The sequence below is a fragment of the Molothrus aeneus genome, chromosome 18 (assembly GCF_037042795.1).
Source record: "Molothrus aeneus isolate 106 chromosome 18, BPBGC_Maene_1.0, whole genome shotgun sequence".
Lineage (NCBI taxonomy): Eukaryota > Metazoa > Chordata > Aves > Passeriformes > Icteridae > Molothrus > Molothrus aeneus.
The window spans coordinates 10,331,202-10,386,396 of record NC_089663.1 but is presented as its reverse complement, the minus strand read 5'-3'; the positions used below and the strand labels follow the sequence as shown (position 1 = coordinate 10,386,396).

The 55,195-nt window shown below is 53.4% G+C and overlaps 1 protein-coding gene across 3 annotated transcripts; it reads left to right on the top strand.

Moving 5' to 3' along the window:
• Nucleotides 1-22,932: 22,932 nt before the first annotated feature.
• Nucleotides 22,933-54,947, top strand: RPH3A (rabphilin 3A). 3 transcript variants are annotated; one of them, XM_066561992.1, is made up of 20 exons: nt 22,933-23,037; nt 30,365-30,567; nt 31,301-31,315; nt 32,415-32,549; nt 39,885-40,014; nt 40,203-40,289; nt 40,648-40,810; nt 43,237-43,371; nt 43,477-43,575; nt 43,696-43,749; nt 43,818-44,021; nt 44,684-44,763; nt 45,306-45,380; nt 47,185-47,294; nt 47,873-47,999; nt 48,440-48,496; nt 49,507-49,658; nt 50,794-50,875; nt 51,335-51,431; nt 52,242-54,947. In XM_066561992.1, the coding sequence occupies exons 2-20, from the start codon at nt 30,491-30,493 to the stop codon at nt 52,370-52,372; spliced, it is 2,010 nt and encodes a 669-aa protein (XP_066418089.1). In that variant the 5' UTR covers nt 22,933-23,037; nt 30,365-30,490; the 3' UTR covers nt 52,373-54,947. The 3 variants fall into 3 exon arrangements, with proteins under 3 accessions (XP_066418089.1, XP_066418091.1, XP_066418090.1); XM_066561993.1 differs by lacking the exon at nt 22,933-23,037 and adding an exon at nt 24,995-25,091; XM_066561994.1 differs by lacking the exon at nt 31,301-31,315.
• Nucleotides 54,948-55,195: the final 248 nt, after the last annotated feature.

The window sequence follows — 55,195 nt, the reverse complement described above, 5'->3', positions numbered from 1 at the left end:
CCCCCTGGAACCACTTGTAGGGAGACAAAGCCTCTTCCAGAGACCCCCAAGGAAGATCTGCTGAGCTCCCATTTAACTCCTTCCCCTGGCTCTGTCCTGGACCAGCAGCTCCCCTTGGAGCTGTGGATGGCAGGGAGTGGGATCTGGTGTCTTCCCAGCACCTTGTCCCTGGTTTAGGGGACATTCTGGGACTTCGGTGGTGTTGAGGAGTGATTCCCATCCCCACAGAGGGTGCCTGACCTTCCTGTGTGGCTGGAATGGGGTTACTGGCCTTGCTGTGCTGGTGGAATCCTGCTGGAGCCTGGAATGTGATTAATGCAGCTTTGGGAGGTGCCATCACCTGGGCCTGAGTGCTTTGCAAATCCCAGTATTTGAGCAGTTTGTTTGGACTGAATGAAGGTGCTTCATTAATATTAAGCAGAATTTTGTTCCTTGGCCTCTTGTCCTTTTTGTCTTTGGGGGCTTTGGGACTTGATTTTTTTGGAACTCCTGTCACCAGCACACCATAAATGTGCTTGACTGTCACAGCCTTATGCTCTAGCCCTGAATCCTTGTGCCCTTCCTAGGTTGGAGTAGATGATGAGCAGAGAGAAATGTGGGGATTTGGTAGTGAGATGATTCCTGTTCTCCATCCCCTGCCAGCCTGTCCCTGTTCCCAGCTCCCTCCTGCTGAACAGGGATCACTTGGAAGTGTTGACATTTGCATGGAGTAATTAAATATTTGCCTCAAGCTCTGTGCAAAGTCAAATTCTGCACTTCAGAGGTTGGAGCAAGGTGAGGGACACACCCAGGTGGGGTTTGGAGCTGCTCTGCTCCAAACTGGGAAGTCAGGGGGGAGAAGTCAGGAGAAAGGAGGGAAGGATCCTGAGGGAAACTCAACTCTGTGCACTCAGTTCATGTGAAGTGTCTTAGAAGCTGGACCTGTGCAAGCAGCAATCAGCACACTGGGGCCTCCTGACCTCGTTCAGAGCCTTCCTCTGGAGGGGTTTGTTTGGAATTCTTCTCCTTGGGAGCAGGGAGCTCTTGTGCAGAATGTGTGGGAATCCTGGGGAGCACACGGTGGGGAATGTCAGTGAGGGGGGAGCAGGATCTGCAAGATGGTGACTAAAGGAATAAATTCTCCTTTCTGAGCCCCTGTTGGGTCCTGGTGGGCACCAAAGGGGAGCCCCTGCACCCTAAAATCTGTCCCCAGGGACAGGAAGGGTTCTTAAAGCATCTCCTGCATGAATTCCAGCAAATAACTTTGGGGTTCTGGCAGATGAAGCTACAAAGAGAGAAGCATCCTTTGGTTCAGGGGAGATCAGTGGATGGGATTCAGGGATTCCCAGGTTTAGGGAATTCAGCTGGAAGCTGTGCTGGCTGAGCTTGTTCTGGAGCAGGGATGGAAAAGGGATCCCAGGGTTCTCCTGGAGGAGCCTTTGTCCCACGAGGGAAATTCACCCCAACTCCCAAGGCACAGTGATTGATGCCAGTGTGGATTTGCTGCAGACTTCATTTACTGAATGTTTTAGAGAAATACACTTTAATTTCAGCTAACTCCTGTTAGGCCTGATTGGTTCTATTAATCCTGACCAAACTTTCCTTTTTTCCTCCTAAAAGTTGTGTTTGAGAGACTATTAACCAGGACACAGCTAACAAAGGTATCCAACCTGTTCCCTTTTTTTTTTGTTGTAGGGCTGAGGGAATTTGCAGCTGGGACTAAGATGTGTTGTCAGGGTTAGATTTTCTACCCATAACTCCATTATTTCAAATTAATTGTTCATTTCTCCCTTTTCAATAGTGAAAGGTAATGAATAATTTCAAGCCTGTTTATTTATGACATTACTGTGATTTTTTTTTATTGCAGTACTAAAGACTAATGAAAAAGGATCTTATTAGGTGGAATAGGCCTTGCATTTATTTTTTTTTCCTGCAATGTATGAAGTATTGTACCAGAGTATTAAATGAAATGTAATATTTTATTGCAAAATTTCTATCCTTTAGAAGGAATACATTTAGGATGTCATCAATTTGATGTGAATCATGTAAATGTTGAGAAATGAGCTGTTTATTCTACATCTGGTGTTTCAAAAAAGATTTCACCTCTTGCCTTTTGCCCACAGTCTGTAGCCCATTTACAGTTGTCAAAATGTGACATTAAATAATAGTTCCTGTATAGAAATAGTGGTGGTTGTCCATTGTTTTCTGGGCTGGTATTTATGGGGTTTAATTCAGTTGCAGTGGGTTTGGTTTGTTTTTTTTTTTTTAAATTGCTGCCAAGCTGTGTTATCAGAAATAAACCATATCTGTAAACAGCAGAAATTCCATTAAAAAAAAAGGGAAAAAAAGAAATTCAAAATTGAAAAAAAAAAAAAAAAGAAATAAAAATCATTTTCTTACCATGATTTGTCAGTCCCTGTGTTCTCCAGCTGCAGGCACCAAGGATGGGATATTGAGAAGAAATTCTTCCCAATTTCTTGGGAATTCTTTCCCAATGTCTTGGGTGGGCGGGGAGGGACTGGGATAGAATCCTCAGAGAAGCTGTGGCTGCCCCATCCCTGGAAGAGTCCAAGGCCAGGTTGGACAGGGAGCACCCTGGGATGGTGGCAGGGGATGGAGCTGGAGGATCCTTAAGCTCCTTTCCAACCCAAACCATTCCAAGATTCTGTGATTCCTGCTCAAAGCTGGATGGGGCTTGGCCTCTCCTCTTGCTCTTTGTGTGGGATCAGTTGGAATTGGGAAGGGAGGAAGGGCAATCCTGTTCTTTTTCTCTCTCCACATCCCACTCAGCCACAGCCAGCTCTCCTGGGATGAGGGAGAGGAGATTTTCTCCCACTCCTGCTGCTCCTTCCTTCCATCTTCCGCCTCTTGCTCCGTTTGGTTTTGGGGCTTTGCTGTTTCCGAGGTCTTTTCATCCCAGGAGGGGTCGGTGCTTGCAGCAGGAGCTGGATTCTGTCCCAGACTCCTCTGCCAGCTGCTCCTGCCTCACTTCCAGAGCTCTCAGCATTCCTGATCCCTCACACTTGGAGCCAGACACTTCCCAAAGTGTCACTTCCCAGGGCCAGAGCAGAGGAGTGAATGCCTGCCCTGAGGTTTTCCATATCTCAGCTCCATCAATACTGGTTGGTCTGGTTTTTACTTCTCAGATCCATTGGGAATGCCCCCACTTGGGATGCCCTTGGTGTTGTTGATCCCAGAAATCAGCCTGCATGAAGGGGTTTGAATTCCAGGGAGATCCCACCGAGTGTTGCCTCTCCCTCGTTCCCGCTTTTGGGGCCGCGCGTTAAAAACAGACCTGAAACTTTGCAGGGAATAAATCAGCTCAGCCTGAGCAGTGCTGGTTGAACAGCAGCAGAATCTGGAGTAAAACAAGCTTTAATCTCATGGCAAAGGCCCATGCCAGGGATAATCCAGTGAAATGGCAGGAAGGAGGCAGAGCCCTGGGATCCAGACGGGGCCGGGAGCTCTGTGCAGCAGCAGTTGGCTCTAAGGCGATTATCCCACAGGGGAAGGTTGATGGATTTGTTTTTATGAACACATCCAACAGTTTGCATCCATCTCTGGGAGTTTTTATAATCCCTGCCAGGGCTGGGGAGGGAGGGAAAAGGGAAGGAGAGGAGGGAGGGATTGTTCTATTCTGAGAACTTTGACAAAGATTGAAAGTGATGGTGCTGGGGTGACACTTGGTGTCTCCTGGCTTTGACTCCTGCTTTGTGGTGACACTTCCAGCCCTTCCTGCTTTGTGGTGACACTTCCAGCCCCTCCTGCTGCTCCCAGCTCTCTGTGTCTCCACGTAGGTGAGTATAAATCCATTTATTCTCCCGGCGTCCCCGGTGTTTGTACAAACTGAGGTGATCAGATACTGCTCAAGGACAAGTTTCTTATCTCCCTAAACCCTTGAAACTTTGGCTGACTTTTCTCCAGCATGAATCCTTGCTCACTTTGTGGTGGGGGAATTCTGAGTCATGCAGGATTGGGGCAGGAAAAGAGAAGGTGTCCTTCAATCCACATCTTCGCTGTGACCTAAGCAATTCTTTTTCCAGCCCAACTCTCTTGGCAGAGCTGGTGCAGACCAGGTTCTGTTTGCAGGGTGGCAATTCCTGTTTCGTGTCCCTGGTGGTGCCTTTGGAGCCTTCCCATGCTCACTTTTCCTCAGCATCACCCTGGAGCTCACTCAGCTCGTGGCTCTTGTGCCTCAACTCCTGGAAATCTTCCTTTGCCTTGAACAGGGGCCTGAGGCTCAGCTGTGTCTCTGTTTTTTCTCTTTGGTAAACCTTGGGAAGGATACCTTCAAAGGATCCTTAATATGCTGCTCTCTTCCCGTTTTCCCCACGGAGCCAGGCAGCAGAACAATTCCAAGATCAAAAGGTTTGATTTGAAAATCCCCAGCTCTCCCAGGGAATGCCACAAGTGTTGGGAGGGCTGTGACATTTTTAGCACATCTCATCCTGACAACTCCCTGCTTTTCCTTACTTTCTGCGGGTTTGTTCCTGGTGGAGGAACAATCTTTGGATTTTGGGTGCTTTTCTCAGTCTCCTTATCTGTGTCACTGGGAGTGGGAGGGGGAGGAACTCCCCCGTCTCTCTTGGGCTGGAAATCAAGCTGGGAAGTGCTGTGATTCCTTCTGCTCTCTGTATTTAACAGTGCTATGTCTGAGCTGGAGTTTAGGATTGTTTTCCTGGCTGGAATTTTTAATTTGATGGCAGTCCCATGGATATTTCCTGCTGTGGATGGCAGCTGAGGGATACAAAGCACTGCACAAAAGCCAGGAGAGAGAAATACACAAGAGTGGTGGCTTTTCCAAACTCCTTGATCCCACCGATCTCTGTGCATTTGATGTTCTGCGTTTGTGGAGTGGCTGCTGGGGTGGGTGTGGGATGTGCTCCCGTCCCTCAGGCTCCTGCCCATCACAAATTTGGGATCTTGCACCTCGATTCCCACCCCTCAAGGCTGCTGAGCTGAGGGAAGGCAGCACTTGGAGCATCCCTGCTGGATCCCTGCCCTTCCCAGCGTCCTGCCCTCGCCTCAGCCTCCCCAGCTCTGTGCTCTGCTGCTGCCCCTGGTAAAGAGATTGGGCTCAACAGTGCCTGGAATCAATCCCTAAGGATTCTCCCACGAGGATCTGCTGGAAGTTAACCTTATTGATCCCCAGCAGCTCATAACTGTCCAAATCAGCAGTGGCTGCAGGAATTCCTCCTCTCTTTGGTCCATTTCCCAGGCTGAGATCTACCAGGAATGTCAGGCAGGGGAATTGCTCCTGGAATTCAGCTGAGTCCATCCAAGGGCCTTGAGTGGTGACTTCCATGGCGGGGATGATCCTTCAGAGAGAATTCCGGGCTGGTTTGGCTTGGGAAGGGACCTTACAGCTCATCCTGTTCCAACCCCTGCCACTTCCACCACCCCAGGCTGCTCCAAGCCCTGTCCAGCCTGGCCTGGGACACTTCCAGGGATCCAGGGGCAGCCCCAGCTGCTCTGGGCACCCTGAGCCCAGGGGTTTTTCACCACCCTCACAGGGTGGGCTATTCCCAATATCCCATCTAAACCCTCTCTCTTTACCCCAGTGGGCACCGTAAGAACCTGAGTGAGACATCCAGGTGCTGGATTGATAAATCCACCCCCTTGGAAGCTCCAATTTTGCAAAAAAAGGAGATTATTTTGGGCTGTGGTGTTACCGACCCCAAGCATCACCCACAGACTCCAGGGGAGCTCCCAGCAGCATCTCCCAAACCATCCCAAAGCCAGGATCCCATTCCTTTGCAGCTCAGCCTCTCTCATACACACCTCAGTGTTAATTAGTTCTGCTTTAAATGTGCACAAATTGCTGTGGGTTCGTGTTCTCCATCCCTGTGTGCTCTGCCTGCCTTCCCGTGGCTGGAGGTTGTGTTCTCCCGGCCTTTTCCTGGGATTTAGCAGCTCTGCACACTCACAGAGCCCTTCAGGCCGGGGCTGATCCGTGCTGGAGCTGTTTTATCTCTATTAATAGTGATTTCCTCACGGAGGATTTTTCTGCTTCCGTGCGCTTAGGGGAGGCTGCTCTGAAATTCTCCCTGCCGATAAACGGTGCGGCAGCTCCAGGATAAACAGGCAGGATGGGGGGAAAGGCGTTGCCATGGCAACGCAGGGATTTCGGTGATTGGTCTCCATGGCGATCGTTGCTAAATTCTGAGAGGTTTTAAAAAACGCTTCTTTTTTTTTCTTTTTTTTTTTTTGATTGGGTTTTTGGGGTTTTTTTTTTTGAACAGAAGGGAGCACACGCGGGGGTGCGGCCGCACACGTGCCGGCTCCTGCATCCCGCCGGGAATTCGGCAGGCGTGGGCAGGGAGGGGGAGGGTGTTCGGGTATTTTAAGGCCCTTTGGATGCTGTGTCATGTGGCATCACCAGCCCTGCTCGGGGGATCCTTCCCCGCTGAGGATCCGACCCCTTGGAAGGGGTGGGAGAGCGTTTGGGATGTGGGAAGGACACCCAGGGCCGCCTCTGTGGGGCTGTGGGTGGGAATAAATCCCACGGGCTCCGTTTTCTTCATGGTGGAAAAAGCCCCTTCTTTATTCACAGAACTCCTTTTATGCAGTTTTACAGACCTCCAATTGGTCAGGAGCTTTCTTGCTAATTACTTTATTGGTTAATAACAAGTTGTTGTCTTGTATTGATTGGTCACTCAAACTCTCAGTGTGTAAGTGCAGGAAAAGTTTGTAAGAGATAGCTTTAATTTTTCTAGTTTTAATTTTTCTATCCAACAATGTAAAAACAGTGTATACAAGTGCAAGTTGGGTTTTTTTTACCCAGGAATAGATTGTTATGTTAATGAGCCGCTCACACCAGGATTGCTTTCACATGGGAACTTGCAAAGTGCCAGCTTGACAAGGCCAGCCGCTGGTTTTAGGAGAGCAGGCTCGATTTTATGAAGCCTTTCTTAATGATTTTTCTACCTTACTGCTACAGTTGTGGTGATGGGAGCTCCTCTGGATGGCCAAAAGTTTGGGGAATGGTGGTAAAATCAGGGGTGACCTTATCACCCTCTACAGCTCCTGAAAGGTGGTTTTGGTAATGGTGGGGCTGGGCTCTTTCTCCAGGAACTGACAGAAGCAGAGGACACAGCCTCAAGCTGCACCAAGGGAAATACAGGTTGGATATTAGGAAAAAGGTTTTTTATGGAAAGAGTGGTAAAGTTTTGGAGTGGTTGCCCGGGGAGGTGGTGGAGTCCCCATCCCTGGGTGTGTTTAACAAAGCCTGGATGTGGCACTGGGGGCCAGGGTTCAGCTGAGCTGTTGGGGGTGGACTCGATGATCTTTAAGGTCTCTTCCAACCCAGTGATTCTGTGAATTCTGTGACCCACCCTGGAGGCTGTGTGGGCTCCTGGGATCGCTGATGAGACACCAGGGATGAATTCTGTGCCTGAACAAAACCCACTGAGCCTCGCTGGGTCCCGTTAGTGCTGCCTGGGTGACAGCGCCGGTGTCACTGCGGGGACAGCCGGGGCCGTGTCCCCACCTGGAGCCACATCGAGTCCCTTTGTGCTCCTGATGGAGCCACATCCAATCCCTTTGTGCTCCTGATGGAGCCACATCCAATCCCTTTGTCCTCCTGAAGAATCCTGACCTTGGCTTTCCATCTCCTGCCCACAGCACCTCAGCTGTTCCGAGTGACAGGATCCCGGGACAGTGACAGGATCCCAGGACAGTGACAGGATCCCAGGATGGACGGCTGAGCCTGGCTTGTGCCTGTGGCAGAATGCAGAAATCTCCATCCTTTCCCTATCAGAGCTGCTTTTCCTTGGGAATCCTTTAGCTCTGGCACCCCCTGGGTGTCCCTGAGGGCTGGCAAACCCTGCAGGAGCTGCTGACCACTGTTGTGTTTGCTGGGAATGCCCCACGAAGGCAGGAATGATGCATCTGACTCCATGTTCTCAGAAGGCTAATTTATTACTTTATATTATTTATACTTATTTATTTATTTTATTTTATTTATTTATTTAATATTTATTACTTTATAGTACTATATTATGTTAAAGAATGCTATACTATACTAAAGAACACTTACTGAATGATAAAAAATAATAATAATGAAAACTCCTGACTCTTTCCAGAGCCCCAGCACAGCTTGGCCCTGATTGGCCAGAGAGTGAAAACAACTCCCAGCAGAATGCAATGGAACAATCACCTGTGGGTGAACAATCTCCAAACACATTCCACACGTGAGCACAGCACAGGAGAAGCAAATGAGATAAGAATTGTTTTCCTTTTCTCTGAGGCTTCTCGGCTTCCCAGGAGAAAAATCCCGAGGGAAGGGGTTTTTCAGAGAAGGTGAATGCCACAGATCACCGCAGAGGGTTTGGGAAGGAGCTCTGCATGAGCTGATCTGCACAACTCCCTCTCCCAGCTGTGACAGAGCCCTGCTGTCTGGGCTGTCACGGGAATGATTGCCTGGCAATATGAATCAGGAAAGTGGCTTCCCCCCTGGAATTTTCTCCTGACACTTGATTTAATTCCTGCTGACATCCCGTCTGTGGCGCTGCCCGGTCTGCGTGCTGGGAGCAGGGACCAACAGGTTCCTGCAGGAGTAAAATGGTTGTCAGCAGAGCCTTTGCTCTCTAAAAGGGAAAAGCCCCTCTTGGAGGAGCTGAAAGTTGGGAGGAGGCAGCTCAAACCCATTGGCATGAGGGGAGGTGGCTCTGGGATCCACGGGGTGGGATGGATGGGGATGGGACAGGAAGGAAAAGGGGCTGGGTGGTTTTATCTGGCTGTGCTCGGTGTCCCTGCGCTTTCACATTCCCAAAACATGGCCTGGAGCAGGCAAGGTGCTCTCTGCATCCTCCTGGCACCCTTGGGATGGTCCTGGCAGGGGATGTGCAGCCCCTGGGGCAGGGAGGGTGAGGATGAGGATGGGGATGGGATCAGCTCCTCCCCTGGGTGAAATCCTGTGCGACAGCAGGGCCACGGACCAGCACATCCAACAGCTGGGAATGTGCCACAGGGCTGCCAGGAGAGGCTTTGGGTTCCTGGAGTTTTAAGGAGCTTTGTGGAAGGCCCTGAACACACTGGGGGCTCTGGGAGGCAGGAGAACCCCTGGAGCCCCCCAGTCCCTCCTGATGATTCTATTCTGGCATGTTGGGATTTCCAGTGATATTCCCAGCTGGCGCTGGGATCAGCGGGTCCCAGGCTCCCCCCTCCCCTCCCACAGACCGGTAATTAGTGCCAGTGTGGGATCCTATTAATTGCAGCCATTGTCGTGTCTGGATTTATGGGATAATTGCTGGTATCTGGTGTAATGTTGTCCCCCCTGGCCAGTTCTGATCACAGGAATTCACCTCCTCCAGGGGGATCAGAGCTCATCCCTGCATTCTCCAGGACAGATCCTGCTGGGAGCCCCCTCCATGGCTGCTGCTGGCTGGGAATTCCCTGCATGTGTGTCCCCTCCACGCATTCATCCAGCAAATCCCTGGGAAGCTCAGGAAAGCTCAGGCTGTGCTGCTTTGCCTCGGAAGCGGCAAAGCCGCCGCCGGCCATCCGTGCTTTTGGGAAGAGCTTGGATGCACGGGTCACTGCAGCTGGATGAGCATCCTTGGGTGTCCTCCCGAGGGCTGAGTCACCTCTGGAGGCTCCATCCAACCTTGGCACAGCCTGGCTGCGTGTCCCTGAGCGCCAGCCCTGCTCTGACCCACCCTTCCTGCTCCTCTCCTGGAGGGGGAGGACACGGATGGCCGCAGCCTGGAGCTGAACCAGGAGTTCCTGTCTGGGTGTGGAACTGCCGCAGAACAACTTTTCTGAAAAATCCTTTCCTTAGGATTTCTTTCTCCTGAGAAGCTGAGAGGCCTCGGGAACAAAATGCAAACAATGGTTATCTGCTGCTGTGCAATGCAACAGGTGCATCTGGGATTGGTCTCATGTGGTTGTTTTTGATTAATGGCCAATCACAGCCCAGCTGGCTCAGACTCTCTGTCCGAGACAGAAGCTTTTGTTATCATTCCTTTCTATTCTCAGCCAGCCTTCTGATGAAACCTTTTCTTCTATTCTTTGAGTATAGTTTTAATGTAATATATATCACAAAATAACAAATCAAGCCTTCTGAAACATGGAGTCAGATCCTCGTCTCTCCCCTCATCCAAGAGCCCCTGTGAGCACGGTCACACAGAACTCTCCAGGGAGGTGTGATGGGAGCGTCTGGGCTCTGCCAGAGGCTGGCTGTGCTGTGGGAATGCTGATTTTTGAGAAGTTTGCCATTAATAATCTCCATTTATTGGTTTGTTTTGCAATACTAAACATCTCATCAGGCTTTTGGCACAAAGGCATCATCTCAGTCTTTATCTCCTGTATTAAATAACCCGAATTTCTCTGCATTTTCAGCAGCATTTCCAGCACCTGTTGGCTCCAGAGCTGGACAGGAACCACGGATTTCTTCCAAGCACCTCTTGCTCTCATTCCTTTTGTTCCCTTTTGAATTAGCAACTATTTTGTCCTGTATATTCTATTTTTTTTTAATCAATCTTTTTAAGCCTGATTACAGCTGCCTCCTCAGCGGGGATTTTATGAATTTGTCTCTGCAGCTTTTACAATAATTAATTGTCCCTGAGCAGTGCCCAGCTCTCCCTGTTTTCCATTCAGTCCTTTCTCCAGGCTGGCACCTCCCGTTTTTGTGTCTCAGCTCTTTTACAGCGGAGACAGGAGAGGCTTTGTCAGATCTGCCTTTGTTGTGTCCAACAATCAACGCAGCAATTCCAAAGGCAGAATCCTTTGGGATCCCTATGGGGAGGCTTTGGATCCCTGTTTCCTTCTCTCCTGGGAGAGAGGAGGGAGCTGAGGGATCCTGAGCTCAGCCTAAAATAAAACTCAGGGCGTGGAGCAACCTGGGGTAGTGGGAGCTGCTCCTGCCCATGGACTGGGTTGAGCTTTAAGGTCCTTTCCAACTCAAATCCTCCTGAGGTTCTTGGATTCCTTATTTCCCTCTTGGTTTCCTGGGATTAAATCTGATTTTGGGAGCTGGTTTTGTTCCCAGGGGCTGCATTTTGGGGAGCAGCCCTGGGAAAGGCTGGGCCAGGGGCTGGGCCTCGGGATCCTTTTGTCCTTTCCAGAGAGCCCATGAGGGCTGTGTGGATTCTGGGATGGGTGCTAGGAAAATTAATCCACAAACATCAGAGGCTTATGTCCAAAAAGGAGACAGAGGAGTCCTTTGACTTTATTTGAATAAAGGCAGAGGCCATGGGGCATTCCCCTGGGATCTCTCAGATTTTTGGAGGACGCAGCCTCTCTTTTTATCCCAATTTCCTGGCCACATTTCCCTTCTCTCTTTCCCCACTGGCTGAGGTACTTGAGAGGTTCAGACTTCCCAGAATGCCTGATACCAAAGATTTCCCTCTAATGTATAGCCCTCCCTTTTAATTGTTAATTCTCATAGAATTTAGGAGTTTTTCTTCCCCATTGTTTCTTTCGTCTTTCAATGTCTGATTTCATTTATCAGCAAACCTAAAGTTCATTTGTAAAAGCAAATATCCTTTTCCATTCATCAATCAATGGAATCCTCCCCGTTGTCTCTTTTCTCTCCCAGCGCTGGTTTTATCCACCAGCAGACCCACAGCTGGTTTGCAAGGACAAATCCAACATTCCTCTCGTGGGGAACAGCACAGGAATGTTGGATTCCCAACCTCGTGTCCGGAGGATTTTGCGGGGAGCAGCTGCACCCCAATCCCTGATTCCCGGAGCGATTCCAGGGCAGGGTGGGCTGTGGGCACTGCGGGAGAGCTGCTGACAAACGCATCCCATCAAATCCGCCTCTGGCCAGAGGTTTTGTGCCTTTGGATTCTCCCGGTGCCTCCCGAATGCCATTAACGCGTCATTTTCGGCAGTAAAAAAAAACCCCAATTCCTTTGAGAGGCTCTGAGCCAAGGGATTTGCTCTCAAATATTCACTCGCTTCGTTCCCTGCTTATTTTTCTTTTCTTTTCGAGTGGAAAAAAAAAGCAGGAAGAGGAGGAAGAAATGCCTCAGCCTTGGGGGCGAAGATGCACAATCCGTGATTGTCCTTGGGGATTTTAACATCCTTTAAATTTCCCTTTCCATGCTCTCTCTTGAAGCCTCCGGTTCTTGGCTCTGTGGCGTGAGAGGTTCCTGGGTTGTTGGAGCAAGAAAGGGAAAAACAGGCTGGAAAAGAAAGGAGAAATGGGAAAAAAAGACGGAGAAGAAGAAAGGAGAGAAAGAAGAAAGAGGGAAAAGGAGAATAAAAGGAAAAAAAATAAGATAATAAAAAAAAGAAGATAAAAAAAGAAATAAAAGGGAAAAAAAGAAGAAAGGGAATAATAATAAGAAGGGGGTGAAAATTTGAGGCCTTTTATGATCTTAGAGAGGCCTTTTCCAACCTTAACGATTCCTTGGAAAAGAACAAAGGGAAGAAAAAGGCCGGGGGTGTGAAGGGAAAATAGAAGAAGAAAAGGAAGAGAAAGGAAAAAAGGGAAGGAAAAAAGAAGAAATGAAGAAAAAGAAGTCTCAGGCAGCAGAAGAACTCGATTTGTTTTCCCCTCTTGCCCCTTTTCTTGTCTTCCTTGATTCTGGAGTATTTCACAGCTTGTCCTGAAATGTGGGTTTGGGTTCAGTGGGAATTAGGGGGAAAAAAAAGAAAGGAAAATTCACAGGATCTCTCTCTCCTTCCCCCATGGATGCTGTGCAGCTCAGGGGGGGCCCAGTCCCTGTAGAGCTGAGAGCCAGGGACAAACCCTGCTGATCCCAAATCCTGGTGAGAATCCCCTGGAAAGGGGAAAGGAAAGGGGAAAGGAAAGGAAAGGAAAGGAAAGGAAAGGAAAGGAAAGGAAAGGAAAGGAAAGGAAAGGAAAGGAAAGGGGAAAGGAAAGGAAAGGGGAAAGGAAAGGAAAGGGGAAAGGAAAGGAAAGGGGAAAGGAAAGGAAAGGAAAGGAAAGGAAAGGAAAGGAAAGGAAAGGAAAGGAAAGGAAAGGAAAGGAAAGGGGAAAGGAAAGGAAAGGGGAAAGGAAAGGAAAGGAGAAAGGAAAGGAAAGGAAAGGAAAGGAAAAAGGGGAAAGCCCCGGTTGCCATCATTGAAGCCTGTGGCCGTGTCCCATCCCTAGTGGAAAATGTCCCTGTCCATGGCAGGGCTTGGAACCTGCTGATCTCTGGGGTCCCTCCAGCCCAAACCACCCCAGGATTCCATGGTTCAGGGATGCCCAGGGTTCCTGGGATCAGCCTTTGAGCTCAGCTCCTTGCCCAGCTGCTGCTGCCTCTGGATGATGGGGAATGCCCATCCCAGCACCCATCCCGGTGCCCATCCCACCCACTGGAGCCATCCCAGAGCTCCCACAGCTCCACACCAGGCTCTGCTTAAAATAAAGCTCAGGGCGTGGAGGAACCTGGGGTAGTGGGAGCTGCTCCTGCCCATGGACTGGGATGAGCAGTTCCCAGTATCCCTGCCCTTGGCCCCTCCATGTCCCAGGATGGATGAAGGGAAGGGAAGGGAAGGGAAGGGAAGGGAAGGGAAGGGAAGGGAAGGGAAGGGAAGGGAAGGGAAGGGAAGGGAAGGGAAGGGAAGGGAAGGGAAGGGAAGGGAAGGGAAGGGAAGGGAAGCTCCAGCCAGGACAGGAATCCCGCTCTCCCTCTTTGAGGAGCCGGGAATGGGGGCAGGAGCGAGGCGGGAATTTCCCCCGCTGCCGGAGGGGATTTCTCCCTGTGCCCTGCAGAGAGGAGCAGCGGTGCTGGCAGGGATGGGAGGGATCGCTGCGTCACCCCTGATTTACTCCATCCCTGCACTGCGGAGCCGCTCCATCCTTTGCCTCCGGGGCTGTGCAGAATTCCACAAACCCTTCGGATTTTTTTTTTTTTTTTTTTTTCCCACCCGGCTCTTAAATCCTTTGGAGCGGGGAAGCGCCGGTGAATTTTAAATAAGCTCTGGAAGCTGTGCATTAAAACCTAACGAGGCAGAATATCAATTATGCCGAGGGAAACGAGGGGAAGGGAATGGTGGCGTTGGGTTGGGGCTGCTGGTGGGAGATGATCGGGACCTGCTGAGTCCCGGTCTCTGCCCTCAGGGGGCAGAATTAAATCCCAATCCCTCATTTTCCCGCCAGCAGGGTCAGGGGTGTGCAGGGGCAGCCGGAACAGTTAAACCCTAAAGGGGAGAGGCGGAGCTGGAAGTTCAGAGAGGAGTTAAAACCTGGAGCTGCTGAGGTCTCTGTCCCTCGGGAAGCCGAGGATGTCGCTGAGCATCCCCCTGCTCCCCAAAATTCCCTCACTGCCTCATCTTCGGCCGCCTCAGCCTGTGCCAGCGACTCAGAGAGGATCTGGCTGGGTCTCTGTCCTGCAGGGGAATGCACCAAAATCCTGCTCCAAAGTCCCCATCAGCTCTGATTAGGGAACAAGAGGTGCCAGTTTTCCTTGTGAGGCTCCTGCCCGCTGCCAGCTCCTCTGGGATTGAGGATGTTCTCCATGTCCTGGGAGTTTGGGAGCTCAGGAACACTCCAGCCCCGAAATTTCAGCTGAACTCTTTGCTCTGAGCATCATTTTCTGTCTGTTAAGTTTAATCGTGCTGCTCATTTCTCTCCTGGAGCAATTAAAGCCCAAAATGCCAAGGCAGGGGTTTAATCTGTGTTTAATCAAAACGCCAATCAGGAGCTGGCCACAAACTCCACGTGGCACTGTTGGATCCAGCCCTGGCTCTGGAAAATCCTCTGGTTTGGGGCCACCAGGCTCTGTTTGGATGAGTTTCTGACAGTTCTGGGTAGGAAACCTCTTTATCAGCCACTTTTGGTAGCACAGGACTGAATCACTGGAAGGGAGAAACTCTGAGGGACTGAGTTTAATCCCCAGGCTCAGCTCAGCAGGGAGGGATGTGGGATCAGGAGCTGGGACAGCCAGGATGGTGCAGGGATAATTTGGGAATAAATCCCACAGACTCCATTGTCTCTGTGGTGGAAAAAGCCCCTTCCTCATCCACATAATTCCTTTTCATAGAGTTTTACAGTTTCCCTTTTTTGTACAGTTTTACAGACCTCATGTGAGACTCCAATTGGTCAGGAGCTTTCTTGCCATTAACACCACATTAATTATTTCTTTTTATATCTTATTATTTCTAATTATATCTTTCATACCATATTAATTATTATTAACAAGTTGTTATTAATAACAATCATTAATAACAAGCTGTTATTCTGCATTGATTGGCCACTCAAACTCTTGGTGTGTACGTGCAGAAAAGGTTCTTTGTGGGATACAGTTTTCATTTTTCTATCTAAACAATTTATAGAGGTGCAAGTTGTTGTTTTGTTTTTTTACCCAGGAATGGATTGTTTTGTCAACAAACTGCTCACACCAGGATTGCTTTCACATGGGAACTTGCAAAGTACCAGCTTGACCTGGGAGAAATGATTTTATAATTTTTCTTTATGATTTATAATTTTTCTTTATAATTTTTCTTTATAATTTTTCTTTAAAATTTTTCTTTATAATTTTTCTTTATTATTCCCCCCCCCCCCCCCGATTTTATAATTTTTTCTTTATGATTTTTCTGCCTTACTGCAGGGATATCCCTGGTCCAGCTGTGCTCCTCAGCCCTTCCTGGGTGCTGGATCCCTCTGGGAATGCATCCCATGGATGCAGGAGCGGTGCCCACCCCAGCCCAGGCTCTCTGGGGCACCTGGGATGTCTCCAAAGCCAACCCAGATCTGGAAAACCTGGATTTCTGCCGGTCTGAGGAGTGGAACAGAGCATCCCTGCCATGGGAAGATCCCTTGGGAAGTGCTTTGGCACCTCCCAGCAGCACCTGCCCTGGCTGCCATCACACCTCGGCTCTCCAGGGGAATTCCAGGCTTGGGGAGCACCAGGAATGGGGCCACACATGGCAGCACCTCCCAGCCCTTCCCCAGCATGGGATCCCTGGAGGATGCACTCAGCACCCCTCAGAAGTGGCCCCATGGGAAGGAAAATCACAAATTCCCCCAGGAAAAAACCCCAAAATTAGGAGAGGACCCGTGGGGAGTCACTGCTGGAGACGCTACAGGGTGGAAAACTCAGCTGGGAGGGTGGGAAGAAAAGGAAAATGTGTGTTTAATCCACTTTGGGGAATGAGCCGAGGCAGGAGAAGCACGATGTGGGTGGGAGAGGCCCAGCAGCACATCCTGGCTATAAATTAAATTAGAAATTGCATTTTCCAACCCCATCCCAAACTTATGTGTCAGTTAATTCACAGTGCCCAGCTCTGCAGCGGAGAAATCCAGGGCAGGTTTGTAAATGCTGCATTGCTGGCAGCCAAAACACAAATACAACCTGAACAGCTGCCAAATGGGAAAAAGCAGGGAGAAAAAAAACCCAACAAGCTCTGTGTCAGGATTTACAGCCCTGGAGAAGAACAGGCTCAGCTTGGGTGGCTGGGAAGGGGCTGGCACCACTCCTGACTTCCCTCCTGGGGCAGAGGTTTGGGAAAAAGAGAGAGAAGCTGTTTTCAGGCTGCCTGGAGCTCTGGAGAGGGGCCTGGGAAGGGATTTGGGTGGGTTTGGGGTCTCTGGGATGCTGCAGGCTCAGGGAGAGGCACATTTGGGAAAGTGGAGGGGTAGAAAGAGTGTGAAATTCCAGCCGTGGTGAAGGATTGGTGATTCCTGTCCTGGTTGGAGCATCCTTCCCTTCCTTCCCTTCCTTCCCTTCCTTCCCTTCCTTCCCTTCCTTCCCTTCCTTCCCTTCCTTCCCTTCCTTCCCTTCCTTCTCTTCCTTCCCTTCCTTCCCTTCCTTCCCTCTGCTGTTTTCCCCCAGCGTTTGTGCATTCAGGGATATTTCCATTTTCTCCTGGTGTTTGTGCATTCAGGGATATTTCCATTTTCCCCCGGTGTTTGTGCATTCAGGGATATTTCCATTTTCTCCTGGTGTTTGTGCATTCAGGGATATCAAAGCCCAGAGGTTGTTTTTTCCTCTAAGCAGCATCGAGGTGACTCCACTGAAGATCAAAGCCTCGGTTCTGGCATCTCTCAAACCCTCTCCTCTCCTCTCCCTCCCCTTGGAGGAGATGCAGGTGTTGGAGAGAATATTCATGGAGAGATCCTCCAGGATTAACCCTTCCAGGGGCTGGGGAATTGCAGAGTTTGCTCTGTGAGGAGCCACCTGCCCTTACTGGAGCCTCCCAGGATGTGCTGCCTGGGATGAGCAATATCTGTTGAGTTTATTCCCAAAACAGGGCACTCTGGCAGCTGTGAACATCCCAACCAGCCCTTTTCCAGCTCCCAGATTAAAGCCTTGTGCTGCAGGCCCAGCAACCTTTCCATTCTCCTGGGGGAATTTCAGCTGCTGCTGCTTTAATTCCTCGGAGCAGGGATCGATATCCTGCAGGATTTGCTGGGAGACAAAACAAGCCAGAAAACAGCCCTTGGAATGAGATGGTTCCTGCTGGGATGCTGAGCTGGGGTCCAAAATCCAGCTCCTGGATTATTCCTGCCCTTGCCCTCCCTGCCCAGGCTGGGCTTGGCCCCTGGGATGGATCATTCCATGCTGGGAACACTGAACAGCCGAAGCCCTGAGGGGCAGCAGCATCGATCCCTGAGCTTGTCCAACACCTCCTGTGCCTGGGGGAGGCTCTCCCTGCTCATTCCCTGGTTTGGGAATGGTGTGTGCTGCTGCCAGCTCCTGATCCAACAGGGATTTTTTTTCCCCCTCCATGGGAAAGTGATATTTTCATGGAATCCCAGAACGGTTTGGGTTGGAAGAACCACGAAGCTCATCCCATCCCATCCCATCCCATCCCATCCCACCCCGCCATGGGCAAGGACTCCTCCCACCATCCCAGGGTACAATTCCTTTTTCATGGTTTTGTTTTAATCCCAGGGTGCTCCAGCCTGGCCTTGGACACTTCCAGGGACGGAGCAGCCCCAGCTTGCCTGGGAAAGCAAAGCAGAGCAGAATGCCCGGGGTGTGGGAAAAGGGACCCTCTAAAATCAGGGAGAAGAGAAATAACCACAAATCTGGGAGCCCAAATCCCACCATGTGCTGCCATGGGATAACAACAGGATGGTGGCTTGGAAGAACCAGGAGATGACGAATCCCATGGATCCAGCTCTGGGCTGGTCCTGGCAGTGCTGGTACTCGGCGAGCTGGCACCGCCATCCTCCCCTCCTGGCACTGCCTCTCCCCGCGATCCGTGCGCGATGCTCGGGCCGGGAAGGGGCGGGGGAGCCGCCAGCTGAAATCCCCTTCAGGACAGGCTGATCCCTGCTCCGTGCGCTGGCAGAACCGGAGGATATTCTCGGAGCCGGGCTGGGGAGCCAGCAGACACCTGCCGTGCCGGGCTCTTCTCTTCCCAGTGTAAAATTTCCATTTGGGAGCGAGATGAGAGCGGGGCGATGCTTCCCTGGAGCCGCCCCCTCTCCACGGGAGAGCGCTCCCAGCTCTGGGAATGCAGCCTGGACACGGCTGGAGCTGGGAATTGATGCGGATGGATCAAAAATCGGCCCGAGCTGCGAGCTGGGATCTCTTTCCATCAAATCTGCCACGGGGGGATTGTCCTTGGTCACCGGCCGGTGCCACAGGGACGCGGCTTTGGGGACAGCAGCACCTCCAGGAGCCCGGGCACATCCTGCTGTGCCCACCCTGGGGCTGGCGATTTTGGGATGCCCACCCCAGCATCCCAAATCCCGGGATTGCAGCCGCCCTGTCCCCATCCCTCCCCTGGGGCTGGCGGCTGCCACAGCCCGGGCACGGCAGCAGCCCCCGGCCGTGGGAATGGGGAGTGGAGAGAGGCTCTATTTTAAACCACCGCTGTGGGTTGGTGACCTAGAAAAGCAGCTCCGGGAGCAGGAGTGTGAAGTCCAACCTCCCCCGCTGCGAGCGGGGCCGCCGAGCACAGGGTGACCTAAATAAAGCCACGGGAGAGGGGTCGGGGGTGTTGCTCCCCCAAATTAAACCATGGAGAGTTGTCTGGGGTGCTGCTCCCATGAATGAAATCATGGAGAGATGTTTGGAGTGCTGCTCCCCTAAATTAAACCATGGAGAGGTGTTGGGAATGCTGTTTCCCCAAATTAAACCATGGAGAGCTGTTTGGGGTGCTGCTCCCCCAAATTAAACCACGGAGAAGTGTCAGGGATGCTGCTCCCCTAAACTAAACCATGAAGGGGTGTCAGGGGTGCTGCTCCCCCAAATTAAACCATGGAGGGGTGTTTGGGATGCTGCTCACCCAAATTACACATGGAGAAGTGTCAGGGATGCTGTTCCCCCAAATTAAACCATGGAGAGGTGTTTGGGGTGTTGCTCCCCCAAATTAAACCATGGAGAGGTGTTTGGGGTGCTTCTCCCCCAAATTAAACCATGGAGAGGTGTTTGGGGTGTTGCTCCCCCAAATTAAACCATGGAGAGGTGTCAGGGGTGCTTCTCCCCCAAATTAAACCATGGAGAGGTGTTTGGGGTGCTTCTCCCCCAAATTAAACCATGGAGAGGTGTTTGGGGTGCTGCTCACCCAAATTAAGCCATGGATTTAATTGTGTCAGGGGTGCTGCTCCCCCAGCCCCAGGTTTGCAGCTCAGGACCCTCCCAGCACTCTGAAACTGCAGGTTTCAGAGGGATAAGAGGAGTTTAAATGGATAAATTCCTGTGTTTGGGAAGGATGCAGCAGGAGCAGCTCTGGGGGGTCCCTCCCTCTGGAGGTTATGGAATATATCCATGGAATATTTCAGCAATGGTTTGGCAAAGCTGCTGCTCCTCTTTGAGGGGTGGGAGGGGAGATAAAGCTGAAGAGAAAGCTGCTTCCTCCCCTCTTTTTAAATGTGCTGTCAGAAGGAATTTCAATTATTTAAAGCTCACAGGTACGTGCTCCTTGCAGCCTCAGAAATGAAACAAGGCCCAGCTCTCCTCAGCCCCAAACCCAGGAAGGTTCTGGGCCGCTGCCTTCAGCTGAGTGCAAGACAGGCCAATTAATTAAATCAGTAAATAAGTTCCCCTAATCCCATTAACAAAAGAGGAGCTGGAGATTAAATCTTTGATGGCACTTACTGCAAAATTAATGCAGGCAGCCTGTGAGGAAATGTATTCTTCCCCTCACCTCGGCAAGGATAACAGTGCAGTTTTATAGGGCAGGGCGTTATCAGGAATGGGAAATGGATGTAAAACCAGCAGAGATCTCATTAAAAGGGTGTAATGAGCTGCAGACACAACGAGCTGGGCCTGCTGAGCTCGGGGCTCTGCCAGATCCTGCCTGTGCCACCACGGGGAGGGGACATGGGGGTGCTGCTGTGGGGTTTGGGGTCCCTGTGGGGTTTTCTTGGCTTTGGGGTGAGGCAGGAAGTGCCTGGGAAGGGGAATTTTCAGCCAGGGTGGGAAGGAGCAGGGTGGGATGGTGGAGCTGCAGGAAGTGCCTGGGAAAGGGAATTTTCAGCCAGGGTGGGATGGTGGAGCCTCCTCCCTGCAGAAGCTCCCTGGCATTCCTGGCAGGTTGGGAGCAGGGGACTGACGGCCCAGGGGGAGGCACAGGGGGTGGTGAAAAACATCCTGGAGCCCTCCCAAGGTGCTGCTCCTCCTCGGCTTCTCCTGAGGAGAAAATCCCTTCCCCAGCCCTTGGAGCTTCCCTGCGGCACTGCCGGAACCGAGGGACAAGGGGGGGAATTTCTTTCTTTTTTCAATTTTGGTTTTTTTTTATCCCAGCACTTTCACTGGGGGATGAATCAAGGATGGCTCCTCTGGCTTGTGCCTGGTCTGGGGTTTTCTCAGGGTGGGCTGGAGGGGTTGGAGGTGTTGGTGAAACGAGGGGATCCAGCTGGGTCCCTCAGAGAATTCCCAGGTTTTCTCCTGCTCCAGCCTAAATCTTGGCTTGGGGTTTTCTCTCCTGGAAAAAGGAGATGCAAACTCTGTGGTCCCCAAAGTTCTGGGACAACATCTCTGGATTCAGCTCCTGCTGCCCCCATCACTCCTCCTCCATTCTCCTCCTGCTCTTTTCTCCTCCCCATCTTTTCCCAGGAGTCATTCCCAGCGAGGAGCTGCTCTGGGAGGCTGGGGGTGGATTTGGGGTGCTGGACTGTGGGTCCTTTCCCATCTCTCTTGTGTTTTTGCATTTAATTCATTGGGGCTGCTCAGGGAGGGCCTGAGGTGCTCCTGATTTATTTTCCCTGTATTGGAATCAGTGACAGAAGAGTTATCCAGAATTTTTTTGTACCTGAGCTTTGAGAGTTTATCCATTGCCACTGGAACTATTTTCATCCTTCAATTAATATATAAAAATATATAAATGAATATTAAAATAATAACATGAATTAATATATAAATGAACACAAAAATAAATAGATTAATATAAAATAAACACATAAATATATACATGTATATATATAAAATATATGTATATACAAATACATGTATATAAAAATATAAATATAAAATAGATATATTTATCTTAACATATAAAATATAGACATAAATGTATAAATGAATAAATAAATGAATGTATAAATGAATATAAAAAATGAATACATAAACAAATATTTAGCCCTCCCTGCTTTGATCCGCTGGAGGATCTGCCAGACTGCCAAACTGTACTTCCAATTCCACCAAAAAAAATCCCAACTGGCTCTTTTTATTTTCGAAGAGGGGGCTAAAAAAAAGGAGAGTGGAAGTGCCAGGGATTTAGAACAGACAAGTGCAGGTGTCGCTTTGTTTCCTCTCTGGAAAGCCACTTTTAGATCTGATTTTCAAATTGCTGCTGCTTTTTGTGAATCTCCAAGGAAGGTGTCAAGACAGATCAGCTTGAAAGTGCCTGTGCTGCTCTCTCCAAGTATTTTGCATAACTGAGGCAATTCTTTTTGCTAAATAAAAACAGAGAGTTGGGCCTGGAAGAGAAGAAAACGTCCATCAAGGATCCAGCTGATGCCAATCAACACTCAGCCTTCAGTGCTGCAATCCTTTCCTGGCTGAAGGCAGGGAAAAGCTCCATCCTTCAAGGATTTCTCTCTCCAGGGATTTCTGTTTACACCCCCCCAAAAGCAGGGTTTTCATGGGGGGGTTTCATTGCAGCTGGGGAAAAACGTTTTATTGGGAAGTGGTGAAATGCAGCTGGAGGAATGAAGAACTTTGCTCCTCCAAGCTCTTGGCCAGAGGCAGCGTGGTCCTGGCTCGTGCCTGGGGATCAGGAGGCGTTTGGGATTTGGGAAGGGCTGCCAGGCTGTGGGATCTGCAGGAATCTGCGAGGGGCAGCAGCTCCCACGGCTTTTGGGGGATGCTGCAGGTGGGGAGGGCGTGAGACCTTAAAGCCCATCCCATTCCACCCCTGCCATGGGCAGGAGCTCCTTCCACCACCCCAGGCTGCTCCAAGCCCTGTCCAACCTGGCCTTGGGCGATTCCAGGGATCCAGGGGCAGTCACAGCTGCTCTGGGCACCCTGTGCCTCACAGGGAAAAATTCCATCCCAATATCCCATCCATCCCTGCCCTTTGGCCGTGGGAAGCCATTCCCTGTGTCCTGCCTCTCCATGCCTTGTCCCAGTCCCTCTCCAGCTCTCCTGGAGCCCCTTTAGGCACTGGAAGGGGCTCTGAGCTCTCCCTGGAGCCTTCCTTTCTCCAGGCGAACATTCCCAGCTCTCCCAGCCTTGGGACCTTCTTTGTGTCCCTCTGGACCCTCTCCAGCAGCTCCAGGGGCTCCCTGTGCTGGGACCCCAGAGCCGGGGGTGGCTCTGCAGGGGGGGCCTGGGATGGGATGGGATGGGATGAAAGGGGATGGAAGAGGATGGAAGGGGGATGGAAGATGAGGGTGGGAGAGGGCTGGGGAGGAGAATGAATGAATGAATGAAAGACACATGGAGAGGGGATGAGCTGGAGGAGAGGACGAGCGCAGGGGGTCCCGCTGTCCCCCCCAAGCCGGGCGGGCAGTGCCGGGGGGGCCGAGCGGCTGCGCCTGGGAGGGGGGCGGCTCCTTGGGGCGCGGAGCGGGGCGGCCCCGGCCGTGTCCCCTCCCGTGTCCCCTCCCGTGTCCCCTCCCCGCGCCGCCCCGCGCCCTCCGCAGTGCTGCCGCCGGAGCCGCGCAGCGCCAGCGCGGCCGAGCGGCCCCGCAACCCCGGGAGCCCCAAACCGCGGGAGCCCCAAACCCCGGGAGCCCCAAACCCCGAGAGCCCGGCGCAGGTAAGGGGGGGATCAGGGGTCCCCCGGCGCCGCAGCGCGGGGGGGTCCCAGGAGATCCCGCGGGCTCCGCAGGGACAGGGATGGGGATGCGGCTCCGGGGGCTCGGGATGCTGCTCCGGGGGTGCTCCTCGGCCCCCGCACTCCGCTCTCGGCCCGGGAAAGTTGCGGCATCCCGGAGGGTGACACCCTCAGCCCGCGGAGTCGCCCGTGGGTGGCAGCGGCTGGAGCGGGTCCCCGGCGGGGCGTGGGGCTGGCAGCGCCCGTGGGTGCGGCTGGGGCGAGGCTCTGGGTGCTGCTGCTCGTCTCGGCCGTGTGCGGACAACTTTGAGGCGTGTTGGGCATCTGCGGGGGTTGAAGCCCCCAAAATTGGCTTTTTTATTTTCTCCCGTCCCCGGAGTGCGCCCGGCGGGAGCTGCGGTGGCACCAAGGCTGAGCCCCTTCCCAGAATCCTGGCAGCGGGGGGATGCGGGGAGCGCCCTGTCCCTGCTGCTGGGACATTTTGGGGGGCTCTGCTCCCTGCTGGGGCTCTGCAAGGGCATCACTGCCCCAAAGGGGGTGGCCCGCGGGCTCTGGCAGGTGCTGCTCCTTTCCCAGGATGGACCAAAGTGATGCAAAAGGCACCAAAATCCTTTCTGGAGTAGCCTGGAAGCTCCGGGAGGCAAAACCTCCTCGGGAATGAGGCTGAGGCTGCTGGAAGCTGTCGCTCCCAGCGATGGGTTCTTCCAGAAAAGGCACCTGGTTATGTCTCTTGCTGGTGTCTTTCTAATAATTCTGGCCACAAGCTGGAGCAGCAATTCGTCTTTGTGTGATGATGAACGCTCCTTGGTTTCCCTGCTCTGAGCAAAGGCAGCTGCCCCGGCCGTGGCTCTGCTCGGGGCTCGGGCTATGCCACGCTCCCCTCGGGATCCTGGGAGTGTGTGTGGATCAGCTTGATCCCCCTCTTCCCATGAGGCTGCAAGAAAAAAAAAACCCAAAAAAAGAGATAAAGCTTCCAAACGCGGCCAGTTGGCTCCAGGGATGCAGAGATGAGAACAGATGAACCATTTGCTTTAATTACTGGTATCAAAAGCCCAGGCTGCAGCTTAGCCTGAAAATAAATATTGTTAATGTTGTGACACTGGGCTCTGTTTGATGATGCATCATTCATCCGGGAGGGATTGAGCGAGCTGCGAGCTGCTGCTGCTGCTGGAGCTGACTCAGACCTGCTCAGGGCTTCCGTGGGGAGGCTCAGCCCCACTCGCGGCACCGGGAGTCGCTGTCGCATCCCGTGGGCGCCTGGCCGGGCATCCCGCGGGAGGGGAGCGCCGCAGAGCCTCGGGCAGCGCTGTGGCACCGCCGGGCGATGCGGTGGGAGCTGCTGGTGTCACCTGCAGGGTGGGGACCCAGGCAATGCCAGCCCCACCAGCCCTCCTCGGCTGCAAACCCCGTCCCCTGCTCGGCGCCGGCTCCAGCTCCGCTCCCTGCTCCTTCTCAGCCTTCCCTTTGCGCTGCCCCGGCTCTCCTGGCCGTGGCAAAGGTTTTATTTTTGGTGTGGATCCCCCTTTGCCAGCGAGGGTGACAGCCCGGAGCCCACTGGGGGCTCTGCGCGGGGTGAAACATTCCCGGCTTTGGAAAGGGCGAGGGGTGGGAAAACTGCTGCGGGAGGGATGGAAAATTGCTGCGGGAGGGTGCGGGGCTTCAGCTCGGCTCTGTGCTCAGAGTTTGGCGGGACTCGTGCTGGGGATGGCACCGGGCCTGTCCCCCGTGTCCCCCGGGCCGGTGCCCTCCCGCCGCCCGCAGCCCGGTGACGCTGTCACTGCAGTCGCTGCTAATTAGCGCCGATAGTAATGAACCGCTCCAGGTGGTCCCAGCCGGGCCCGCAAGGGCGGGGAGGGAGGAAGGAAGGAAGGGAGGGGGCTCCACTCCCCCAGGCCGGGCTGATGAATTCCCCCGCCTTCCCCAGGCCGGGGAGTGGCCGCGCTGGCTGATAAAGGGTCACTGCTGGGGGCAGCGATTCCCTTGGGATGCAGCTCTGTGGATTTGGAGTGCCGCTGCTGGGGACTCCGTGAGCCCAGGTACGGAGCGGGTGTGGGAGGAGAGAACGGGAAAACCCCCAGAGAACGGGGGAATCCGGGAGCCCGGAGCGTCCCGGGCTGGTGCAGGGCCTGAGCCGGTGGCTGCTGCTCCTCCCTGCCCGTGGCCCCTGCGGACGGTGACGCTGCGGTGCTGAGGGGTCCCCGCAGCAGTGGGACCCCTCCCCACGGGCCTGGCCCTGCCTGGCCCCTCTGCCACCCCCGCTGCTGCTCCTCTGGGGTGGCACCGCGGCCTCCGCCATCCCTGGGGCACCTGGCGGGGGCTGTCACCCTCCTGGACCTGCCACCACCTCCGAGCTCACCCCGCTGGTGCTTCCCAGCCTTTCCCCAGGGCCGATCCTGTCGCTGTTCCAGGGTTCCTGCTGGAATTCTGGTGGCTCTGGCCACGCTCCCTGTCCCTGGCACTGAGGGTGCGATGCCAGCTCCCCGTGCCCGAGCCCTGCAGGATCTTCCCGTTGCTAAGCAGCTCCTGAGGAGCGAGGGCAGCACCGGGTGGGCTCGGGGTGTGCTCAGAGCTCACCTGGATCTGCCCCTCGCGCAGCCCCGGGTGAGGTGGATACACCCAGGAGTTGGTTTGTTTTTTTGTTTTTTTTTTGTTTGTTTTTTTTTTGCCGTTGTCTTTCCTGTAATTAATCAAAGGGAGTAAATCCTTGTGACAGCATCCTAACAGTGTTTGGTTTGAGAGGGAGCTGCTGGAGGAAATGTCAGGGTGCTGCTTAAATAAAATTGACCGAGCTGCTGCTCCGCTGCCTTGGGACGAGGCTTTGTCTGGAGGATGACGGGGAGCTGGGAAGTCAGGGGGAGTGGAACAAAGGCAGTTCCCAGCACCTTGTGGGAATTTAAAGGCAGCAGTGCCATTAGCCAAGCCAAGAGGAGTTGGTGTGTTCCCAAAGACTCCCAGAGGCTGTGGTGTGGATTTAACTGGAGGGCACTGGAAGCGTCGCTTTGCTTTTCCTGTCTCTGGTCTCTCACTGTCACCTGTGGACTGAGGCTGTCACACCGAGCTTTAATTAACTAATTACCACCGCACTGAGCAGGGGAGTCAGGGAGCTGAAGGATGAGGTGACCCCAGGGCTGTGACTCGCTGGCTCTGGGCCTTCCCCAAAAGCCGCATCCCCAGGAGCCCTCAGCTCCCTTGGGGCAGCCAAGGCTCTGATCCCACCCCGAGGCTGTTGGGGGATGTGGGAGCACACGGGCTGTGCTGCCATGGCTGGGACACCTCTGGCATTGTCCTGTCCCTTTTCCAGGTGTCTGGGAGCAGCTCCAGCCCCAGCAGCTCCAGCCAGCTGAGCTCTGCCTCCCTCCCTGCTGCTTTTACAGCAGAGCCTGGGCCGTGGGCTGCTCCCCGAGCACCATCCCTTGGGCAGGTGGTGCCCAAACTTTCTAAAAGAATTTGCACGTGATGAGACCAATGGAATGTTGGAATTTGAGGGAGTTTGGGAGTGTGGGACCCTCCAGGGCTGGGCTCCCCTCCCTGTCACCTGCTGATCATCCTGCAGTGTTACACAGCTGCTCCTGCAGGTGTTTGGGGGGATATTTTCCCTTTTCCCCCCCTCTGCAGGTAAATCCAGCAGTGCCAAATCCTGCCTGGAGGCAGAGGATAGCGAGGACCTGCTGCCTGTCCCTATGGTAATGGAACACACATTCCGGGTGTTCCACAGGGAATGGTGTGGGGTGGGCAGTGGACAAACTCCTTTTCCTGGGAAAGGACGAGCCTGGATGTGGAGTGTGGTGTCTGTGCCAGGTGTCTGGGCAGGATCTGGAATTCCCTGTGGTTTGCAGCCCTTCCTGGGTGCCAGGCATGGAGCAGGGCAGGATCTGGTGCTGATGGCTGGAAATGTCCCCAGGAGCTGGGAAGGGTTTCCAGCCCAACTTTGGGGTGTTTTGGGATGTGTGCCCTGAGTGGTGAGGAGACAATTCCAGCTTTGGCATTTGCTCCTCACAATTCTCATCTGGGGGGGTCTCCATGGGTCTTTGTCCCCCCAAAATGAGCACCATCAGGCAATTCCATCCTCATTCCCAATTTTTCCATCCCTGGCTCCAGCTGTGGAGCATAAACCCGCTCTGGTGCCAAGGTGCAAACCCAACCATCCCAACAGAGAATCAGTTTGGATCCATTCCACTTCCAAACCTCCTGCTTGCTGAGGACACCCAATAATCTCCCACCTGGCACCAGAGCAGCAGCTCGGGTTGGTTGGTTGGGGTCTGGCTGCTGCTCTGTGTTCCAGGTGAGTGGATGATGCCCAAAATCTGCATTTTTCCCACCCGGATTAATCACATCAGGCTTTGTCAATGGAAAAATTACCTCATCATTGGCACTGGCAGGTGGTGAGAGCAGCAGACTTATTCAATATTTAAGAAAGCTGCATTGCAGAGCTCAGGAGGCTGGAGGGAGAAATAGGTTGCCTGTGTCAGTGTCTGCTGCTGGAGACAATCTCTGCAGGCATCGGCTGGCAACCGTGGAGCTCGCTGGAAAAACCTCACCCTCACCCTGGCAGCTTGGAAAAGATGGAATTTTCTCTCTTCCCCCCCTGGGTTGGCATTCCCAGGCGGCTCCAGGGGTGCCTTGGGGCAGCTCTTTGTGCTGGGTTCCCTGCAGGCGCCCAGCTGGGGGTGGCTCTGTGCCCTGTGGGGTGGGATGGGCTCCTTCCATGGACATCCCGCTGCCTTTCCAGCCCTCCCACAGCTGCTGGAGGGTGCATGGGACCTGCTGGCTGCTGACACTGCACCTGCCAGGTTTGGGTTTTGGGTGCTGGAGGTGGGCCCGGGAGCGAGAGGGATCCACAGGAGGCATTCGATCCTTTCATTAAAGCATGACCCAAGTCCAGGGGCTCTGTCACACGGCAGCAATGGAGCTGCATGATTGGAGTCATGTGGCCCTTCCTCAAGGCCAGAAATTAAGACCTCACTGCTATTCCTGGCTCTGCCCAGGACGTGCCACGCCGGCGCCGGCGGGAGCTGCCAGCATCCCTCGGAAAACCTCGGGATGAAACAGCTCCTCCCATCCCCTCCAACACCAGGGCAGCAGATCTGGGACCCTTCGGGGTCAGCCAAACCCTGGAAAGTCCTGGCACCCTCCTAGGTTTGGGATATTCCCATTTCATTAAGGAAATGCTGCTGCATCCCATCGATCCCCGCTTGGACGGCCACATCCTGCTGCTCGGGAGCCAGGACCTGGCAGAGGGGAGGGAAGAGCCACCCTGAGCTGTTTTGTTCTTTCCCATGTGCTAAAAATGCTGGAAGAAGCATTAGGGCAAGCGGGGGTAGTTGCTGGAAGTAATGCAAAGTAGATTTTTCCAAATCTATTATTTATAGGTGGAGAAAGGGATTGTGTATTCCTCCAGGAGCAGCAAAAGCAGAACAGAACGCTCCTGGCCTCGCTCTTATTAGCACAGAGTTCCAGCTGGGCAAAAGAGTTTTCCTTCCTGATCCCTCTTGAATAGGAAAAAACAGGGATTTCCCTCTCTTTTCCCCAGCTGCAGGGTTGGGGTGGACATTCGTGCCTCGTGTGACCTTGGGACAGTCCCTTTCCCTCCTGCATGTCCCCAAAAATGGGACAGTCCCTTTCTCTCCTGCATCTCCCCAAAAACAGGACAGTCCCTTTCTCTCCTGCATCTCCCCAAAAACAGGACAGTCCCTTTCCCTCCTGCATGTCCCCAAAACAGGACAGTCCCTTTCCCACCCCAAAACAGGACAGTCCCTTTCCCTCCTGCATATCCCCAAAAACGGGACAGTCCCTTTCCCTCCTGCATCTCCCTAAAAACAGGACAGTCCCTTTCCCATCCCAAAACAGGACAGTCCCTTTCCCTCCTGCATCTCCCCAAAAACGGGACAGTCCCTTTCCCACCCCAAAACAGGACAGTCCCTTTCCCTCCTGCATCTCCCCAGAAACGGGTGGTGGCACCGTGGTGCTGCCCCTGCTCCCTGTTCAATCTCTGCCCACCCCAGGACCCCTGGGATGTTTCATTCCCAGCAGGAATTCTGTGCTGCAGTGCGGGTTCTGGAGGTGGTGGGGGGGGGACTTAAATGAACAATTTCCTTCGTTAAGTGACCTTGTTAATTGGAGCCTCCTGCTCTGGCACGGGAACAGGCGCTGTGTGAACCAGCAGAGCACTAATTACCCACGTGCTTCGCTTCTCCTGCTTTTCCAAAAATACTTTTTTGCATCCCCAAGTTTTCCATGGAGCCAAGGTGAGCCTCAAGCCTCCACAGCTCCTCAGGGAGTGATGAGGAACCCTGCAGAGCGTTTTTTCCCTTCTTTTGGGGAAGGTTGGGTGTTTTTTCCTGGCTTGGAGCTGGGGCACTTTTGCAAGCTCCCGTTTTCCATCATTTCTTTGCTATAATCTCCCCAGTTTCTCTGCTGGAGCTTTGCTGGAGCTGCTTTGTGCCCTACAAAGGTTCATTTACCAGTGTGGGCAGAGCTCTGGTCCCGCTGGGATGCTGGAGAACTCAGAGGTCCCTTCCAGGCAGGGAGGAATCCAAGGCAGCATCATCCCAGGGCAGCAGGATGGGAAGGTGAATGATCCATGGGCTTGGAACAGCCTCATTGTCCATGGCTGGACTCTGCAGAGGGTTTTTGTGAATTTTTTAGCTCTGCTGAAGGCAAATCTATCAAATTCCTGGTTTTCCCTCAGAAGAGGTGATGGATGAATGGATCCATCCATCCCCATCCCCCTGCAGTGAGTAGGAGCAGTGGGTGGAGGGGCAAAACCCCTCCAAAAATGAGAATAAAGCAACAATCAGGCTGTGGATTCGACATCCATTGGTATTTTAAGGAGAAGGGTTTGAAGAACCCTCTCTGGACGAGCCTTTGGAGAGGAGTGGACAGATCCTCCTGGTTGAGTCCTGGTGCTGTGTTTTCCCTCCTGGATCCACTTGGCAAAAACTTCAGTAAACCAAAATGGGAAAGGAGTTTTTTTGTTGGTTTTTTTGTTTTTCCAGAGGGACTGTGGTGTGGGAAAGGACAGTGAGGAATGCTGGAATCTGGGGAGAAGTTTCCTTTTTTGCAGCTGTTTCTCTGGAATGGATCCCCCTCTTCCCTCCTTCCTCTGAAGCCTCATAATTAATGTGAGGTTGGGGATCCATTAATTACATCCAGGCTGTGCTGCCCTCATGGGAAGGAGGTGACTGGAGCCTCCTGTGTCTCAACATCCAGACCAAAGTGACACTCCTGCTCCAAACCCTCTTATAATCCCGCAAACAAAACCTTTCCCAGCGCGATTTTTAGGGATTTCTTTGTTGTTTTTCCCCTACAGCCCGGCTGGGAGCTCCACTTCCTGGCTGGCACCTGGGAGCAGAGCGGCTGAAGTCCCTGCTGTGCCCGGCTGGTGACAGCCAGCAGGGCACTGGTGTCCCCAGGCTCGTGCCCGGGGTGGCCGGCGATGACCGACGCGGTGCTGGGCGGCTCCTCTGACCGGTGGATGTGCCCCAGCGACAGGACCATGTCCCTCCGAGCCAGGTGACAGCCGGGCACAGGGACACTCCCAGCGAGGGTGGGGACGCTGGGAGTTGGTTCAGTGCTGTTGCATGGGGACGTTTTGCTGGTTTGCTCCTCAACGCCCTGAGCTGTGACCGCGCTCACGGGGGTCTCAGGATGAGGGGAGAGACGAGGATCTGACTCCATGTTTCAGAAGGCTTGATTTATTATTTTATGATATGTATTACATTAAAACTATACTGAGAGAATAGAAGAAAGGATATCATCAGAAGGACAGCTAAGAATAGAATAGCAAAGAATGACAACAAAGGTTTGTGGCTTGGACTCTGTCCAAGCCAGCTGGGCTGTGATTGGCCATTAATTAGAAACAACCAACATGAGACCAATCACAGATCTACCTGTTGCATTGCACAGCAGCAGATAACCATTGTTCACATTCTGTTCCTGAGGCCTCTCAGCTTCTCAGGAGGAAAAATCCTAAAGAAAGGATTTTTCATAAAAGATGCCTGTGACACTGAGCGAGGTGCGGGGGACAGAGCTGGGGTGTGCAGGGACATGGAGCTGTCCCTCTGTCCTGGCACCCTGCAAGGTGATGCCACATCTCCAGCCTGGATGGGGGCTGGGTTTGGTGTCTGGAGGTTTGGGGTCACTCTTTGTGGGCACTGGGGCTCCACGGGCAGGGACCAGGAGCTGGGGGCTGTCACTGGCAGGGCTCTCCTCATCCTTATTCCCTCTCTTTCCCTGTGCTTCCCAGCAGTGAGAAGGAGCAGTAAGTATCTCCCTTCTTTTATTTGTCACTTATTCCTCTTTTCCTGCTACTTTGATGGTCAGGAAAAACCTGGGTGTGGATGTAAAAAAAAATTAAATTTGGGAAGTGTCGCACTTTTAAGGGATTTTAATGAACTTAAGGCTCAAGGCCATGGGGGTCTGTTAATGCAGAGGGGAAAAGAGCCAGGAAAGGTCTGTGGATGAGCAGGAAGGTGAGGAATGTTTGCCTTGTGCACCCCTGAGTGGCAGACGTTACCCTGTCACCAGGTTAGCACTGCCTGACACCCAGGCTGGGAGAGAGGATCTTTGGGAATGATGTTAGAGGGACAAACACTCCCATGTTTGGAGAAATGTTCCCAAAAAAAAGCCACCCACTCCTGCACCACCGCCCTGGTCCCGTGGCTGCCAGGCAGATCTGGTATTCCAGGGTGCCAAAGGAAACGTGCAAACAATGGGAATGGCTCTGAAAAGGAGTTTTTCCCTCTGTGTGAAACCAACATTCCCGTATGAAACCCCCTAAAAATGGAGATCAGAGCTCCCAGCTGTGGGTGGGGGTTCATTGCAGGCTGGGTGGGATCTGGAGGATGGAGAGGTGGGCTGGGTTTGGGATTTGGAGGATGGGGAAGTGAGCTGATTTTAGGGTTTGGAGGATAGGGAGGTGGGCTGGGTTTGGGGTTTAGAGGATGGGGAGATGGGCTGATTTTGGGATTTGGAGGGTGGAGAGGTGGGCTGGGTTTGGAGGATGGGGAGGTGAGCTGGGTTTGGGGTTTGGAGGGTGGAGAGGTGAGCTGGGTTTGGGGTTTGGAGAACAGGAGCTGGGCTGGGTTTGGGATCTGGAGGATGGAGAGGTGGTATGATTTTGGGGTTTGGAGGATGGAGAGATGAGCTGGGTTTGGGTTTGGAGGATGGAGAGGTGGTATGATTTTGGGGTTTGGAGGATGGAGAGATGAGCTGGGTTTGGGGTTTGGAGGATGGGGAGCTGGGCTGGGTTTGGGATCTGGAGGATGGGGAGCTGGGCTGGGTTTGTGTTTTGGTGCCTGGACACAGCCAGGGGTGGGGGTGGATCCATGGCTGGATCCCTGTCCCCGCTGTCCCCGCAGGCTCCCGGCGGGATGGGCGGCACAGCCCGAGCGGCAGCGCAAGGGCGAGGAGCTGACGGACGAGGAGAAGGAAATCATCAACCGGGTGATCGCCCGCGCCGAGAAGATGGAGGAGATGGAGCAGGAGCGCATCGGGTAGGGCGGGCTGGTGACACCCGGGGAGGGACACGGCGGGGACAGAGGGACCCCGGGGCCGCGGCAGGAGGCTCTGCTTGGCTGCTTTCCTGGGCAGCAGCCTCTGCACTGCGGTGCCTCTCCTGGAAGGAGCCTGCGGGGGATTTTGGGCTCTGGCCAGGAGGAACCGGGCAGGGAAGGAGCGGCTCCGGGTGCCTCAGGGGGGCTGGAGCCTTCTGCTCTCGTGCCAGGCATCGCTGAGATCTTTTATCAGTGAAAAGGGATCAGTGATAGCAGCTCGCTGCTTGTCCTGTGCTGAGCCAGAGCATGGAGGAGTTTGAGTTCTGGGAATGCCGTTGGAGGGGTGATGGATCCATCTTTGGGGTTAATCCCACTCTGGAAGGAGCTGTGTGAGGCTCAGCAGGGCTGAGCAATGCCCAGGGCTGTGATGCTCGGGTTTGCCAGGCTGGCCTCGGGCAGGGAGGCAGCAGTGATGGCCAGGCTGCTTTAGGGAGCTGCCCCAGGAAAGCCTGATTTTCTGGGATTTCCTGGGATTTCCTGGGATTTTTCTGTTCTGGAGTCCCCAGAGCCGCTGGTACCTCGTTTTTCACCAGGGGCATTCCCAGTGCCCGTGCGGAGGCTGGGAAGTGCCTGTATTTCCTTTCCTGACAGGTGAAACGAGCTAAGGCCGAGGTATCAATCCCCATCTATCCCCTTGCTCTGCTGGGAATGGTTTTCCAGAGGGGATCTCCACGATCCCATTGCAATCTCCACAATCCTGTTTTCCTGACAGAGTTTCCTGTTTCTTCTCACTGAGTTTAAGCATCCACTGCTCCTTTTTTTTTTTATTTTTCCCTAGCAGAGAAAATACTCAGCCCCAGGGAGGAGCCACACTCCCCACTGCTTTGGGGAGTGCCAAATTCCCTCTCACTGCTCAGGGACAGCTTGCTGCCCCTTAAATACTGGGATGCTCTGGCTGTGGAGAAGTGCTGGGTTTATTTCCTCATTTTTTCAGAAATCCTTGCTCAGGGTTTGAAGATCCCGGGGAGGTTTTGCCTCTCCAGGGGCTGTTCTGCCTGCCTGGGCTCGGCTCCTGCCCCATGGATGCGCTGCTCCCTCGGGCTGGAGGTGCCTCCGGGGCTTGGCATCGCTTTGCGCCTCGCTTCCCCTTCCAGGCTTTTTGGCAGAAGCCAGGTGAGAGTGGCTCTCTCTCTCTCCCATTGATGGCGATTCACCCCCAACAAGAGCTCACAAACAGCTCTCCCTGGCGTTTCCCTTTTCGTTTCCCTTTTCGCGGCCCGCTAAGAATTCCTTCCCAACGCGCTACGGCTCCTTGGATGAGCCGCAAATCATCTCGGGGAGAGATTTATTTCGTGCAGCTGTTTTCCAACTCTTCCCTTCGCCTTTGAGCTGGCGGTTCGCTCATCCTCATTCACGAGAAGCCGGGCGGAGGGGCTGGAGCCGGGAATTCTGGCGGATGCGCAGCTGATTCCCCTCCTGCGAGGAGGAGGAGGAGGAGGAGGCGTAGCGGGAGCCCTGCCAGCCCCTTTGTGTTTGTTGGCTTGCACAACACGAGCTGTAGGATGTTCAGCCCCGGGAATGTGGGACGGCGGCTGGATCAGCCTCGCAGGGAATCGGGAATCATCCCTTATCCAGGGTAGCTGCTTCTGTTACAGAATAATCCGGGCCGGCCTCTGGCAGGTGCTGGCTGGCCCTCGCTTGGCCGGGCTGCTTTAGGGAGCTGCTTATGGAAAGCCTGATCTCCTGGGATTTTCCGGGGTTTTTCTAGTCCTGTAAAAGGAAAAATAAATCCATTAAAACTTACCCAGGGAAGCTGTGGCTGCCCCATTCCTGGAAGTGTCCAAAGCCATGCTGGAGCAACCTGGGATAGTGGAAGGGGTCCCTGCCCATGGCAGGGGGTCCTTTCCAACCCAACCATTCCATCATTCCATGAAAACACTGCTTTTGGTTAATATTGGGAATAGCTCACATGGAGTGAGATTCCAAAGGGGGAATATGTGGTGAATACTTGGAGTTGCCTCAATAACTGGAGGTGTTTGAGGGATTCATTTGAGCTTTACACCCAATCCTTGAGGAATCCTGAATCCCACAACCAGGGCTGTGGATCAACCGCCTCAAATCCTTCCCAATTTTTTTTTTTTTTGCCCTCCATCTCCTGCATCCTCCACCCCACCAGCCCCTTGTCTTGGGAACAAATCGATGCCTCTCGTTGAGCTGTTGTTTGTGCAGTTGGACTTGGTGTCAAACCCAGCTCAGATTAATCCTGTGAGGGAGTATTTTTAGCGCTGAGGGTGGATGGATCCTGTGGGAGACGTGAGCTGGGTGCTGATGAGGCCTGGAGGACGGGGACACTCGGTGTGGGGGGGATTTTTTTTTTGTGTCTCGTGGTGCAGAGAAGGACGAGAGGAGCTGGAATCATCTTGAACGTGACGCAGCAGGAGCGCGTCAGGCTGGAGCTGCTGGGTGGTCAGGATCATCCTTCGGGATCGGGGACACAGGGCTGGAAGTTTTCAGGGAAAAGGGATCATCCACGTGGGCAGGGATGGATCCGTTGCTGCCCCGTGTCGCTCTGGGGTCTCTATGGTGGCTCTGGTGACACTCTGGTGACAGTGGTGCAATTCCAGCTGCAATCCATGAGGATCCTGTTTTCCATCTGCCACAGGAGCACCTGCAGGCACTAATTGACTCCGTTCTGCATCTCTAATTGGGGGCCATCAATAACCCAGCCAGGCTGCTCTGCTGCCTAATGAGCTCCAGCAGCTCCTGGCATTGAGGGGAAGATCTGAAACCATCCCAAGGTGGAAATTGTCAGCTGGCTCCTGGCTCTGGCCAGGGCCCTGTGGTCCCCTCTCAAAGTGCAGTGGCCTGGCTGTGTCCCCCTGGGTGCCACCTTTGCTCCAAGAGGAGCAGCTCTGCAGCAGGATTGCATTTTCATTTAATTCGACTGCTCATGGCTGGGATGACACAGGGATAATGCAGGAGCAGATGGAAGTCCCTGGGGATTAAATCATTAACCTCAGTGGCAGGGAAGCTGTCTGGGGACCACAGCCTGGGATCTTCATCCCCGTGTGCAGACAGCACAGAGATAAAATTCAGGCTCAAGGCAGGGCAGGGGGGTTACTGCAGACAGCTGGGAGCATCTCCTGGGATGGCGATTTCTGCAGGAGGTGAGGTTCCGTCGTGACCAGGGGACAGCTTGTGCTGCTTGAGATTTCATGGGGGTTTGGTTGAGCTTTCCCCTCAAAAAAAAAAACCCTCCTCTCTTATTTGCAAGACTGCAAAAATTCCCAGTCTGCTGCAGCACATTCAGCAAGCACCTGGATGAGCATGGGATGGGATACTTGGAAAAACCCCAGTGGTGCTTTACCTTTAGCTCCCTGCCCACTTGGAGGGGAGGAAAATTGCTTCTCATTTCTCATCCCAATTTTAATTATGTTTCCCTTAATCTGGAGCTTGGCTGCTTTTCTTGTCCCTTTTCCACCAGGAAAATGAGCCTTAATTTAATATTCATCCCTTTAAGGCACACGATTTCCCCATGGAGATGAGGCTGGGCTTCATTCTGGAGGCTCTTGGTGACCTCCTTTGTGTTTCTCTGGAATTTTTTCACCATGGATGTGGTGGCTGAGCCCATCCCTGCTGCCTCCTGCCCGGCACTGAGGAGCACATGGATCATGGTGGCCTGGATCAGGTCCTTCCTCGTGGATCAGGTCCTTCTCCCACCCTTTTTGCTGCATTAAAAGTCCTCCCTGCCACAATTTAAAGCCCATTAAGGACATCTTGGCCATTCATTTCTGCAGTGCTGATGAATATTTAAACACAGCAAACTCCTGCTCTGTCGTTCAGCCTCATTTCCTGGGATCATCAGCGCTTCATTCTGGTCACTGTGTCCCTATTCCCATCCCTCTTCTCCTGCTGCAATGCTTGAGAGTTCCATGGAATCATCATTTAGGTTGGAAAAGACTTCTAAAGTCATGGAACCCAACCCCGAACCCAGCTCTGCCAAAGCCACCATGGGTTCTGTCCCATCCAGTGCTGAACCCAGCCCAAGGCAATCCCTCATCCCTGTGGGATCCTTTTCCTGCCACAGATCACGGGGAATGTTTGGATGTGCCCCTGGGCCCTTCCCTGCCTGCTCCAGGGCTCTGGAACGGGGCCGGAGCACCCGGGGATGTCCCTCAGTGCCCACCCTCCCCTTCCCAAATCGCATCCCTGGGGCTGGGCTGGTTCCCGTCACCAGGGCCCCATTCCATTGCAGATAAAGCTGCTCCTGTCTCTCTCCCACCAGTGCCCAACCCCTGTTTCCCTGGCAGGTGAGGGATCTCTCCCCATCCCTGGGCTGGGCTGAGCCAGCTCCCTGCCACCAGCTCCAATTACTCCACTCCCAGATTCTTCCCCCTGTTTTAACAATTGGAAAGATATTTCCTGCTCTTTGAAGTGCAGATAATGGGGAGGAAGATGCTGCTGGAGCCGTGGAGGGCAGAGGGATGAGCTGGAGGCTGGTTGTGCGCAATAAAAGCGAGGAGGAAATGATCTCCAGTGGAGAGAAAAGCTTTTGGGAAGGCAGAAATCTCATTCCTGGTGAGGGCAGGGCTTCCCTTGGTTGTCAATGGGAGAATAGGATGGATTTGGATCTCTGGAGGTGCTGGATGGAGCTGGAAGCAAACCCGGGCTTTTTTTCTCCCAGTTGCTGCCTTTATCAAGGGCTTCTCAGCCCAGGGGTCTGGGCACAACCCCCCCTTTCTTCCTGCCAGGTTCACACCAGGACTTTCAATTGAACTTTTTCTACAGTTCTCTCCCAGCAGCATTTGAGTCATGGCGAAAAAAAAAATAAAAAAAGCCCAATTTCTCCCTCTTGAATGGATGTTTTAATTAGGGAAATGTACTTGGCTTGCAAGTGGTGCCACAGGTGTGTCCTGGCTGCTGAGCTCTTCCAGTGGTTCAAAAATCCCACTTAAGGAGCAGCTCGTGGTAAATGAGAGCCTGGGAGAGATTTTTGCAGCTAAATAATGAATCTCTTGAAATGCAAAGGCTTTTTCCTCTTTTCTTTTTTTTCCTCCCTCCCTTTGATTGTGCCATTTGTTCCAGTTTCTATAATAAGTTTGTTTGGGCTTGCAGATTTCCAACTGGAAGCTGCTTTGCTTGGAGCTCCTGCAGCTCAGCAGGAGGAACTGCAGGGGATTTGGGGTTTTTCATGAATAAAAGAGAGGTTTTTTCCCCCAAAATGCTCCCCCTTGGTGAGGTGGGGGATGATAAAAGCTGGCTGTTGTGAGGATCGTGCACTCCATGGGATGTGGGCTGGGGTTAATTGCTTTAAATAACGCTTGGGGAAGAGCCAGGATCCAGTTTTTGGTTGGAATTGCTGGCTGGGTGTTTGTGGGGTGATGCAGCCCTGCTGGAGTCTCTGGGATTTCTGTGCCTGTTTGCCACAGGCTCTGGAGCTTGGGAAGGCACCAGGAATGGTGGCTCCAGAGCTGGGTTATTCTCAAGGGAGGAGCCACCTCTGGATGTGAAGGGCAGGGATGGACCACGGCAGCTCTCAAGCAAAGCCCAGAATGGTTTGGGTTGGAAGGATCTCAAATCTCCTCTCGTTCCATGGGCAGGGGTTGCTCCAGCCCCATCCCACGCTGGAGCAGGGAGTCAGGCTGGCAGGGAGCTGAAGTGGGAAGGCACAAAATCCCCTGGCTATGGTTCTGAGGGTGCTGTTTGTCAGCACAAGGATGAGAGCCACGATTGCTGCATTTCGAGCCCCCGTGCTTGTGGTGCTGGCAGGAACTCATGAACTCTCCCATCTGCTGTCTGGTGACACCAGAGCTGTGAAAACAGAGCCTTGTCCCCACTGCTGGCTCTGTCTGGCTCTGCTGCTGCCCACCCAGCCCAGCTTCCAGCTGGGAACAGGCTGCAGGTTCATCTGGAAGTGGCAGGAGCCCAGCGGGATCAGCCCCCGCGTGGGGAGCAGTGGGAGACTCCCGGCTGGGTTTTGGCAGAGCTGAGGTGTTAATGTGGCTTTGCTTGGGTAATTTGTGGGAATTAAGGATCCACATCCCTGAGTGTGGCTGGGCTTGGTGGCTTTGAGATGCCCCTGTTGGCTGTAGTGAGGATTTTTGGGCTGTGATGGGCTGCACGTCCTAAAATGGTTCATTTTGGGAAAAAATTCCTCCCTGGGAGGGTGGTGAGGCCCTGGCACAGGTTGTCCATCCCTGGAACACCCTGGTCTAGTGGAAGATGTCCCTGCCCATGGCAGGGGTGGAACTGGATGATTTTAAGCTTCCTCCAAACCAAAACCATTCCATGCTCATACAATTTCCCCTCCTCGTGCCGCTGTTCCTTTATTTGACTTTTCCCTGCGGGCCCCATGGAATTCTGGCTGTCCAACCCCAACCCCAGAGGCATTTTTGTGTGCAGGGAACCTGTGGATGGTTTATGAGCATTTCAGAGGCCCTGGCAGCTGAGTCACCACAAATCTGAAGCTGCCACCCCTCGTGGGATGTCTGCCACCCCTTTCAAACGCCCGCCGGTTTTCTCCCACCGCAGCTCTGTCGGATTTGGGTCAGGCTGCCACGGGGGGCTGCTCCCTCCGGTGGGCTCGGGTCTCCTCCTCCCTTTCTTCGTTCCTTCCTCACTGAATGACATAAATAATGCAGCTTTTTTTCCCTTGCTGTGCTATTTTTAGGGCCAGGATTCTGGGTTAGCTGAGCGCACGACGCCGACGCCAGCTCCCGGCAGCTCCTTCCTGCTTCCCAAACTCCTTCAGCCAACGCTGCCTTTCCAAAACTTCCTCAACTGGTTTTGGTTTTTTGTTTGTTTGTTGGTTTTTTTTTTGTTTTTTTTTTTTGCCTTTGCAGGAACCAGGTGTGTTTTCACAGCCTGGCCTCCAGTGGGCTTTCATTTCGTTGTAAGAATTGCCATCAAATATATGCAGCGTTTTTTCCTCAGATAATAAGCAAATTAATTAATTAAAATTCAGTCCTCATTAGAGCCCTTCCAGGATCTCCTCCTTCAGCTCTTCATGGGCAGCTGCAGGACTGGGTGGAAAGGTTTCCATTTAGGGACAAGTTACTCCATGCAAAGCTGCTGCCTTGGATGGATTTTCTATGTCCATGGAGCTCCCTGGAAGTCAATATTGCACCATACAAACCCGTTGGAATCTTCTTTCCCCCTGGGATGTACTTTTGTCCCATAGCTGGAAAGGGAAATGCTCCATGGGGAGCAACACCTGGAAAAGGAACAACCAGACCCAAGGCAGTGGCCAACGCTGGGGAGCAGGGCCTGCCCCCGTGTCCTGCCCTTCTCCTGGCATTCCCTGTGCCCTTCCTGATGTCCCTGTGCCCTCTGCAGGCGCCTGATGACCCGGCTGGAGGACATGCGCCGCAGCGTGCTGGGGGACGGCGTCAACCGCTGCATCCTCTGCGGGGAGCAGCTGGGGACAAGGGGCTCTGCCTGCGTCGTCTGTGAGGACTGCAAGAAGGTGAGACCCCCCCCCGAAGGTGAGACACCCCCACTGAACCCCACAAACCCCCCCAGCCCGGGGGCACTGCAGATTTTGGGTGCCCATTTCCATAGCTCGCTGGTGGTTGCACAGGCAGAGCTCTCCTTGCTGGTGTTGGGGACATTTTGGTGGCACCGGTGTCACTCAGATCTTTGTTTTGCCCGCAGAATGTGTGCACCAAGTGTGGGGTGCAGACCACCAACAACCGGCCCCAGGCCATCTGGCTCTGCAAGATCTGCAGCGAGCAGCGGGAGGTGCGTGTGGCCCCTGTCCCCTCTGTCCCTGCTGTCCCCTCTGTCCCCACACCTCCAAGACAGGCCCGACTCAGCCTCCCAGGGGCCTCCAGCACCACCCAGCCTCACCCAGCAGCTGTTTGACCGTGGTTCTTATAGGATGGTTTTGTTTTCTACACAAAATGATGTTTCATTTCATGAAAACAGAGCTCTGGGGCTCCAAGGAGCTCTTGAGGGCAGAGATTGGCTGCTGCAGCATGAGCCAGGGCGTTAATTGATTAATTAATGAGCGGGATGGGCTGCAGGGTGGGGGTGTGGGGTCGCTGGAGGAGGACCACAGTGGTGTGAAGCCCTGAGAGGCCTGGCCCTGCTCCCACAGGTGTGGAAACGCTCCGGTGCCTGGTTCTTCAAGGGTTTGCCCAAGCAGATGCTGCCACAGCCGATGCCCATCAGCAAGAAGGGACCCCAGACCCCGAGCGAGCCCTGCCCGGCCGAGCCGCCCGCCCCGGACCCCAAACTCCCCTCCCGGGCACCCACCCGAGGTAGGTGAGAGCAGGGGCTGCCCCCAGCACTGCCAGCGAGGCTCTGGGGCTCCTTCCCGTCCTCAGCATGGGAAAATCCTGGGGGAAAAGCGTCCAGAGCAGTCGTGTGGCTGCTGCCTGTGTCCTGAAGGGGGTGGCAGTGGAGCTGGAGGTGTTTGATCCAGGTTTTATCCAGGTGGGGTTGCAGGACATCCTCGAACAAAGCAGCCCCGAGTGGGGATCAGGGCCCAGCTGAGAGTTTGGGCAGTGCCTGGGTAGGGACGTGGTGATGGGGAAGCCTTAAAAAAATAGGGACAAAATAGGGAAATCTGGGAAAACAGTGGCAGGGCATCCCGGGATGGGGTTGGGGGTGCGTGGGCCGCAGCTTCACCCCCTCTCGCTCTGTTTGTGCCCCCAAGGCCAGGCGGATGCCGAGGACACCGAGGGTAAGCACCGGCCTTTGTCCCCTCCCTGTGCCCAGCCCATCCCTGCCTCCTTCTCTTCCCAAGGCTTTTTCCCACCCAGTTTCCCTCGGGATGCTGCAGCAGGATCGCTCCTTGCTGCTGCTGCCGCCCACCCTGCGGGGGTCTGGGTTATCCCAGGGTTATTCCAGGGTTATCCCAGGGCTTCCCCACCTCCCGCGCACACGCCGGGGCTGAGCCGCTGCCGCTCCGGAGCCGCCTCCGTGGTTGTTGGGTCCTGCTGGGAGGGGCAGGTGGGTTTTGGGGGTTTTTTTTTTTTTTGGGTTTTTTTTTCCGGTTATTTAACCAGAAATCCTTGGAAAACCTCCCAGGGAAAGTTGAGGAGGCTCGTGGGGGCTTGTGCCTGCCTGTGGGGGATGGAGCAGCCCAGCCTTGTGCTGTGCACGGCGCAGCAGTGGCTTGTTCTGGTTGTTCCTTGCACCCTCTGGCACTTCCAGTGGTGGAATCATTCAGTTTGGAAGAGCCCTCAAAGCTCATGGAGTTCAGTCATTCCTCCAGCACTGCCAAGGCCTCCGCTGACTGATGTCCCCAAGGGTTCAAATCCCCACACAGGGACAGGGACTCCTGGGCAGCGGTGTCAGGGTTGGACAATCCTTCCAAGTGAAGAAATTTTCCCTAATATCCAACCTAAACCCCCCCAGGCATAACCTGAGGCCATTTCCTCTTGTCCTGTTGCTTCTGGCCTGGGAGAAGACCCTGACCCCCACGTGGCTCCTGTCAGGGAGGTGTGGAGAGCGAGAAGGGGTCTCTGGGAGTTCATTTTGAGTAACAGCCCCCATTTTCACACTTCCACATGGGATGCCAAGGGGATAAGGACCTCTGATTCCCCTCCAACACCTTGTGCTCCTCATTTGGGCAATAATTAAATTGGGAGCAGCACAGTGGCTGCAAACTCTCCTCTTCCTTGGCTCCGTGGAAGAGGCAAAGGGGGGCTGAAGGGACACTTCCCGCCTGGAATGGTCCCCTCCATCCCACCCTTCCTTTTGCCCAGGTTCTGATTCCCCCAGCTGACGATCTCCCTCTTCCCATGCAGCAGCAGCTGGGGGAAGCACTTAATTAAGGCAATTTAATCACTCCCCTAGCCGGTGCCTTAAACCTCCCAGCCCCAAGGGCAGCTTTTATTAATCCCGACGGCTCCTGCAGTCGGGAAGGCTTTGCCAGCTCCGCACGTTCCTCCCGGTGCTCAGCATGCTCCTGCCGTGCCCGTGATTTTCCTACAGCTCCCTCGGAAAATTATTTACTGCACGGCTCTCTCTGCACCACGGGGCTCCTGCTCCTGGATGCTCATTTCCCCCCCCCCCTCCCTGCTCTTCAGCATTCCCGGTGTTTTTCCCTCTCTCCCTCCTCCTTTCCCCCCTGCAATCTGTTGCTTTGTCCTCACGCCCGGTGACCCTGAGAGCCCAGCCAAGGAGAAACAGCCCATTTATGTCACGGCAAAGATTTATCCCTGGCGTCTCCAGCAGCAGCCAGGTGAGCGCCGAGACCTTTCCCGTCACGTCCGCGGGGTCGCCATCCATCAGCCCAGAGCGCCGGGCTGGGATGGATCCGCTGGGACTGCCGGATCCCTGGATGGAAGGGAGAGGGAGAGGCAGCTGCCACGGCTGTCTCCTTAATAAATGGGAGATGATCAGCTGAAGGAAAATAGGATCCTCCACCCCTCCCCCCCCCCCCCCCCCCGCCAAATCCCAGGGATGTGGAGCTGTGGTGCCATCAGGGGTTTGTTTGATGGGTGCTGAGGACCGGGTGATGGATACCTCAGGCCTTGTTTCTCCGTGTCCTCGGGGATTTCTTGTGTGCAGGTTTGCAGGTTTGATGGTGCAGAACCCTCCTGCCGCAGTGCCCGGAGCTCAGCTCGGAGGTGCTGCTGCAGTGGCCGTGCCCATTGTCCCCCTGCTGCTGGCACCCAGGCCAGGGATGGCAGCTCGCTTTTCCAGCCTCACCGCTCCTTTCTCCCTCTCCCTGCAGGCACCGAGGGCACAGCGGCCGCCCGGGGCAGCCGCAAAGCAGCCGAGGGCCGGCCAGGTCCGGGTGGCAACGAGGACACCGCTGGGGACAGCGACAGCCGGGACTACGCTGAGAGCGGCGTCAGCAGGAGCCCCGGTGAGAGCGGAGCTGCTCCTGCATCCCTGGACGGGACAGATGGGGGGACACAAAGCCGGGAGCCATCTGCGGGTGCTCTCTGCTGATCGTCCCCTGTCCTTGCAGGTGTGAAGAGAACCAACTCCGTGCAAGGCCAGCGGCCGCCCCCGCCGGCCACCGCTGCATCCGCCGCTGGATCTGCCCCGGCAGCGGCACCACCCGCAGGTGGGATGGGATGGGAGCACAGCCAATGGTTCTGTGCCTGGGGACACCCCATGGGCTCAGTGTGGTGGGAGAGGCCACCAGGGGATGTCCCAGGCGCTGATGCCGCCTCTGTGTCCCCAGCTGCAGCGGCAAGGCCAGGTCCCGGGGGTCCCGCCCGCTTCCCGGACAGACAAGGTAAGCCCGGGCTGGCTGCGGGCTCTGGGGGCCACCGCGGGCCGGGGCTAACGGGGTCCCTCCCGCAGCGAGCCCCCCGGAGCCGGCCCGTGGAGCTGCCAGGGAGGAGCGGGGAGGGGGCCTGGCTGCGCCCCCCGGCAGGGAGGACAGGCCAGGCTGGCAGCCCCCTGCCCCCAGCCAGCCCCCGCCCGCAGCCGCCGCCCCGCAGAGGCAGCAGCAGCCCCGAGAGGAGGAGGAGGAGGATGCCAACAGCTACGACTCGGATGAAGGCAGTATGTACCCAGGAAGGGAGGGAGGAGGGAGTTTCTTTGGGAAGTGCAGGATTTGGAGGAGGTTGCTGGGTGGGTGTCCAGCAGGGAAAGTCCTTAGGGAATGATGCTTCCCTGCCAGGCTCGGAGCTGGGGCGGGGGTTTGAGGGGGAGGATCTGTGGTAGAACATCCTGGGTGGGAAGAGCTGCTGGGGTCGGGATCAGGTGCTTGGATTGGAGCAGCTGATGCCCTCTGTGCCTGCTCTTCATCCCTGGGATGAAGGAGCACGAGCCTGAGCTGGTTTCCAGAGAGCCAAGACGGGAGCCAGGTGCTGAGCCCAGCCTTGGGAGGAGCTGCTGTCCCATCTCCTCAGGGTGCTCCAGGGTGGAATTGCTGTGGGAAGGGTTGGCTGTGTTACTCCTCCCTTGCCTGCAGAATATTGGAGTCAGCTCCAGAGCCCCAGGCTGCTCTCCCTGGGCAGTCCCTGCCCTCCAAAGCTGTGCAGAGCTCCTGAATCCGCCTGGATTTGCGGCGGTTTGGCCGCTGCCAGCACAGTGTCACTGCATTAAACAGCTTTTACATTTGACCCGCAAATCTTCCCAATTATTACTAATTGGGGATGATTAAATGCAGTTATTGGCTGGGGTTTTAACGAGGTTGTTTCCTCCTCTTCCATCGCTGTCAGCCACGCTGGGAGCTCTGGAGTTCAGCCTGCTCTACGACCAGGACAACAGCTCCCTGCACTGCACCCTCATCAAGGCCAAGGCAAGAGCTCCTCCTTTCTCCCCCCTTTTCCTAAATTAAATCCATCTGGCTCCCAGTTTCTCTGGTACAATGGGAAGGAAGCCGTGTGCTGCTGGCAGAGGCTGCTCCCTTGGGAGGCTCCAGGCACAGCTGCTCCTGGCTGGGGAGGGCTGGGGGCCTTTTCCTTGTGTGGATCCAAGAGATCTGTGGGAGTGGTGATGCCCTTGAACAGTCCTCCCAGGAAACTGCCCCATCCCTGGAAGTGTCCAAGGCCAGGTTGGACAGGGTTTGGAGCAGCCTGGGATAGTGGAGGATGTCCCTGCTTGTGGCAGGGGGTGGAACTTGATGGTATTTGAGGTCTCTTCCAACCCAAACCATCCTGTGATTCCACAATGCTGATTTTTCCTGGGAAGGGTTGGTTCAGCACATCCTGGCACCCACAGCTGCTCGGGGCAGAGGCTCTTGGGTCACTGAACACATTTTCTCTTTGCGTTTTTCACGAGCAGATTTTTCTCTTTGCTGAAGGAGAATTCACATCCTACATTTCCTTTATCCTTTTTTAGGGCTTAAAACCAATGGATTCCAATGGCCTGGCTGATCCCTATGTGAAGCTGCACCTCCTGCCTGGAGCCAGCAAGGTGAGGCTCTGCCAGGTTTGGTGCTGGGGGTGGAGCAGAGGTTTCTCAAATCCCCCTCAGATCAGATTTTCCCTGTTGATTTCTTTGCTCGCTGCTGTTTTCCCTGGGGGTGTCTCTGAACAGGGAGGATGCTCCCAGATGCTCTCCCAGACCCGAGGAACAGCTCATCCTGCAGGCAGGAATCTGCTCAGGGATGGAGGGAAGCTCCAGAGGAGGCATTGCTGTTAATGCATCACAAAACATCTGCCCAAAAATCTAATTATGCCCAGGGCTGGAATTATCCATTTGCTTGGAAGCTGCAGCACGTTCTTGGTGGAGCTGTGGGGAGAGAACTGGGGGGAAACTGTGGCTCCATCATTTCCAGGAAATTCCTGGAAATCTCCCTGCCCAGCCCAGCTGAGCTGATCTGGGTGGGCAAATCTTGAGGAAGGAATGACCACCAGCAGTGCTGGCTCTTTGCTTAGAGGGTACAGCAGAGTTCTGCTCAGAGGAACCAGGAGTAAAACCAGGGGAAAACTGATACAAAGAAATTGGATTGATTTTCCAGCTTTGCTTTATGCACAGGGACACCTGGTCTTGTTTGGAGGAAATCCAGGTGTGATGTTGGGAATTGCTTTGATTTCTACTGCTCTCATTTGCTGATATTTATTTCAATTATTTTTTAAGATTTTGAATGTGTGGTTGTGAAAGACACTCAAGCAAAGTGACAGCTCCTCAATCCCCCACTGTCACCTCCTTTAGACCATGAGAGCTGTGACCTGAGCCCTCACATCCTGCCCTGGACACCTTTCCCCCTCTCCTTGAGGGAATAAACTCCAGGGAGCGACAAAATCCAGTCTCTCCCATCCACCTCATGTCACCAAATCCCTGGTGCTTGGCAAAATTCCACCTCAGTGCTCCCTGGGAGCTCACCATCACCCAGCTGTGCCAGCTGTGATGGGGCACCCCTGCCAGGAGCTGGGATTTGGGCAGGGAGGAATCCTGGGGTATTGGAATATCACCAGTATTGTGGACGGGACGTGCCTTGGCTTGTCTGGGCCCTGTGGCTGAACCAAATAGTGGCATTGTGGTGTTTCACCCCAGGGACACTTTTGGCTGCTGGGTGTGTGGTGTTTCACCCCACAGACACTTTTGGCTGGCTGGGTGTGTGGTGTTTCACCCCAGGGACACTTTTGGCTGGCTGGGTGTGTGGTGTTTTGCCCCACAGACACTTTTGGCTGGCTGGGTGTGTGGTGTTTCACCCACAGACACTTTTGGCTGGCTGGGTGCTGCAGTTGGCACGTGGAGATGAGTCCAGGCCTGCAGGAGCTCTGGTGGTGCTGGGATGGAGCTTCCCCCCATAACAGGGGCTGCTCCTCAGGTTTCCCTCTGGTGGGGAAGCTTTGAGGCGATGGTGAAGGAAAGGAGTCGGTTCTGATGGAGGGTTTGGATCCAGAGCTTTATTCTGGCCTCTGAATGCAGCACCAGCGCCAACAGAACTCCCTGAGCCCGTGGCTGCTGCTCCTTTGAACCCCGGGGAGAGGGGAGGGAAGGGGCAGGGAGCCACCAAGCAGGGACAGGAGGGGAGGGACAAAGGGACAAAGGACACCTGGATGGCCCAATGCCCCCCAGGGGTAGAGGGCATCCTTTGAGTCTGCCAATCACTCGAAGCCCTTCTGGAATGCCAGGACTGACAGACAGTGCTGGGAGGGGAAAGGAGAGGAGACGGACACACCTGGGAGGGAATTATCAGGGGAGGGACCCGGGGTTCTGGGGTAAACCATGAAGTCAACACTGATTCCCCTGCGTTTGTGTGACCCCACAGTCGAACAAGCTGAGGACGAAGACGCTGCGCAACACTCGGAACCCGGTGTGGAACGAGACCCTGGTGTACCACGGCATCACCGACGAGGACATGCAGAGGAAAACCCTCAGGCAAGGCCAGCAGGAGCCCAGGGGTCCCACAGGGTGGGGCTCAGGGTGTCCTTGCTCCCAGCACCACCCCCAGGAGTGCAGGGGGGGGTTAGGGCTGTGAGAAATGCAGTTTTGGGTTAAAATCAACATGGCTTTGGTCATCTGGATGGTTCTTTGAAGAGAGGAGAACTGGCATTTTGACCTTTTCGTTTAATAGTAGATTATTGATTATACTATGATTTTTATCATTGTAGAGATGTGCATCTCTGCTGATTTGACAATAGCCCAGAAAAACACTCCATATAAATATCTCTTAAAATTTATGGCTCTTTCTCCCCTCAGAAAACTTAAAACTTCCACATCTTGATTTCTTGCCCATCACAAAGCAAATATTTTAAAATGTTGACTTTTTTTTTTTTTAAGATAGAAATTTGGGGGTTGATGGCTGTTGGTCAGAGAAAATCCACATCAAGGGTGGGTTTGGGGGGTTTTGTTTTGTTTTTCCCTCTCCCCAGCAGTGCCCCTGCAGGGATGGGTTTGGCTCTGGAGTCGGGCACTGCTCCAGCCTGGTTATGTTCCCCTTTCCCTCTTCCCTCCAGGATCTCTGTGTGTGACGAGGACAAATTTGGCCACAACGAGTTTATTGGAGAAACCAGAGTTGCCTTGAAAAAACTCAAAGCCAACCAGAAAAAGAACTTCAACATCTGCCTGGAGAGAGTAATAGCAGTGAGTGTCGGTGCAAATTCCTTCTGTTCCCCTTGGAAATGGCACCTGAGGGATGCAGGGAGGGGCTGGAGGTGCCTGGCTTCCCTGGCACCTTCTGGAGTTGCATTCCCACCTGTGCCTGGGCTGATGTGACATCCCAAGGCCAGGAGATAAGATCCTGGTGGGAATCCATGGGAAGTGACCCCAGGGCCTGCTCCTGTTGGCACTGCCAGCCCCTGGGGGTGGATGTCACCGAGGTGGAGGGGACAGGTTGCTCTGTCCCCCTTTGAATCCGCTGGGATGGGGGGGATGGAGCAGATGGAGATTCCTGAGGTCCTTGCACTTTGGAGTGCAGTGCAGGAGCTGGGCTGCATGCATTCCCAGGGTTTTGTTTTTTTTGCTGTGGGATGGTTCCTCTCCCAGTCACTCATGGCATTCTCCTTGTCCCTTTCCCATCCCAGACGAAGCGCGCCGGAACAACCGGCGCATCCCGTGGGATGGCTCTGTACGAGGAGGAGGTGAGTCCTTGGAGCAGGACAAGCTCCATCCATGTCCTTTCCACCATCCCTTGTGTACAACCCCATTGCTCCCCTGTCCTGGAGATCCCACATTCCCTGGTATCCATCCCATCCCTCCTCCTCCACGCCGTTTTCCCTCCTGATGCAAGAGAAGCTCCTTGGCACAAGAGATGGAGGGCAGTAACTGAAAGAGAACAGGGAGAAAGAGGAAAAATTAGAAAGATATAGTGTTCAAAGCCAGCTTTGATCTTAATTTTTTGTTTGTTTGCTGCACCTTCGTTCTGAATGGAATTATCAAATAGGCAATAATAACCCACAATAAAAATAAATAATAAACGATTATATATATACACACCCACATAGCTGACATAAATTATAATTAAAATGCAGTCTGCTTGTAGAACACAAAATTAATTTCAAACAAACAAACAAAAAACTGACTGAAAACTTGACTCTGAAAACTGCACTCTGATCTGACAGAAGCTTGGCTAGGAGAAGGAAAAATTAAGGCAAACAGCTGAGCCAGAGGAGAGATGTGAGGAAGGAAACGTTATTGCCACATTTGACGCCCACCTCTGTGGTGGTGTTCACAGGGGTCCCAGGATGAGGGAAGAGATGAGAATCTTGACTCCATGTTTCAGAAGGCTGATTTATCATTGTATGATATATGCTATATTAAAACAAAATGATATACTAAAACTATACTAAAAGAATAGAGAAAGGATTTCATCAGAAGGCTTGAAAGGAATAGAAAGGAAAATGGAATGATAATAAAATCTTGTGACTGACCGGAGAGTCCGAGACAGCCGGACTGTGATTGGCCACTAATTAAAAAACAACCACATGAGACCAATCACAGATGCACCTGTTGCATTCCACAGCAGCAGATAATCATTGTTTACGTCTAATTTCTGAGGCCTGTCAGCTTCTCAGGAGAAAAAGATCCTAAGGGAAGGATTTTTTTCCCACAAAACACATCCGTGAGACGCCTCTGGCGGCTCCTCCTGCAGGTGGATCGCGGAGGGGACGTGGAGGAGCGCGGGAAGATCCTGGTGTCCCTGATGTACAGCACCCAGCAGGGGGGGCTCATTGTGGGCATCGTGCGCTGCGTGCACCTGGCGGCCATGGACGCCAACGGATACTCGGATCCCTTCGTCAAGCTGTGAGTGAGCCGGGGCTGGCTCCGGGCTGGAACCGCCTGCTCTCCTTCCTCTGGAGCCAGTGACGGAAATTCAGGGCAAACCCGGTGTCACCGGTGTCATCCTGTGGGTCCTGCTTGAGCTTCACCTCTGGTGGTGTCCCCAGCGTGGGTGGTGTTGAGCCAACCCTTGGGTCTGTCACTCCCCGGTGCCCAAATCCCTGTGGTTGCCTCATGGAGAATCCCAGAATTGTTAAAGGCTGGGAAAGACTTCAGGAGTCCAAGCCTTGACCGATCACCTTGTGTCTGCAAGCAGAGGGCACGTGGGGGATGTGGGGTGGGTTTGGGGCTGGTGTCCAACACCCAAAACTTCCAACACCCAAAACTTCCAACACCCAAAACTTCCAACACCCAAAACTTCCAACACCCAACTACCAACTTCCAACACCCAAAACTTCCAACACCAACTTCCAACTACCAACTTCCCTGCGATCCATGCGAGTGGGATTCCCACCCGTGACTCACCAAGGGCATGGTGGGACTCCAGGGACAGTGGAAGCTGGAGGACAGGGAGTTCTTCTCTCCACCTCTGACCCACCTTGGCTGCAGGACAGAGGTGGCTCCATGTCCCTCCATGCCCTGCCTGCTGCCCCATAAACCCACATGGCTCCTGGGAATGTGGGGTTTTTATCCCAACCTTGTGAGCTGCACCACAGAGAAATCCCTGCAGCCATTCCTGGTGGGGTTTTTGCTCACGTTTTTTTCCTTTGCCTTTAGAAAAAAACCTCTGTTCTCCCTCAAACTCATTCAGTGACTCTCATGTTGAACATATTCTGCTCCTCGTTTTGTAGCTCAGTGGAGCTGAGCAGGTTCCCTTCCCAGTCTCTCTTTATTTGTTGCATTTTCCATTTCCAGAAACAGAAGATGGTGGTTTTACATTTTTAAATCAGTGATCTAATTAATCCCAGCCCTAAATTGAGTTCTGGATCTGCAGCCAGGCTGCACAGCCCCAGCCCCATACTTTTCCCACATTCTCTGGAAGGTGGGAAGAGAGACTGGCTCTAAATAAATCTCTTCCAGCTCAGAAGCTCACTTTTTAAGCTTATGAACTCCCACTGTTCTTGCACTTGAATTTTGAGCTGTTTTCTGTTGCCCCCAGTTGGCTGAAACCCGACATGGGAAAAAAGGCCAAGCACAAGACACAGATTAAGAAGAAAACGTTGAATCCTGAATTTAACGAGGTATGGACGGATATTTTTTTATATTATTAAATCAATTCACTGAGTGCTGTGTTGAGTGGAGGAGGTGGAAGACAAACTCCCCAAGGTTTGGCTCTTTGCTCAAGCTCCTTTCCCACTCCTGTGCCCAGGAATATTTTGGGAATGACTTTGCCATGGCAGCACCACACACCCTGAAAGCTCCCTGCATCCCAGCTGGGGATGTGGGTGGGATCAGCATTCCTGGGGGTGGAAACTGGAAATTCTCCACTGGTGCTGCTTTGATGGGACACCTGGAAAGGGCTCATGTAGGTGCAAGGGGTGAGCTCAGCTCCTGGAAAAAGAGGTTCCACAGGGAAGGAGCATTTTTCCTTCATTAATTACATTTTAACCATCCTCTCCTTGGATTTTGAATCCAGGCTCTGCAGAGGTCAGGCCCAACCCCTTAACTGCAGCTTTTAGGGTGTGTTTTCCTTTCTGCAGGAGTTCTTCTATGACATCAAACACAGCGACCTGGCCAAGAAATCCCTGGACATTTCCGTATGGGATTACGACATCGGGAAATCCAACGACTACATCGGTGAGCCACGGGCTGGAAGGCTCTGCCCTCTGGGGCAGGGTTTGGTGCCTGGGATGGGGTTTGCTGAGTGGGTCACCTGCCCAGGTGGGATGATGGCATCTGGTGGGTGCACCCTCTACACTGCCCCACCTCCAGCATCTTTTGGGCAGGAAAAGCATCTCCGTGGCGTTTCCATTAGATTTGTGGTCCAGGAGATGGAAAAAGCATTGCAGGGTGTGAGGTGTGTGCCCATGGCAGGATTTCCTGGACATCAGCACCACTGTGGTTATGACACCATGAAAGGATAATCAATGCAATTTGCTCGAGGTCACCAAATGTGGCAATGTTCTTCACTCAGGGCTCACTAAATGTTGAATTTGCAAGGCAATCTTGACATGGGAAGAGATGAGAATCTTGACTCCATGTTTCAGAAGGCTGATTTATTATTTTATGATATATATTATATTAAAAGAAAATTATATACTAAAACTATACTAAAAGAATAGAAAGAAAGATTTCATCAGAAGGCTAGAAAAGGAAAGAAAAAATAATAATAAAATCTTGTAACTAACCAGAGAGTCTGAGACAGCTAGACTGTGATTGGCCATGAATTAATGTGATTGACCACTAATTAAAAACAACCACATGAGACCAATCAAAAATGCACCTGCTACATTCCACAACAGCAGATAATTATCATTTACGTTTCGTTTCTTAAGCCCCTCGGCTTCTCAAGAGAAAAAAATCTTGGCAAAAAGATTTTTTTCATAAAACATGCCTATGACAGCAGCACCTCTGGTTACAAACTCTGCTCTTGTCCCCTTTCCCCAGGCGGTTGCCAGCTGGGAATCACGGCCAAGGGTGAGCGCTTGAAACACTGGTACGAGTGTTTGAAGAACAAGGACAAGAAGATCGAGCGCTGGCACACCCTGCAGAACGAGAACCACGTGGCCAGTGATTAAAGGGAGCCTCTGCCCAGCCCTCCCTGCCCTCTGCCACACCCCTGCAGGTCCCTGGTGTCCCTGGTGTCCCGTCTTCCAGCGCAGCCACGCCTTGCTACAGCCTCTGATCCCAGGGTCCTCCTCCTCCTCCTCCAAGCCCCCTCCGTCCTCCCCTCCACTGGAAACTCCCCCAGATCTTTTCTATTCTCCTTTATTTATTTTCAGCTGGGGAAGGGAGGCTGTTGAGTTCCCCTGGTGTGTAATTTTGGCAAGCAATAGTTCCCTCCTGACTGTTCCCCCCTCTCTCTCTCTCTCCGTTCCCGTCGCGTTTCCGACGCTCTGTGTCCCTCCAGCCTCCGCTCCTCGCGTCTCCCCTAGGGGAGATGGGAGTGCTGGGCTTGGGAGCATCAGCCTGTCCTTGCTTGTGTGATCTCAATACCTCAGTTGCAATAAGGAAAAAGCTCCTTGGCTTTGGTGTGGGTGTCACCGTCGCCTGGTGTCCGTGTTGTCGTGGTTAGGCCAAAAAACCGGTGCCACTGGTGTCATCCTGCGAGTCCTGCTTGAGCTTCACCTCTGCTCTGGCCCACCTGAGCAATCTTGTGGCACATCCTTTGCTGAGAAGATCCACCACCAACACCATAACAGCGACAAGGAGGGTTTAGGGAGCTCTGCGCTCGCAGGGGACCAGGTGTGGGTTGGTTTTTGTCCTTTTGCGCGAGGAGTTCGGGGGCGCCGCTGCTGTAGGAGCCCAGCTGTGTTTTAGGGTTGTGACTACCTCCTCCTCACCTCTGAGCTGTGTAGTAGTGACTGGCCGAGCCCTGAAGGGGTCCTAGGTCCCCTCAGACCCCTCCTGCTCCCGAGGATTTTCTGTTCCTCAGGAGGGAAGCTGAGGGAGCTGCTGCTTCCCCCCAGCCCCCTGATGTGTGCAAGGATTTTTGCTTTAAACCACCACAGCTCCTGGAATTAGCTGGAACAATCTGAGATCTTCCAAACTTGGGTTGTTTTGGTTTGGTTTTCTTTTGTTTTTCCCAGTTTTCTGCACAAGAACCCTGAGCCTGCCCCTTAAGGACGGCCTGGATCTGTTGGATCTGGTCTGGACAGCAGGAGGCACAGACTCTCTGCAGCTGCTGCTGCTGGGCTCTGGAGCCATTCCCTGGCTCTGGAACCACTCCCTGGCTCTGGAACCACTCCCTGGCTCTGGATCACCCCAGGCCCTGTGGATAGGAGCACTCTAAGCACTATGGAATATATGGGATTTTTTTGTCACACTGAGCATGGTGTGTGAAACGTTCCCCCGAGCCCCCTGCACCCTCTGCTGCTGCTGCTGCCCTCTCTTTGGGTTGGATGAATTCTGTTTTCCTGGTATTTTCTTTGTCTCCCCCCAGCAGAACTTGCTGATGTGCCCTGAGTGTCCCCAACCCCCTCTGTGCTGAGCTGGCCCAGCCTGGCACAGGCTCCCCCCTCCTTGGATCTCCAGGTGGGAAAAGCCAACCCAACCCACCCCAGAGGGTCCAGCCAGAGCTGGGAATCCTCTTCCATCACCCCAGGTGATGTGCTGGTGCTTGTGGCTTGGCTTGGGGTGCAAAGGAAGAAAACACCTGGAAATTTTCCCCTTTTCCATGGAATTTTTGCCTCTGTGCCAGTCAGGGTGGCATCCCTGAGCCACCCTGGCCAGGACCAGACTGAAACAATCTTTTTTTTTTTTATAATTATTAATTATAATTAATATAATATAATTTTTTTGACGGTTCCCCTCTGCACGCCATGGTGAAGCCTCCCTGCTCCAGGCCCAGCTGAGCTGTGGGATGGTGGGATCCAGGATGGGATGGTGGGATCCAGGATCAATGGTTGGACTCTCCCTTTTTCAACCTTAATGACTCCAAGCTGCCACCACCCTTTCCAGAGGGATGGACCTGACCCAAACATTCCTGTTCATACCCAGAGCAGCCCTTGGGCACGGAGCTGTGCTGGGGAAATATGTGGCTGAGGGTAAAAAAAAAAAAATCTTTTAAAATCATTATTAAAGCAATTCCTTAATTTCTCCCAGTCCTGCAGCAGCCCAGCCTCCTTTGTATGTGCAGAACAACTCACTTAAGGTTACCCTTTTCCCATCCTGTATTCCCATTCCCTGTTCAGCCTGCTTTCTTTGGGAAAAGGATACTCAGATCATCTCTTTGCACCTCCAAAAATCAAGTGCAACTTGCCAATCTCCTCAGTAATGTGCAAAACCACAGCCCTGGTCTCTGCCCCCTCCTCTTCTCAGTTTTTCTGATGGTAATTCCTGCCCTGAATGACTTCTTTTTGTTGTAAATAAAGCATGCACCTATGGATTGGGAATGGTGAAAAACAAACAAACAAAAAAAAAGGCAAAAAAAAGAAAATTAAAAGCCTCTTCTACTGCTGTTTGCATTCAGACTCGCATGCAGTGATTTTACAGCCAAATATCAGTTTACAACTGTTAAAGACAAAAAGAAAACCTTACACAGGAATTAGAAATCCTCCAGTCTTCCGCTGCATGCAGCACAACATCCTCTCTTGATGTGGTATCTAATAAAGTGAGACTATTGGAAAAGAACAAAAAAAAAAAAACAAAACAGTTTTTTGGCTTCTTTCATTCGTTGTGGGAACAGGAACCTCATGGGGTGGACAGAGGGCCTGAGTTCTGGGAATTCCTGGTGGGTTGGGGCTGCTGGAATTGGGTTGGGTTGGAGATGTTGAGAAGTTTGGGGTGGCTGGGAGAGAGATCCTGGCTCGGGGTAACAGGAATTCCTGGTTTTGGGAATATCCTGGGTAAAATAGTGCAGGCTTAAATCATCCACGGGCTCCTCTTGCTTGGTGCCTGGG

Coding starts and splice junctions, on each gene's coding strand:
- RPH3A (XM_066561992.1), top strand. CDS start 30,491: ATGACCGACGCGGTGCTGGGCGGCTCCTCTGACCGGTGGATGTGCCCC. Junction 47,295..47,872: donor ATGCAGAGGAAAACCCTCAG/GCAAGGCCAGCA, acceptor TCTTCCCTCCAG/GATCTCTGTGTGTGACGAGG. Junction 51,432..52,241: donor GAAATCCAACGACTACATCG/GTGAGCCACGGG, acceptor CCCTTTCCCCAG/GCGGTTGCCAGCTGGGAATC.